The sequence below is a fragment of the Prunus dulcis genome, chromosome 2, assembly GCF_902201215.1.
Source record: "Prunus dulcis chromosome 2, ALMONDv2, whole genome shotgun sequence".
In the NCBI taxonomy this organism is placed as follows: Eukaryota; Viridiplantae; Streptophyta; class Magnoliopsida; order Rosales; family Rosaceae; genus Prunus; species Prunus dulcis.
In genome coordinates, this window is record NC_047651.1 from 4,065,079 (window position 1) to 4,137,167 (window position 72,089).

Sequence of the window (72,089 nt, forward strand, 5' to 3'; positions counted from 1 at the left end):
TAATTGTTTAAAAGCACAAATGACCATATTGGCCTCTGGATGTTATTGAGAGTTAACATCCGTTAAATTTAAAGAGTGTTAGTATTTGGGCTTGAACGATCATCATCTTGTGTTAGGTTGGTTAGTCATTTCCTTGATGATTAGGAAACCTTAACTTAACACATATACATGGTTGTTATAAAAATAAAATAATCAGAGTATGAAAAGTACCACTGAATATTGGGAGTAGAATTATATTTGTTCTTCTGGTGTTTACACTCACAAAATTCCCTCATATACAACTCACTAACACTCAGATTTCACACTCTCTTTTCTTTCCTCTCACTCTTCCTTTCTTTCCTCTCTTCTTCGTTGGTGTGTTTTGCTAAGCAATGGTAAGCCTATTTATAGGCAAATTAGATAGCTTCTAACATCATCATTAAGCTCCAACATCATCATTAAGCTTTTTAAATATTATTTCCTTCTTTTCTCTATGTGGACTCCACCACTTTCTTTACAACAATGGTAACATCCTCTCACTAGCAACTGAACTATTGTTTTGAGATCTCTATTATAGACATCCAATAATCTGAATAATGAGGAAGATATACGGGACTTAGTACATTTGTGAAATGGTTTTCACTTATAAAATGAGTTCGAACATATATAGGGCTTTTTATTACAAATGGTTCTTGAGGTTCACGAGATTATCACTTTTAGTTCCTTATGTTTTTTGTGACATGGTTGGTCCCTAACGTTACTAATGGTACATCAAATTGATCCCTCCTTCAAAAATTCTGTTAAATTGATGACGTGGCACATATGTGGAGCCCACACATCCAATGATATAGAGCCACGTGGTTTTAAATAAAAAAGTAATATAGTTTAAATATTTTAAAACCTAAAATTCATAAAGAATTTAAAAAATATATATTTTAGGAAAAAAAAAAGATTAAAACTAGAAAAAAATATATCATGTGGCATCCATCACTTCCCCCTTTCCCTTTCTCCCATCTGCCCTCTCTCCCTCTCTACTATCTCTCCACTATGTGTTCTCCCTCTGTTCTATTTGTCCCGCACCTACAACCCACCCCCACCCCCACCCACCCTACCTCCGAGCCTTAACTAATTTAAGTTGATTATATAGTGAACTGACAAACATTGTGAGTGTAGCAAATATGTAGTAATTAATGAAAAACAAGATTAAACACACCATAATCCTTTATTTATAATAATTCAGTACATTATTTTACACATTATACATTGTATGGTAAGATACATGAGTGACTTGATATAACATAGAGTTCCTATGAGGTTCAAATTTTTCTATGTCTTCATCATCTTTATGTGTAGAGTAAGTAGTGTTACCCCACCACTCTTCATTACCCGACCACAATATTTGCGAACTATGCCATGTTTGTTTCTGTTTATTGGGTCTTCATGTTCCCAAACTGGATCACGTCTATTAACTCCACTAGACATCTTAAACGTTCCTATATTTATTTGTCATGGAAATTAGGTAACTATTTTTTGCCAAAAAATATAGTAGTGATGATTATCCAAGAGAACCTAAATAATAAAGTTATTCTATGAAAGAATTAAATAGGAAGTAAAGAAATGATTGTAGGAAATTCAAGTAATTATGAAAATAATATGGAATAATAAAACCTAATAATGAATAGTAATACAATTTGGTAATAAAATAATAAATAACATTAATCATATTAAAATTATCCTATGAACAATTACAGAACATTACTTAATTAGTTCAAAGAATTAACATGCAATTATTATTTTGTTCTCGCATGCACAGGTCCACACAAAAAATATTTTTGTATAAATTACAATAATATAAATATAAGTTTGTAAACTTACCTTAAATATGGCAACCTTTGCCTATGTTGGGGTTTTTTTCCTCCTTTTTTCCATGCATGTACATATTGTGATATTTTGGCCAAATGTTTTTGAAGCTGGTGAAAAATTATTGATGTTGATATTTTCTGATATTATTGTCAATATTATCGATAATTATAGGATATGCTTAACTGCTACCAAGGTCTTAAATATCGATAGTTTCAGAAATATCGGTGGTTCAAAAACACGGAAATATCGATGGAAATATCAGAAAAATATCGATATCAATAAAAATTGGATAAAAACAACAGAAATTGTGATAAATACATGGAAATTTTTAATGAAACTTTAGAAGAAGTTTATTTAGTCAATGATCTATTATTTTGACAAAAAAAAATTGGAAGGAAATGCATTGCATAGTGGGTTTGAGTGATTTAAGTTGATTATATTGCGAGCTGACAAACTCTGTGACTTAGAAAATAAGGAGTAATTAATGAAGAGAATTAAACACCCCATAGTAATTTATTTATCATTTTTTTAGTACAATATTTTACACTTTACAAATTGCATGGTAAGATACATGTGTAACCTTATTTCACATTATTCATTGGACATGGTACACGTTCTTATATTTATTATTTATCAAAAATTGGAAAATAATTCAACCAACTTGACTTTTCATGAAAATTAGGCACTTTACCATACTTAAAAAATAATAGTGAAGATTGAAAATTAACTAATAAATTTATCAAAGGAAGAATTAAGTAGTAAACAAAGAAAATAATTATAGAGATTTAATTAAGCAACAATTTAAAAGGGAATTTAGTAATGTAAGTACTTATAATGAATAATAAAATAATCAATAACATTAAATGGATTAAATAGAAAAGAAATAAATTATATTAAATAATTAAGTACCTAATCAACAATATAAAACAATAAGTAATAATTTTAATTTCTATTTTGAGAAACAGCTCGCATGTATTATAAATACATATTCCATAGCTTATTATCACAAAGTGATGACTAGCGTGATGGTTAAGTGGTTGCAAAATATCGGAGTGGAGAGGGGTTCGAACCCCACTGTGTCCGCTGAGTTTAAATTGTTTAATTTTTGAAAGTTCATATCGCAATATTATCGATATTATCGCGATATTTTGACCATTTAAAGCTGCGAATTGAACGAAAACTGGGAATGTGGACCCCACCTCTAACAACTGAGAAGATAAAAAGATCGTTGGGCCTGCTGATGTGGATTTGAGGATTTTAGATATAGTTTTTGAGCATACGATCGAGAGAGGGAGAGGGTTGTGAGTTGGTTTCAAAATCTTGAAGGCAAGAAGAAGCGACGTGACTGACGACGATGCCCGTTTGGCGAGAAGCAGGAGAAGCGCAACCTGTGTACGATAAGTGAACCTTCTGAAAAGGGACCTACTTTCTGAAAATGAATCTTGTCCTGTTTTGTTGAAAAGAATCTTGACATTATAGTGATCAACGTTGTGTACAAATGGATAGTCTTTAGGTCTTTTTGTGTTATATGTTGTTGGGAGAGTGGGTTCTAATGCAGTATACCTTTCCTGATGTGGTCCTGTTTTTGTTTTCATGTAGTTGGATTTGAATACGTTAATCGAACTATGTTTGTTGTCTTGCTTTTAATGATTGGCTTAGAATACTATTTTTTCGTTAAAGACAAACCTTTTTTGTTTATGTGTAGAGGACAAAGAGTTGGTGACTTTTGAAGTGCATCATGGTGATAGAATTGTGAAAAACAAACACAACAAGTGGTGTTATATTGGAGGGTCTATAGGATATTTGGATTGGTGTCCTATAGAGTATATAAATATGTTAGAGATATGGGAGCAAGTGAAACTACTTGGGCACATGGGGAAAGTATCACTTAAAGGAGTAGTAAATGAAGAGTTACTGGATACAGGCACAAATCATGAACTGTTAAGTTTGTGTGATAAGGTACCACTTTCTTATCATAGAGTGGTGATAATTTATGTACAATACACTGAAGAGGAATATGTTATAGTGAATGAGGATTGTGAAGAGGTAGGTGTGGCTTTGAATGAGGATAGTGAAGAGGAAGATCTAGCATTGAATGAGGATAGTGAAGAGGAGAATGTATGGCTTTGAATGAGGATATTGGGCCTATTACTGAGGCTATTAGGCCACTAAACAATGATGAAAAATGGATTTTTTACTGAAGGCAGTGGGTCACTGATCAATGATAAAGATGGGCGGCCTTTTACTGAGGATCATGACCTACTTGCATAGTTCAAAACTGGGATTCAAGTGATGATGATGGGTCCCTAAACAATGAGGGTAATAGGTGTGATATAGGTGAGACTAATGTGGAAGACAGGAATGAAGACACTGAAGAAGAAGACAAGGAAGATGACCCTGATTTTGTTGATAGTGCTTATAAGCACAGTGAACATGAATGTGAGTTGTTGAAAAATGATGATAAAGCATTTGAAATTTATGTATACCACCCTGAATCAGTTGAAGACCCAAATGCCCCTGTAGATGAAGATGAGGAGTCAACTGATGTAGCTAAAAGTGATGTTGAGAGCTTGGATAGTACCTCAAATGAGGAGGATTATGGGAACCAGAAGAAAATGAAAAGGAAATTGCCTAAATTTGAAGAATTAGGCCAAAAACAGACATGCGCAACCCTGTGTTTAATCTGGATTTAAGATTTGCAACCATTGGCCTATTTGGGAAAGCAATTATGAACTATTCAATTATAAACATGGGGATGATTAAATTCAAATGCAATGATTGTGATAGGGTGAGGGCAATGTTTGCAAGGAATTGCAAATGGCTTTGATTTGCTTCAGCAGTGAATGGTAGTGAATGGGTTCAAGTGAAGAAGTTGGTTAACGTGCATGATTGTGGGACAATTGACCACAACTTTCATGCTAACTCAACATGGTTGGCTTAGAGATATGCTACTCAACTGTCTAGACTGCATAATTGGGATATGAGAACTTTTAAGCAGCAGGTACAAGAAGATTTGTCTGTGATAGCTTCTAAATCCCAAATATATAGGGCAAGGCCAAAAGCAACATCCATAACTGAGAGGACTTATGAAAAACAGTATGAGTTATTATGGGATTATGTTGTTGAACTAAGAAGGACAAATGTGGGTAGCACAGTCATTATCAAATGTGAGTTAAAGGGTGAAAGACTAGGGTTTTAGAGGATTTACATTTGCTTAGCAGCAATTAAACAAGGGTTTTTGCAGGGATGTAGGCCAGTGATATAATTTGATGTTGGTCATATCAAAGATCATCACCCTGGACAATTGTTATCTGTTGCTGGTGTGAATCCTAACAATGGCATGTATCTTATTGTGTATGCAGTGGCTGAGGTGGAGAATTATGAAACATGGTCACGGTTTTGTCAACTATTGGCAGAGGACCTTGGAATCGAAAACAGCATAAGATATGTCTTTATCATAGACAAGCAAAAAGGCTTGATTGATGCAGTACATGATAATTTTCTAAATGCTGAGCACAGACACTGCCTCAAACACTTATAAGCAAATTTTTTGCTTGCTGGTCACAAAGGATTGGTGTTGAAAATGCAAATGGAGAAAATTGCAAGGAGCACAACCATCCCATGGTGGGATGCTAAGATGAAAAATATGAGACAATTTAGCCAAGTTGCATTTGATTGGGTGGCGGCCTTAGATCCATCACAATTGTGCAGAGCGCACTTTAAAACTTATTCCAAGTGTGACATCCTTTTAAATAATATGTGTAAGGCTTTATAGAAGTCAGAGACAAACCCATTTTAACCATGCTAGAGAGGATTCGATACTATATTATGTTGTTGATGACAACTAGAAGAGTATCTTGTGAGAAATGGAAACATGACATTGGTCCAAGGATTTTTGGCATTTTGGAGAAAACGAAGAAAGAATCAGCTTGGTGCATTCCAAAGCTTGCTGGGGAGAGTTTATATGAGGTCAAAAATCATGATAGAAGTCAGGTTGTGGTTGATTTGGCAAGGAATAGTTGTTCATGTAGGACCTGGGATATCACTGGGATCCCATGCAAGCATGCTTGTGCTGCCATTGGGCAATTAAATGGGGATCATATTGCTTATGTTGATGCTTGTTACAAGAAGGAAGCCTTTATGAGAGCTTACAGTCCAATGGTTCACCCAATGACAAGTGAAGACTTGTGGCCTAGGTGTCATATGTCTCCTTTGATGCCACCACTTTATCACAAAAACCTTGGGAGACCAAGAAAGAAGAGGATGAGGTCAGCAGGTGAACAACCAAGCAAATTTAATCCTACAGCCACCAAGTAGCAGAGGTATAACTTGGAAACTAAGTGTTCAATTTCTAGACAAGGAGGCCATAATAGGAGGAGTTACCCTAAGGCAAATGAAGGCACTAGCAGTCAAGTTTGTCTCTTCCCAATAAACATTGGCAAGACATATTTGTTTTGGATCTTTATTATTTATTTTGAAGTGATTCTTTTCTTATGTTAGGTCCCATCTAAACTAAAGGTGAAGAAAACAATTGACACGACATCAACCAAAAGGGTTACAAGACAATCAAGAGCCAAGCAACCTGTAAGTGACTTTCCTTTGATATATGTATAGAGGAAAAGGTATGGGATGTAGTTGATGTAAATTGCCTTGTGCTTTAATTTTTAGATCAGAAGAAGGTCGGAAACTGGCTAGTGTTCTCAAACTGCCCAATCTTCTTAAACTCCACATGCTTCTGAAATAGCCTAAGCTTTTGAAACTGCCCCAACTTCTCAAATTGCCAAAAAAGAGAGGTTCAAGTCTCCCGCAAAGAGGATTAAATTTACCAAAAGGAAGGATGGTTCTCAAACTGTGCAAGGAAGTGAATCTGTGCAAGCTTGTCCAAGTTCTCAAACTAGCCAATGTTCTTAACTTGACACCTTTTTGCCACTAATACAAACAAAAAGAGATTCAAATCTCCTGCCAAAAGGAAGAAATTTACCTGTCATAAGGATTTGTTGGATGGTTATCACCCTTGGAGATTCTGATGATGTGCAAGTGTTATATGTTTTGTTAAAATGCCTCTTATGAAGAACTTTTGATTCAAGTGTTATTTTGCAAGTCCAACTGTTAAGGACAACCCTTTCAAATAGGGATTAACTATTATTTTGCAAGTCCAACTTTTAAGGACAAACCTTTCAAGAGAATCAAGTACTGGTATTCATTTTGATCTTAGGTCCATATTGAAAGTAATATTATAAACTGTGAGGAGTTGATGAATGTTATAAACTATAAGGATTTGATCAATGTTATAAACTGTTTCCAGCTTCGTGCATTTTGATCAATGTTATGAACTGTTTCTAGGTATTCATTAGATAAGTTGATTTATACTCTTTTTCGTACCTTCTAGGAAGCGGAGGTATTGTTGTTTTGGTAATTATTTTGATACCATTACAAAAATATCAGAATCCAAAAACTGACTCACACATTGTGTTCAAAAACCACATTCATTTTATAAGTACCAATACATAGTTACATACGGTTGTAAAATCAAACCATGTTCCTCCATCATTACATACGTACCAAAACATGATATTTTACATACAGTTGCAAAATACAGACTTCTAAAATCTGCCTAATTCCTCCATCGCCAACCTCTAATGACCAAATTTTGTGGCAACTTTTACAGAAATTGCCAAAACAACAACATTACTAAACCCCATGAAAGAATAAGCCAACCCATTAACTTTCTTTCTCTTGATTGACGACGCCCAATGTCCTTTTCAAGTTCCTTCAATCTTCTAAGTAGCCAACTCACCAGAGCCTTCTCTCTAGGTGGAAATTCATCATCCACCCAAACAAAAAACCCACATCCTTTTTTCCTCCTCTACATCAACCACTAATAGCAATTAATAAATAAAAAAAAAAATTTAACCCAATTCACAGACTTTGAATAACAAAACTTGCAACTGATGAGTTCAGACAAACATGGAATCTTCGAAGTGGGTTGGCCTCAGTCCACGAAGTTTGTAAGCAAGCTATCTTCCCACAAAAGCAACGCGGTGCCGCCACATCCAACTCTTCCCCTTCGTCAATTATTTCAGGCTTCATCTTAAATTTTTGTGGAAACCCAACCTCTGATTTCTAGGATTTTATCTTCTTCTATGGGAGGAGGAAGCCAATTTGGGGTTTTTTGGTTCGCCAAGCAGCTCAAATCAATTCGATCGTTTTATCTTCTCAGTTGTTAGAGGTGGGGTCCACAAGTACACGTCACAACCTCTGATTGGTGGGAAAAATCCAAGCTCAGTTGAATTGACCAATATACCCCTGCCACATCATCATTTAACGGAACTTGGGATGGTGTTGACGGAAAGTGGTTTAGTGACACACAAAACCTTGGTCAATGGGGCAAAGTGGGTCACTTTAACTTTGAGGGGATTAAGTGGGAATTGATCAATGTTTCATGGTGCATTGTAGCAATTAAGCCTTATAGGATATGTGTATGGATATGTTCCAAAACATCCGAGACCCGAAAAAAAGATAATATTGGCGATATTTCGCTGATATTATCAATATTATGGTCCTTGCTCGCGATCCAACGCTTATCACCCAACCCTGACCCACTCTCTGCCTCTCTCTCTGTCTCTCTCTCTCTCTCTCTCTCTCTCTCTCTCTCTCTCTCTCTCTCTCTCCCCTTACTTTTTTTTAATGTTTTTTTTTTTCAAATTTTAAAACATTTTTATGGATGTTAGGTCTTAAAAATGGGTAATGATTTCCCCACTCCAATTTTATCCATTTACGCTCCTTTTTTAGTTATAAAATGGAGTGTAAGTGGATAAAATTGAAGTGGGGAAATCACCACTCTTAAAAAATATTATATTTTTTATTTAAAGCCACGTGGCCTAATAGCATTGGATGTGTGGACTCCACATATGTGCCACGTCAACATTTTAACAGAATTTTTGACGGAATCTCATGGAATGGACTAATTTGATGTACACTTAGTAACGTTAAGGACCAACCATGTCACCCAAAAATATAAAGGACAAAATGTGATAATTCCGTGAACCTTGAGGACCAATTGAGATAAAAACCCTTAATATAGAACAGCATACGGGGACAAAAGAATGAGAATAGAAGATTTGTGATGTTACATTGATTTGGATCACAAGATAAAGGGTAGAAAATTAATGACGCAGAGAAAACTAAGATGATCTAGGTATGCCACCATTTAGTGAGTGGTACTTCAGGAACCAAGCTGCTAAGTAGTGATGATGATATGATATGCTCAAACTGTTCCATCAAGATCTCCCTTAACCAATCCCTCAAGCATAATTTGAATCTCCACCTTGTTGTACTATAAGAATGGATGTAGTAGCCAAAGAGGCTGACGATACCAATTCATTTCCAACAACTCCTATCTCATTAGAGTCGTTGCTAGAATCTAGAAACATTGTGGCGGTGTCGTTTGACATGCTTTCATGCCTTCTTCCCACCATGACCATATCATAGTCACCTTCCATGTCGTTTATTTCTGTAAGGGTTTGTTCCCAACTTATCACCAGCTTCTCTAATAATTCTATGGAGGTATCGGTCATTGACCTCAACCTAAACTCATCCATGCACAAGTCATCAAGTGTCTTTTGCCTCCCTAAATTTTCCATTGCCTCCAAAATACCAACATTCACTTCTGCTCCCTCTTTATTTGGTTTAAGGTTAAACCGTATCACGGTTAGCCTAACGTGAGGATGACCAGCCATTCTCGCCGCATACGCTAATGCCTCGCGATCATCTACGCCACCTATGAACAACATGGCAAAGTGGTGACGACAGTTGGAGTAGGTGGATTTACCGAGGCCACGATCCACAAAGACACCTACAGAGCACCGTGCATTTGCAATCAAGTTGTTGTTGAGGCTCTTCAAATGCGAGTTATTTGATTCTTGCAGTGGTCCTCCTCCATCCATAGTTGTAGAATATTGCTGGTGGAATGGGATGATTATAAGGGCAACACGATTCTCCTCCGCCATGCTGCATATGTCTTGATGCATCGTGGTATAGGCAGACACCGCGGTGAGTGTTTGGACGAAGACGTTGTCTCTTTGTTTGGCATAGAGTTCAAAGGAACTTGAGGGAGAGGAGTTTTCAGACACATACACATCATTGATGTTGGTAGTATTAGTTCCGGAAGTGTCACGCAAAAGCAACATCGCGGATGTGTGCCCAGTTAGTTCGACAAGGTGGACGGCAAGGACATGTATAGGGGATTGTTTGGTCGGATTAGAAGCATCAAGAAGGTTGATTGTTCCAGGGACATCGCGTGAGGTGTGGATGCATGCGAGGATTCGAAGCTCGGTTTTCGGTCTTAGGCCTCCTATATTCCTCTGTTTGTATTGCGTGGAAGTCCTACTAGTCGACTTGTAAACAACGGCTAGAAACGGCCCAACAAAAAATGTCATCATCCAAATCGCCACCATCATTAGTGAAAAAGTTTGTCTGTTCAAGACCTGGCAACATAAATACCACATAACAAGGATCGATTTCAAAGATACCCATGCTGTATAATTATATATATATATAAATTAAATATAATTTAGCCACATAAATTATAGTGTAGTACGGTAGTACAGCCACGTGGTATAACTTATCCATACATGTTATAATATAAGTGGATATGTATTGATACTATTTCATAAAGTGAGAAATAGCAACCATGTCGTCCACCCGTATTATAAAATGTGTACAAGTTATACCATATGGTCGTAATCTAGTACCATAATATGATTTCTCGCATGAAGCCATATATGTCGATATATTGTAGTATGTATGTATGTATGTACCTTTAGGTCCCTAGCAGCGTTGAGTATAATAATTGTCAATAAGCCTTTGGTGTTCATGAGAAATCCAAGAGCTAGACTATCCCGTGGTGACATTTTGTTGAGTAAGCCGGCAACGAAAGTGCTTACAATCTTAGCCACAAAAGCTATGATGAAAACAGCGACTACACGATATATGTTAGTCCCAGTTTTTGCTTCCGATGCTGGGTCTCTAAGATTGAGAATATCGTCAACGCTGACTCTTACGCCGTTGACGGAGTAGTAGATAGGCATCAACACCACAGGCACAAAAGTTCTGAGCTTCTCTATAAGAGTGTTTGAGAATTCTCCCCTAGGCATAATAGCTCCAAATATGAAAGGCCCTACCATGGAGTGTGATCCTCCTGCATCGGTAATTAACCCACAAAGCACAACCCCAGCCATGACATAACATGTGAGCCCGTGGTAGTCGATGTTGTTACTCTCACGGGCTCCCTCGCGGATTCGATTAATAATCCGCGAGAGAGCCGGACGTACAACGAAAACGCATAGTCCTACAAAAGCCAAGGTGGACGTCACCGCTAAAATTTGATTATGATTGACTATGGCCATTACCGTCAATAGAAGAAACCATGAGCACAAGTCGGAGATAACGGAGGCAGATAAGGCGAGTCCTCCAATATCAGAGTAGAGAAGTTTTAGGTCCGCCAGGATTCCGGCGAGGTCCGAGAAGTTGGTGGTGGCAAGGGCAATGCCCCAAAAGAATGGGCCGTACTTTGTGCCCTTGGCTTTTGTTTGGTAGTCAAAGTCTCTGTATAGCAAATAGCGAAATAAGCCGAAACCAACAAGGACACAAAAGACAATGCCAACAAGGGCAATGCTGAGTGACTTCTTCCCAGCACGTAGTATTGGTTTGAAATCAAGCTCCAAACCCACCAGGAACATGTGGTAAACAAGGGCAAAGTTTCCCGCAGTCTCTAACGTCAACAAGCTACTCAAAGGAAATATATTTGATTTCAAAAAGATCACAACACCCAATGCCATGCCTCCCTGAAAATTTTAAATTAGTACTGAAAATATATGCTCTAATGACAATTATTTTTTCGTGATAAACATAAATTTTTCAAGCACACAGTAACAATATAGAACTTAATTAAGACTCAAAGTAACCATTTGTTTCGACGCACCTCACCAGGACCCTGTGATTTCAATTTGGCTTATATTTTTCTTGAAAAAGGATTTTTTTTTTTCTTCTTCAGATTTATAACAACCACATAAAATGGCCAAAATGGCACGCATGTAGAAAGGCTAACACCATTAGCATGTTATGTCAATTAATGTAAAACATATATCTAGGGGTACAATCCTTTCAGCATATGGGCAATATGGCGCAGGAGGACTAGTATATATTATTTTCTACCCGTTAAACACATGGTCATCAAATATAAACTACGTCGGCAGTCGTCCAAATATTGTAGATTGATATCCGACACAGGATAATATTTACGCCGAATTATAAATAATTTGTAATAGAGTAATAAGGATATGCAGTACTCACAAGAATCTCAGGAACAATGCGTGGTTGGTGCAAGGGTTTGCACACGAGCACCAAAAGATGAGTGAAGAACATGGTGATGATCATTCTCATAACAAGGACGGGGAGAGCTTGCATCAAGGGGTTTTGGGCACGCCATAGCCCATATGGGGAAACTTTTCTTACATAGCATAACTGCACTGAATCTTTTGTATCAGCCTTTAAAAAATAAGTTTCCCCGCCTGTACCGTTGTTAACCATTATATGTGCTTCTCTGCCCCTTGACGTACGTCTTCCCAAAATTAAGCAGGCCTTCGATCTTCGTCTTCCTCTTCTTTCCTTTTGATTTTGTTCAGCACCAACAACCCTTGTCCAGAGAGACTAAGAAAATAATGGCGCAATATTCCCGAGGAGAAATTGAGGCCCCAATCTCATAGAGAGACAACGAGACTGTATATATGCACAATGTCGTAAGGAGGTTATATACAACCGAGGCACACAAAATTTCTTACAACGGCTTAGTTGTAACGAAACGGGTAGAGTTGTTCCGCTATTTTGGTTTGGAAAGTTCTTTTGGCTTCTTACGTGCAAAGAGTCAAGGTTTCTTGTTTTTTGGTTTTTTTTTACTTTCTATTTTTTCAGTCAAATATTGTATATGTGTCAATATCTATAATTGAGGTATTTATTTGAGCTCGTGGAAAATGTAGTGGCAAATTTGATTGTGATATTGGTCCAATCAGATTTAGATCATCTTCTCTCTTGTGATGAACCAGCTTAGACCCTTTCCTCTCCTGTCTTGTGAATTCCTGCTCTCATGGAATTATTGAGGTGACGGCTCCTCCATTAAAACATGTTTTAGTGGAAATTGGAAAAACCAAGCATTAGAATATATGGGAATAAGAAATGCAAATAAATGTTTTTTAAGGACTTGTTTTTATTGAGAGGGGCAATAATATTACTATTACTAAACTCACACATATTGCATGAATGCTAAGACCCGAACCAAGATCTTGAATGGAGGAGCAATTGCTCCAAACTATTACACTAATGATTCCTTTGTAAAATGCAAATAAATATTAGTCAATGTGTTAAATTTCTTTCAGAAATTTTTAAAACTATTAAATATTAATAAAAATAAGAAATTCAATTTATAAACAAATAAAATTAAGATCTAATTTTAAAAAACCCCAAAGACACCGCAATCAAATCTCGGCCACCTCCTCCTCTCCTATCTTAGCCTCCACCACCCTTCTCTCTTTTAAGAGCAACTTCATCCATTTGCCCCTTGTCATGGCAAAGGGGGAGTTAGGACAGCCACTATTCACGTGAATAGTGGTTGCCCTTGCAAATAGTATTGTGTGTTTCCACCCGTTGCCTTGGTAAAGGGCAATTACTATTCTTTCTTTTTTTTTTCACAAATTTGTTTACCTAAACAATTCATTTGGATAATATTTTCGGATAATATTTTTGGGTTCGTACATATCAATATTTATTATAAATTTCATATCGCAATCGGATAAAATTTTGGTATTTATAGAAAAAAAATCAGTATTTTTTTGGTATTTTTTTTAAAAAAAAATTCGTTTTTTTTTTCATTTTTTTTATTGCACAAAAATTGGCTGTCGTTGAATTGGAGAAAAAAATATGATCGAAGAGCCCAGAGTGCGACACGTGGACTTTTAGCGGTACTGTAGCACCTGGCACTATAGCACTATAGCGATGACGTCAGCACCAAAACGAGGGCTGGAGCTCGGGCCAACCTTGCCCTCGGGCTAGCCCAGGTTGCTGGGTCCCACCTTGCACCAGGCCCTGAGCTTCTTGCTGGAAACAGGTTTTTGTTTTTTTTCTCCCCCCAGCCTTGGGCTCAACTCCTTGCTGGAGTTGCTCTAAAATGCTTGTAGGACTTTGTTGTTAAAGCGCAAACATTTACACAACATATTCACTGTTCACATCAAATTACGCAAAAGCAATATGATTGTCAAAGCAATATAATGCTCACAACTCATTCAACACATTTGTCTATGCGTATAATACAAATCAATAAACACTTCATCTTTCCCAATTTTATCTCTCACTTGTCATGAAATTTACCATCTTTATTCTATAATTTGTCAATAGATGTGAGTTAGATCAGTTGAATAGAACAGTAAAATCACAGTTTGATAGATTAAATTAATTTTATGTAATTTAAATTATCATTTATATTAAAATTAAAATAAAAGATGAAAGTACCCATATCAACGCTAGAAAACTGAAAGTTTTTGGGAACCTATATCATGTTTTTCCTTCTTCTTTTTTTTTTTTTTTTTTTTTTCAGTCCAAAAAAAAGATAAAGGGGTCCTGTTTTTATTAGATTTTTCTTTTCGGGGCAACGTTATCTGCGACTGCGATACATCAGCAGCTCAGCTGACGATTTCAGTTCTCTTTTCTAAAGAAATCTTCAAATTGAAATTGAGACATCTAACATGGTACCGCTCTACAGTTTGAAGAGCCTTGGATTGGATTGTTCAATATTTTCTTGTACATTTGCTTCCAAAACTAAAAGATTTATTGTTGGAGAGCTAAAACCCTCGCAATTTTCTCTTCAAAATCAGTTACTTTACAGACCCCTCACCACTGAAATCTTAGAAAATCCAAACAATTCCACAGTCGCTTACCTCATAAACTCATGTGGCTTGTCGCCGGAAGGTGCGATTTCAGCAGCCAAGTGGGTCGAGTTGCAGTCCCCAGAAAGAGCAGACTCTGTTTTGGCTCTTTTGAGAAACCATGGACTCTCTGAAACCCAGATCTCCAAGATGGTGAGGTCGCGTCCACAACTTCTTTTAGCCAATCCTGAGAAAACCCTTTTGCCCAAGCTTGCGTTTTTCAGCTCTCTTGGAATTTCAAGGCAGGACCTTGCAAAAACTCTGGCTTTTAATCCGAAGCTTTTGTCACGAAGCTTGAAGAAACAGATCATACCCACGTACAATTTCCTTAGGAGTCTGGTTTCTGAGAAAAAGCTTGTTGCTATTTTCAAGCATAACTCGTGTATTTTCGTGGAAAGTAACTGCAATGTGTTGGCAAATATTGGACTTTTGAGAGAATTGGGTATGCCCCAATCATGCATTTCTATGTTGCTAGCTCACTACACTACCGTTTTGATGATAAATCCTGAAAATTTTGGTCAACTGGTGGGTGAGGTTAAGGAAATGGGATTTAATCTGGAAAAGTCGACTTCAGTGAATGCAATGCGTGCCTTGTGTGGTAAGAATAAGCTGATATGGAATCGAAGTCGAGAAGTTTTTAGGAGGTGGGGTTGGTCTGAGGATGATGTTCTCTCTGCTTTCAGGAAGAACCCGCAGTTTATGATTGTGTCGGAGAAGAAACTATTGCAGGCAATGGACCTTTTAGTGAATAAGATGGGATGGCCATCAGAAATGATTGCCAAATATCCAGTGGTCCTGAGCCTCAGTTTGGAGAGGAGACTTATTCCAAGGTGTTCGGTTGTTAAAGTTCTATTGTCGAAAGGATTGGTAAATGAAAACTTGAATTTAGGTTCTGTGTTGCTTCCTGCAGAGAAGGAGTTCTTGGGGAGGTTTGTAACCGGATATCTCAAAGGAGTACCGCAATTGTGGGATGTGTATCAAGGGAAAGTGGATATCCAGGATGTATGATACTGATACCTTGAAATGGCTGAGCTTGTATATAGACTTAACCCCCTGAATATCCAGGTTTGTAACCATCACTCACATGTATTAGCTTGGTTTTGGCACAATATTAGAAGGTTGTCTTGTACCCTAGAAATTGTCCCAACGTGTTATTAAATTCTGCTGGAAGTAAATTCATTTGTTCACTTTTTTACTTCATAGCCTGGCTGCTTTTAGTTATACTTATATATACTTTCTTATTAGATGACTTGCTTTAAGTTTGCCTTACCACGGTGGTGTTGCCAATCTCCTGCAGTTTATACATTTAACATTGGTTAGCCTTGAAAATTGTTTTCATAGAATAGACACATATATTGCTTTTATTCGGAATTTAATCTTGTCCATTTTTGAAGTTATAACATATCAATAGCTGTCACCACTTTATCCCTTTCTCAGATGAAAGAAAAAGCAGCTTCAGGAAGCGATTATCTCTTCTTTTTTTCTTCTTCTTTTTTGGTTTTTGGGGGGAGGGGTGGGGCAGCACGGTGGGGGCTATGATTGAAGAGGTAATATTTGAGATGAGCTGTGTGTACTTCAATCAGGTTAGTCTCTGATTGGTATGATTCATGAACATTGACGTTGTAAATAGGAACGCTAGTCATGGATAGGATATCTGCATTCTGCACAAAGCGTCTTACATAGTAATGATGTATGACTCTTTCTTTTCTTCCTTTTCCTTTTAGCATTCCATCTTTTAATTTTTTCACTTGGTGCAATTGCAAAAATTGTATTAGTTCATGAAGCTGAGGCATTGTGGAGCAATTGTGGAGGACATCAGTCCTTTCTCCAGCACAAGTTTTTGTGTATGGTATGGTGGTAAGACAAATTGTTGCTGATACCTTTATTATGTGTTCCAACTAGATCAATGTCAATTTTGTTTTGCTAAATCCTAAATACAAATTAGCTTCAAAATGATATCCCAAATCCAAACTGATAGGTTGAATGTGATTATGTGAAAAGTCAAATTGTTGTTGATATGGTGGTAAGACAAATTGTTGTTGATACCTTTATTACGCACCTTAATTGCACATAGTAAATTTGCTGCTCTCATGTTTCAAGTGTCCATGCTTGATCATTTTGTATATACTGTGCATATAAAATATTTAGAGCTCAGTTTTATACTTAGCCCTTGAGGATGTGAATTTTTGTGCCCCCCTTTCTAGAATACAATTGGAGAATTTCCTATTGCGGTGGAGTTGCCTTCCATAATCTGGAAAATCCTTAGAACCTGAAACTAGAAGGTGAGTTCCATCAGTTAGGATAAAAAGAGAGGAGTGGTTGCTGGAAGCATGAGCTTGTGACGGAGAAAAACTTAGCTGTAACCGGTTCAAACAAGTTTTCTCCTTGCGATGACATGATGTATATACATAGCGAGGCTAGAGGGCCATCACATGTAGTGTTAGCTGATTATGTATTGTGGCAATTGTGCCTTTGTTTTCGATTACAAGTGATGATTGTGACCTAAACATGAATTCGTGTGTCAAATATTTTAGAGGTATGTAGGAGATTCTTCATTGTTGTTCAAATTGAAATTGTTGGTTTGTACAAAAAGAGTTGCCCCTAATGTGTGTGGCAGGTGTAAGTTGCCAAATGTAGGAAGTACCGTACAACCATCCAACGAGCAAACGCAAGATCACTTTCCAACGTTCCGCAAGATGTGTGTGCCATTTTCCTGTACCTCCATTTCCCAAAAAAGGTTCCAAAGCCTTCTAACTCCTCCAATAAATATAAATAGACTTGAACGACTCCAAAAAATTACAAAATCTCCAAAGTTTTCAACTTTTCACCGCTTTAAGCCTAAAAATTTCTTTTTCACCTGGCTCCAACTAAAATTTCAAATATTTTCGGGGAGAGGTAAATTTTAAAATTTCTTGGAGAGGGGTAAAGCTTTTCTTTTTCTCTAGAAAGTGTTAAATTTCGAATTTGGAGTTTCATTTGTTTGTGTTTTTTTTCACTGGGAACAAAGAAAATTGTGGGGTTTAAATAGAAAATCTCTTTTAGTTCTTATTTTTTCAGTTTGGGAAGATAGTGGGGTTTTCTTAGAAATTGTGAAAATTTAAATTAAAAGTTGGGGTGAACTAAGAGAAGTGTGGGGTTTAAATAGAAAATCTCATATTTTATGTGGCTTACATTTCACCTGAGCCCTTGGTCTTGAGGATGTGATGCATCAAAAAGGCAACTTTTAAAGCCAACCCTCTAGCCGTGACCTGAGAACGTGCACCGAAGTTGAGTCTCATGGTGGCATGTTCGTGGTACGTGGTGGTGACCGTAGGGGGCTTCTAACAGTAGGATGTTTGAGGTGATCTGATGAACCTCACCCGTTTTATATTTTCTAGCAATTGCCATTGAAGAAATCGTGGTTGAGTCTTCGAAATTCACTCTCAAGGAAAGGAAATGTTGGGAACTAACAAGTAAAAAGTAGGAAAGTTTCTTTTGGGTTAAGGGTTCCCCCATAAACCCCAAAACTACCAATTTTCGTTAGCTTTTCTTGGTTTTTCACCTCTTATCCATATCAAACTGAGTTACTTATGAGGCCTAAGTAGGGAATATTAGTGTCCTAAAACATATGGAATAAAGAGAGATGGTTGCGAGATTCATGTTACTAGTAGTTGTTTCATATGCAAGCAACACTTAACCTAAAGCCACTTCCAAATGATGCTATATGTTTGGGATATGAGTACAATAAATGAAACTGCTCCCAAATCTCAATGATCCCATTTGTTGGAGGAGTGCTAACTCAAAAAACGAGAATAAACCCAAAGAATGACGTTTACTACGGTTGATATCACGGTTTTGGTTAAAACCCTTTGAACCCCTGTTTTAGTTAAATAAAAAACCCTTCTGGTTCAAAAAGTTAAAATAAACCCTTTGGACCGAAGACCCGCTAGGATTTTAGAAAACAAATTGTTCATCTTCTTCATCGTTTTACAGGGCCACATCTATCATGGTTCTGCTCTTCAAATTGAAGAACCTCAGATTGGGTTGTTCATTATTTTCTTGCACATTTGCTTCCAAAACTAGAAGCTTTGTGGTTGGAGACGCAAAACCCTCGCATTGCACTCTTCATCCTCAGTTTCTTTACAGATACATCACCACCGAAATCTCACCAACCCAAAACGATATCACAGTCACTTACCTCATAAACTCATGTGGGTTGTCCCCAGAAGATGCAATTTCAGCGTCCAAGATGGTCAAGTTGAAAGCCCCAGACAGAGCAGACTCTGTTTTGGCCCTTCTGAGAAGCCATGGCCTCTCTCAACCCCAAATCTCAAAGGTTGTCAAGTGTTGCCCAAGAGTTCTTTCATCCTGTCCCGACAAAACCCTTTCGCCCAAGCTTCAGTTTTTCAGCTCTGTCGGAGTTTCAAGGGAGGACCTTGCAAGATCTGTGGCCACTAATCCATTGCTCTTGATGGTAAGCTTGAGGGAACGGATTGTACCCACTTATAATTTCCTTAGGAGTATGATTTCTGAGAAAAATATTGTTAATGTTTTCAAGCGCAGGTCGCGGGTTTTCTTGGGCAGTCACTGCAATGATGTGGTGCTAAATATTGGGCTTTTGAGAGAACTGGGTATGCCTCAATCTTCCATTTCTGTGTTACTATCTCATTACATTCATGTTGTGATGCACGACCATAACAAGTTTGGTGAAGTTGTGGGTGAGGTTAAGGAAATGGGATTTAATCTGGAAAGTTCGAATTTCGTGTTTGCACTAAACGCATTGTGCGGTAAGAACAGTAAGTCAATATGGAAACGCAGTCGTGGAGTTTATATGAGGTGGGGTTGGTCTGAGAATGATGTTCTTTCTGCTTTCAGGAAAAATCCAGAGTTTATGATTATGTCGGAGAAGAAAATAATGCGAGTAATGGAATTTTTAGTGAACAAGATGGGATGGCCGTCAGGGATGATTGCCAAATACCCGTGGGTTATGCGTCACAGTTTGGAGAAGAGAATAATCCCAAGGTGTTTGGTTGTTAAGGTTTTGTGGTTGAAAGGTTTGATAGATGAAAACTTGAGTTTGGGATATGTGGTTCAACCTGACGAGAAGCTCTTCGTGGAGAGGTTTGTGACCAAATATCAAAATGAAGTACCTCAGTTGTGGAATGTGTATCAAGGGAAAGTTGAAATCGAGGATGTATGATTTTGATACGTTGATGCTTCATCACTCACGTGTATCGATTGCTTCTGCACAATATTATAAGGTTGCCCATAAGTAAATTTATTGTTTGGTCGCATACTCAATTTCTAGCTGATTACATTTATGTGTACTTTCTTATTAGAAGACCTGGTTGGGTTGGCCTAGCTGCTTTAATTTATGTGTACTTTCTTATTACAATACCTGCTTGAATTGGCCTGCTCCCTTTGGCGTCACCAATCTCTTGCATTTTGTGTTCTTGAGTTTGGTTAGCCTCAAAGTTCATTGCATTACACATATCTTGCATCCATTGTGGTTCAATCAAATTATGAGATATCAACGGTTGTCAGTGCTTTACTCCCGGCTCTGTTAATAATGTCCTCCACTTGGTTGATTTGTAGGGGACCAGATCAATAAGGCATCAAAGCTCTGGGTGTGAGCCTTTTCTGATGAGAACTTAATGGTGAGGAACACAATATATTCAGTGCTTGTGGCTCTTGATTGGGTTTTTTAAGTTTAAAAACCCGGGTTTGATGGGATGTGTAATGAAGGGTGATTTGGAAATTGGTATCTTTCGGGATGAATCTATTCAGTAAGCTGCTGGAGGTTTGCTGATCTCTAGAGAATGTTAGTTTTGTGGTATGACTTCATTTTTTTGTTTTAGACATCTTGGCATGCATGCCATTTAGATTCAGTTAGTGCTCCAAGCCATGAGGATATGAGTGCCTGAATCTGATTTTCCAGATGTTACTAGTCAGTACAGGCCTATTTCAGAAGTGTAAACATGTGCAATGTCACTGCCAAGAAAATGAAAAAGTGACTTGCAATGCTTTTACCCAATTCTGGATTTGATTCCCGTGGACAATAGACAATCTGAAGGTTGAGTCTCATTGCAATGATCTTTTCTTTTTCCTAAGATCGCATACATTTAGCGGAGACAACAACTTATGTAATCAGTTGAGAAATATAACAGCAGGTATATCTGCACCTCTTTATTAATTTTCAAATGGTTGGCACCTTGTAATACTTCTTACAGTGGAAGTCACCTTGTCATGATTCAGTAACATGTTATAAACATGTTTTGTTCCTTATTTGAAAATATGTGCCTTTATTGCTTATGATGCAGATTGTTACTTTGCCCTAATTTGGCAGACACTGAATTCGTTGCCTTGCATATCAATTGGAGGTGCATGTATTCTTATGTCTTTCTTTGAATTTGTCACGTTCTTCAAGTATTGCTGTCTACGCTTATCAGTAGACTACATGTCTATGCTTATTAAAGTTGTCTAGAATGGATTTGGAGAAGTTTCTGTATGGAGAGGATTTTCCATTCAATGCTCAGAATTTGGAAAATGCTAATAAGATTTTGAATCAGAACCTATAAGGTCTTGAAGCTAAAATAAAGGTGACTGAGTCATCAGCTGGAGACTTGCTCTTGATAGGTAGTATTGCTCTTCTGTGGGATAGACAAGGTGAGGCTCCAAGGATTCTTATCTGCATTGAGTAGTTTGGAGATGCTGTAATGTAGTGGTAGGGTTCATGTACTTTGAATTATCTTCATGGAGGAAGGGGAAGTTGGGTTAAGGCAACATAGGTCGCCTTTGGAAGCGTAGCTGCATTCTTATTGCGTGTCTACGGATATCTACAACCATCTGCACTATGCATCCAGCCTAAAGCAGACATCTTTGCATTTGTACATATGAATATAGATAAGTCAAAAGCAGACATCATCCTTAGTAGACACAACAAGAGATATACACTCTGACTTGTGTGGTATCGGATGTTTTTAAATTTCGAATTTGCAATGGCATGGATGTAATGCCCTGATTACTGGTTTTATGACTTCTTGAATTGATGTTATTTCCTTCCTGCATATATTACACACTTTTGTAACATCTTGCTAGACAACTTTCTCTTTCTTTAAGGTAGTCTGTCGTTGAAATAGATTGAGGAATATACGATGTTATTTTAGTTTAGTTCTACTTAATTTGGTGGATGCTTAGATGAGCCTGTTCAACCTATATACTGGTAATAGAGATCCTAATGTGTATGAACGCGTATGTACGTATATTTACGTATTGATTTTCAAGCTTTATTGAATCTAAACTAATTGTTTGAGATGAGCTGTATTCTTGAATCATGTTAGTCATGGACAGGATGTACCTGCAATGTGCAAAGACATGATAAAGGAATTCATTTTCATTCCTCTTTCTTCTTTTGCCTCGTAGAATACCTTATTTGAGCTTTCCACAAGTTTTAGGCATGGTGCAGTAACCGTGGATGTCTTTTGTTGATGCATTAACTTTTAATTCCAACTTGATCAAGATCAATTTGGTTTTGCTAATACCTAAATGCGAATTATCTTCAACCCTGGACGAAATTCATATTGAGTTGGGTGTGCCACATAAGATTATGACCTGTTGATCCGATTTTAGGCATCAAACATACACCCTAAAATTTTTCCTTAAAACACATGTTTCAAATATAAAACCCATCCAGAGATAATTTTAGGCTAATGATTTCAGCACTCAATTTTAGTCTCATGTATTCCTCTCGTAAGTGCCCAAAAAATTATAAAATATTCAGTTTGGAGCGCACTCAGCTAAAAGAGGAGTGTGAAAATCACTACAACCCCTAAAAGACATAGGCATGTTTTCCTAACTTGCATATAACCACTAGCCTATCACATTCTACGTATCTTATCAAATTTATTTACCAAATTAACTTTTATTTCAAAAATATTAAAATGTTACAGTACGCATCTCTTGCCAGAACAAATGGTCTCATTAAGCTTTCACATGAAAGTTGACCACTGTCGACTGTCGATCTTATATATGTAGATAGTACATTGGTTTTATTTTTTATGGGTCTAAAATACTGCTTCGCTTTTCACTCGCAAGTACATTCCTTTTTTTTTTTTTTTTTTTTGCAGTTGGGTAGGTTAGTTTCACTTGGTTTGATTGACAAAAACATTGCAACTGCCACAACTGAATTTTGCCTCCTTGCATTGGCAGCTGCAGCAAGCATTCCCTTTAGAAACATAACAAGGTAAGCCATGCACAAATTTGAACTCTGGGATTAGATAAACCATATATAAACTAGCATTAGTAAAAGAAAATTATGTATATATATGGCTAATTACAAATATATTACTAACTATAAAATTCAAATTTGATCAACGTTTCTGAGCACATCCAACTCGAAATGCCCAGAAAACGGTTCGAACAAAGCATCGGAGCAATTCGGAAACTCAAAAAACGAATTCGAGAAAGGAAGCTGAGGCAACAACCCATGATCATGATCATGATCATGATCCACACCCTTCAATTGTTGCTCATGAGTAAACTCATGAACATTTTGATAATGAGCACCTTTGGTCTCCATGAAACGCTCAGCATCAGAGTCTCTACCAGTAAGCTCCTGGACAAGAGCCCTAAACTTAGAGGCACTTGTCTTCACCTTCATAGGGCTTGATATGTACACAACTTTCACACCCTTTGATTTTCTTCTCTTGCTCTGCTTGGGGGGGCTCTTCATGTGGTTCTCACAAAGCACATCCATTACTAGAAATTATCAAACACCTTTGAAGCTCAATGTGTACCCCAAAAAAAAAAAGTGTGTCTAAGAAAGTGTAGGCAGAGGTGGGCACGAACTGTGATGGCCAATTTTCCCTAGGGTTGCATTAGCATATATAATGTACAGGATAAAGACTTTTGGGGTCTCCTGGGTGTTTCTAGGAAGGAGAGGATGGAAGAAAAATGAAGGGGTTTGATTCATGAAATTGGAAAAATGGAAAGTATAGAAGATTCTTGTGAAGATAATTACACGACCCGCATGCTTTTAGATATTTTGTGCCACCTCGCGTTTTTCTTAAATAATTTAATATACAAAATAATTTTTCGGTGAGACAGTAATACCTTCATATTATATTATTAGGTTTATCATGTTAAGACGTATGTAAATTTGTTTATAATATTATATAAATACGAACATATTGCAGCTATTTTATAGTAATTATGTTGTTCATTCATGTTATAACAAGTTGATTAATAACAATACGTGTCGGTATTCCAGAACCACGAATAATCTCTTAAGATATACGGTATAACTTAAGGCTTGATTTATTAAGGCAGGGTTTCAACGTAACAAAGCAACTCAGCAAGTCTGGATAACACTCACGTGCGCAGCCTCCTATGACTTGAATAAAAATTTGGTTTCGTGGAGTCTTGGGATCTCAGACGTGGCTGTTAGGTATTGGTTAAAGATAATAGGGTCGGCTTGTGGAATTTGTGGTGGGTTATATATTGACCAATTAACTTGGGGTATGGTTATCTATCACATGTGTTAAAAATACCAATGATGATGGGGTGTGGGTTTCTCCTAATCCTCAAGATAAGATCTGATGACTATAGTTTTACTATTTTATTTACAAAGATATTATAAATGCAAACTCCGATGCAAAGAGACTGGTGTTTCATTTTGTTCAAGCAGAGAGAGACTTTCATGTAACGGGAATAACACTTTTTGTTATTTCCGACTAATAACGCAATGACACGTGAAATAATTTTTTCATATATCAATATATTATTAGCCGAAATAGCAAAACAGTGATATTCCTCTACAATAAAATAGTTCTAGTTTAACGGGACACCTTGTCAGATGTCTTCTGCCTAGTTTAATGACTCACAATTACCAACTACTAAAGAAATGTACTCATAACTCTATAGAGAAAAATGTACCTTCAAAAATCATTTCTACTTTGTTTTCTTCTTCTTCTTCTTGCTATGGTGATTACATACCTAATTGGTTATTTTATTCCGAAAAAAAAAAATTGAGAAAATATTATTCAACGAATATCACATTAAGAAATCATTCCTACTTTTGTTGCCAACACCAGCCATCTAGAAGACTATTTATTTGTTCCTTTCTAGAAATTTCTTAATTTAATCACATATATTTCCCTTTGGATATGATGGCTTTTTCTTTTGAATTTCTTTCGAGGGATATGTTCACACGTATGCTGCAACATCATGAGACCACGTGGCAAAAACACAACCACTCAATCATAGATAGATGATGATTTTGAATATTTTTATCAAGTAATATAATGATTGTATGTGAAATGAAGTCATGTTGGAGATCATCGTGGCTTGACCTTCGAGAAATACATCGTATATGCAACTTGCAAGTCATCTCTCAAAAACTCCACTGTCACGTCACCCACCCTTTTCAACAGCGTCCATTTCCAAAGAAACCCTTTTGTCTTTTTTCTTTTAAAAAACTAGTGATTTTATTATTCATTATATACAGTAGGATGCTGAAAATACAAGAATCTAGGTCATCGTAAGAGAAAACTTTGTACGTCTCTCTTCTACTCCTTGGGAACACCGGCTAGATTGCAGCCGTGATTGTGCTTGATTATTATTTCTCATATGAATAGACGACATGCTTATACTTTATGGTATCTTAAAAAAGAATTCTTAGACTTGTGACTTTGATAATTGATTCTCCCAAATTCTAGCCCTATCTCTCCCAAAAATTATTTTTTGAGCCGTTTTCACTTTGAAGGGGGAGGAATGTTAAGATAGGAAGATTGAAAAGAAATATAGAGCAAAGAGAGAGCCTTGTTTACATGTTCTAACTTCTCTAACCTTCTCTTGTCAATACTAACAGTTTTCCTAAACTGCTTAACAGGTCTAACAATATCTCAACAGCTTTATTATTTAATCTTCTGACACGTGGCAGCACTAGGACCATTGATATCTTTACATCCCCCCTCAATTGCATGCTTGGAGGAGCCAAGCATAAGATTGGAACAATATTGCTAGAACATAGGAGTAGAAAGACCCTTAGTGAGAATGTCAGCAAACTGGTCTGCGTAAGATACATGTTGAACAAGCAAATCACTGCGGATAACTCACTCTCTGACAAAGTGGTAATGTATTTCCAAATGCTTCATTCTTGAATGGAAAACTGGATTAGAAGACAGAGAAATAGCATATATATTGTCACAATGAATTAATGAAGGAATGCGTAAAGGCACATGAAGATTATAGAACAATAGTCTAATCCAGGCAAGCTCAGCAGCTGCAATAGCAAGGGCCCTATATTCTGCCTCAGTGGATGAACGGGAGACGGTATGTTGTTTCTTAGAAGCCCAAGAAATAGGACTGAGAAGGCAATGTTTGGCCTTGTGAAGGTGAGGTACTGCAGTGCTCCAACAATGCTCCTGTATTGTGTTGGATGAGAATAAGGCTTCCCATCATCTTTAAGTAATCTGTGATAGGGAAGACAAGGAGTGGTACATGGTTTCGAATCTTGCAAATCAACTTTATCAAGTAATTTCTTGATATATTTAGTCTGAGACACAAATAAACCAGTGGACTGATATGAAATTTGCAGCCCTAGAAAATAATTCAACTGTCCTAAGTGCTTCATATCAAATTGTTGGGTCAAAGCTGCAATAACATATGTAATAAGTGAGGAATCATTGCTTGTGAGGATGATATCATCAACATAAAGGAGTAAGACCACAATGCCAAGAGAAGAATGTTGAACAAACAGGAAGGGATCTGCAGTTGATGCTTGAAAACCCAAACTTGGCAAAAACGTAGTAAATTTCTAATTCCAGGCACGAGGAGCCTGTTTTAAACCATACAAAGACTTCCTTAGCCTGCAAACAAATTCAGAGCGATGATGCTTGCTCTCAAAGCCTTGGGGTTGAGTCATGTAAACCTCATCGTGAAGGATACCATGCAAAAATGCATTTTTTACATCAAGTTGCCGTAAGGACCAGTTGAACTGAGCTGCAAGAGCAAGGACTAATTGAATAGTGGTTGGTTTTATTATAGGGCTGAAGGTTTCACTATAGTCGATACCTTCCTCTTGACTAAATCCCTTAGCAACCAAACGAGCCTTATGCCGAGCGATAGAACCATCTGCATGTTTCTTGATTCTATATACCCACTTACAACCGACAAGATTCTTATGAGCTTGGAGAGAAACCAAATCCCAAGTACCTTGACCATGAAGAGCCTCAATTTCCTCCCTCATTGCAGACTATCATTCTGGAACTGCAGAAGTAGCCTTGAAACTAGGTTCAATATGAGATAAATCAACAGACTGTACAGAAGCTGAATAAGATTTCTTTTGGAAATACCACTCTTGGACCTGGTTTTCATAGGGTGAAGAGTCACGACTGGAAGTGGTAATACAACACGAAGATTCTTTGGTTGAAAATCAGGATCCACAGGGAAAGGAGAATGTGTAGTAGATGCTGAAACTGGCAGATTTTGTGAAGAGGAGATCAAACATTCTGAAGCACTAGGAGGTAGTGTATTCAAAGAGGCTGTGGCTTTAGAGGTTGTGGGAGAGGGAGAAGGAACATGGAGATGAGATACATGTGACATGACAGGACCCGCCCCGAAATTTTTCGAAAACCGAAGCGAATCCCGTCAGTTTGGTATCAGAGCCACTCTGCTGTGTGGTGCGAGTGTACTGACGAGGACGTCGGGCCGCAAAGGGGGGTGGATTGTAACATCCCACATCAACCAACGAATAAGGGGTGATGTGCCTTATATGTACATGCCCACCTCCATCTAGCATGAGGCCTTTTAGGAGCTCACTGGCTTCGGAGTCATAGGAACTCTGAAGTTAAGCGAGTTCGGGTTAGAGCAATCCCAGGATGGGTGACCTACTGAGAAGTTTCTAGTGAGTTCCCAGAAACAAAACCGTGAGGGCAGAAAAGGGGGCCCAAAGCGGACAATATCGTGCTATGGCGAGCAGATCCAGGGTGTGACATGACAAAACAATGTTATGCAATGAAATAGATGGTGGAAGAGGAGAAGTAGATGGAGACTAAGATGGAGAAACATGCACCTGATTAACAGATGTGTAAGGAAACATAGTTTCATCAAATATGACATGTTTAGTTACAAACAACTTGTTTGTTTGGGTTGCAAAACAGATATATAGCCTAGAAAAATACAAGTAGAAGTTTTGGGCTGAAGTTTGTGAGAATTAGAGTGCTTGAGTAGAGGAAAACAAGCACAACCAAAAACCTTCAAGTGAGTAATGACCGGTTTGGAACCAAACAATAAAAGATAAGGAGATTTGAAATGAAGAATCTGACAGGGCATTCGATTGATCAAGTAGGTTGAAGTAGCACAAGTATGAAACCAAAATTTGGGAGGTAAATATACAGTTTGTAACAAGGTAATTGCAGTCTCTAAAATGTGTCTATGTTTTCTTTCGGCAAGACCATTTTGCTCAGGTGTATATGGGCAGGATTTTTTATGAACTATACCCTTGGCAAAAAGATAAAGTTTGAATTTTGTACTAAGGTACTCACCATCCCCATCACTTTGAAATTTTTTAAAGAGTAGTAGAGAATTGAGTAACCAAGAAAGCATGAAAATGGACAAAAATAGAATAAACTTCTCCTTTATTGATCATTGGAAAAATCCAAGTAAATCGAGTACAATCATTTATGAAACTAACATAATATTTGAAACCCTCAACAGAGAATGTGGGAGAAAGACCCCACACATCACTATGAATTACTTCTAAAGGTTGTACAAATTTGACTATTGGATAAGGAAAAGGAAGCTTGGCAAGTTTGCCTTCTAAACAATTAGTACAGACAGATTTGGTATTATAGAAAGAAAAAGAAACCTGTGATTGATGTAAAAGAGCTGAAGTGATTTTATTTTAGGGATGACCTAAGCGTTTGTGCCAGAGACTTGTGTTGACGTGATATCCAAGGTAGCAAAAATGATTCTTGTGGAAATAAGATGCTTGTTTGTGATTGGGTGGAGAAGTGAAGAAAGGAATAGGATACACAGTCCTTTGAGAAGAACACTCCCCGTGATCTTGTCCTGAATCCAAAAACCAAAGGCATCATAAATAAATATGCAATTGTTATCTTTACATAACCTATGAATGGAAAGCAAATGTTAAGAAAGCTTTGGCACATGTAAAACTTGCTTTAATTGTAAAGAACGTTGTGGAGCAACCAAAGTAGAAGAACCAACATTAGAAATGCTCAAACCTGAATCCCCTGCAGTAGTGATAGTATCATTCCCTGAGAAATGAGTAGCTAAACTAAGCTGAGGCAAATCGGAAGTCATACGAGTCGTAGCCCCAGTATCTGCTACCCAAAATTGATCATGAGATGAAGAAGATGTGAAGTTGGCATGCATTGCAGTAAGATTGGTTGAAGGAGGTCTGCCTTGGTAGGAGAAATTGCCTCTATGGTAACACTGAATGGCAGAATGCCCATACTTCCAGAAAATTTGGCATTGAACTGATGAGGTAGGAGCAGAGGGTTGATTATGCCTTTGATAGCAGTCAGCAGCTACATGGCCTTTCTTGTTGCAGATTTGACAAGTGGGAATGTCAATGCCAGAACCAAGAATGCCAGGGCTGGAATTAAGTGGAGCTTGATGAGTTCTTGGACCAGATGGATAATGATTATGACCTCTACCTCGACCCCTAAAATGAGAACCTCTATTGGTAAAATAACCACTAGTGTGGAAACCACCATTGTTACCAGAGGGAAAATGAGAAGATTGAGCAGAACCAGAACTAGAATGATAACTTTGAGTATGAGACGAATTTGGATTAGAAGAACCTTCATCAAGAATGAGAGTTTTGCCTGTAAATGTTTGATCTTTAGCCAACATTGCATAGACAAAAGGAGTTGCAGAGTTAGTGTGTTCAACATTGCAGAAAATCGATCTTTCAATTGAACCCACATATCATGCGAACCAGTACACTCAATGACATAAGAAATTGCAGTGGAAGAAAGAGTTGCAATAAGGAATTGCATCAAGGCACGATTGTGCATTTTCTAAACTTGATAAGCATTAGTTTTGACACCTTCAACATCGAAGTCCTCATCAAATCGAGTACGAAACTTCTGTGATCCATCAATAAAACCCAAGATGCCATGACCCTAAAAAAGAAGCTGCATTTCAAAATTCCATGTGAGATAATTTGTATCATCAAGCTTGACTGTCACAGAAGTAGAAACATTGGGAATCAAAGTGGTAATGGGAGGCTGAACAATTTGAAGCTGAGTAGTGGTCACCATGTGGAGAATTCAAGAAGAAAAGAAAAGAATATAGGGTTGAGAAAAAAGAAATTTTCAGAAAAGGGAATATTGAAGAAGAATTTTCAGTGAGACAAAAGATCAAACAGGTAATAGATAGAGCAAAGAACACGAAATTGGTTGTTGTGTTTGAGTAGAGAAAGCAACAAAGAGGAAGAGAGTGCGGAAGCAGAAGAACAGAATATCAGGATCGATCCATGGCGAATGATACCATGTTAAGATAGGAAGACTGAAAAAAAATATAGAGCAAAGAGAAAAGAAATAAAGCAGAAAGAGCAGAGAGAATCTCAGAGATAGAGAAGAGACTTGTTGTATTTCTCATTAAGCTCAAATAAGCACAATTACAGACTTTATATCAGTTGAGTTAAAGCCTTGTTCACGTGTTCTAACTTCTCTAACCTTCTCTTATCAATGCTAACAGTTTTCCTAAACTGCCTAACAGCTCTAACAATATCTCAACAGCTTTATTATTTAATCTTCTGACACGTGGCAGCACTAGGACCATTGATATCTTTACAAGGAAGCCACTGTTCTTCCTCCCTCTCCCCTATTCTCTTCCCCCCTTTCTTCACTCCTCATTTTCAGAAACAAAAGGTTTTACCTATTTGTCTTCGTTTTGTTATGATTTTCTTCCAACCATCACAGTTGATTGCATCTCAGCGTTGAATATCCACCTGCGTTTCGGCGTCGTATCTCCACCACCATCCTTTTGGTGGTTTCTTTATGTTCAGAATAAGTCACAGAGACTCTTTGGGTTCTCTGTGTAGTTTTCACCTCTCATTTTGTGAGAGCTTTTCACATCTTCTTTGTAAGAGCTTTTCATCCCTCTTTTGTTTGAACTTTTCATCTCTCCCTTATGAGAGCTTTACTTGTATTGTTATGACTTGATTTTTTCAAGCTTTATCTCTTTTTGATTATTCTGAGTTTACAATCTTAGTTGGGATGTCTATGCTAGAGTTTCTTCAATCATGTGTGATCGTTAGTGGAGGCGCACCTGATTGTCATAATTTTGATATTAGACTGCTGTGTTATTGTAATGGCCCTTTGTAGCTAGTTTATATTGGCATTTTATGCCTAGTGGCTTTTTTGACTGAATTATGAATGCAATCCTAGAATTTCTCAACCCAATATATATATATATAGCTTCCATTGAGGGACACCCTTGTAGGGCTCACTCCGCATTGTATTTCACTAATTCAAATCGTCTATTCTTTAGATAATCATTCAAAGATCATTTCTACAAAAAAAAAAAAAAAAATCACTTGAATCCGATATCATTTAACCACCCAATTGAGTTATTGAAATTTTAGTACTTTCTTAAAGCACATTGTTCATTGATTTTGTAGGACACAATTGGATGTCTTAACGATTTCCAATTTGTCTAATTTTTTTGCAAGGATGATCTGTTAATGTAGACTTTATATATATAAATAGAATTTTTTTTCTTTTATATAAGCGATATTGGAAGAGGGGGATCTGAATATAAATATAAATAGATTCACAATACCACATGATCACATTTCTCATTAATGACATATTTACTAATATGTAATTGGATTAGGAGGAATTAAATGGATGATGAACTGAATTGAGAAGGAATTGGATTAAGGAGAATTTGATTCCGGATTCAATTCCTAATTTTATGTGAGCCTCACTTACTTTTAACTCCTTTATGTGAAGTAAACATAGGAATCCTCCATAGGTAGAATTCAATTCCTAATGGGAATTCCAATTTCTGATTAGTAAATACACCATAAAAATTTATGATGTGATAAACCAACTAATTCTTATGTTGTATGCAAATTTCTCTTACCAAATATATGACGAGATAAATATATGGTACATCAACATACATTAAAACAATAATTCACCTGATAAGCTGTTCAGGTTAATTGTTTTTCCTTTTCTTGTTTTGCCGAGAGACTTGGGTTTGTAGCATAGGAGCAAGATTTTGCAAAGTGAAAATAGCTGACCATGAAGCAATTGGTTGGTTAGTTCTTGTTGCCAAAGAGCTAGCATGGCAAGAAGAATGGCTCAAGATTCAGGGTAAGTTGGCAAACCCTTCTTTCATGGTAAGTATATGTCTCTGAAATCAACTGCTGTAAATAGGAGAGAACTTGAGTGCCAAACATTGCTTGATGCGAAAATTTGATTAATAAAACAGTCAAAGCCATCATGCATTTCATTATCCAAAATTCATTTCGAAACTCAGTCAGAATTACATCAATAATCATACCTATTATTAACAATAAACCAAATACATGCGGACCATTACCAAAGGCACTACTGCGTCTTATAATGACTACAATGAAGGTAAAAAAATTACAGGATTAGCACTAACGATACAATTTATGCGGCTACGGCATCCGAAAAAGTTTTAAAAAAAATCTATAGAAGAAAATTCTGTAACCATGTCCAAGTAATACCAGTGCTGTACTAGAGAAAGTCAATTACTATTCAGATGCTTTGCAGACCACAGTTTTACCAATCAGTTTGGGAGCAACGGCAAAAGCATTTCACTCTCTTGGACGGGCTAGCCAGAGCGAACTAAGAGCCCGTAGCCGCGAGAAATAATCATTTATAGCCAAAAGGGCACGAGCTGACTGGCGGGTGGTCAATATACGATGCATTTGTTGCAGTGTTTGTTGCCGCAAATTGTCAGCCTGATGTTATTAGCCCGTCAGTAAATAAGGCACTTTAACAAGAGAGATTGAAAAGCATTAAATATATTTTTTTAGGCTTATTTACTGTTTCACTTCCTAAAACAGATGCTCGGTCTCACTTTACCCCCTTAAACTGAAATTTCTCACTTAACCTTTTGAATCTCTAAAAATTGCTGAAATTTTCTCACTTTACCACTTCCATCCATTTCCATCCACTAAACCGTTAAATGTGCTGACATGACATAGGCATTCTAGTAATTTTAACTCCTTATCTTCTCTCCCCTCTCGGACCCAACCTCCATCGCACCCCGACCTCACCTTGTCCCCCTCCTCCCTCTTCTCTCTTCTCTCTGCCTTTCCCCATCTTCTATCTTGAGAGAGAGAGAGAGAGAGAGAGAGAGAGAGAGGCATATAGAAGAAAGAAGAGGAGGGAGGGGGTGGAGTGCGATGGAGGTGAGAGAAGAGAGGTGAAGGGAGGGAAGAGGAGATAGGCAAAGAGGAGAAAGAGACAAAGAGAAAAGAGGAGAGGAGGGAGGAAGGGGTGAGGTGCGAGCTTGGGTTTGGGATGAGAGAGAAGAGAAGGGCAGAGGGGCATAGGGAGAGAGAAGAGAGAAGATAATGAGCTAAAATTACTAGAATGCCCATGCCACGTCAGAACACTTAACGGTTTTGTGGATGGAAATGGACGGAAGTGGTAAAGTGAGAAAATTTCAGCAATTTTTAAAGATTCATGGGATTAAGTGAGAAAATTTCAGTTTAAGGGGTAAAGTGAGACTGAGCATCCATTTCAAGGGGTGAAACAGTAAATAAACTTCTTCTTTTTTTTAAAAAAACCCAACAGTGAAAAATGATTTATAGGTTTTAGGCAGGTAAAACAAATTCATGCCCAACGTTACCCTTCACACTGAAAACAATGACAAAAGAGGTTTTGACAGGTTGATGGCTGATCTAAAACTATCCTTTCAGAAAAATTATTCATTCCATGTACCCAATCAGTTGTCACGTCCAAAATACAAAATGTCCATAAATATTTAAAAGAAATATTCCCCAAAAAAAAAAAAAAAAAAAAAAACAACCATAAGCATTTCAAATATTACATATTTCAGAAATCCAACTAAACATCTAGCTATTCTGACGTTATCACATTTCCGAGAAAGAAGTTAAGCTGGCACTGGTCAATGGGCTTTTTGATTCTTTTCCTATCTTATTCTTTGATGTGTTTATGCAGATTACCAGTTCATTCCTAAGGCTAGTATTTGTGTATTTTATGTTATAGTACTGACTACTGAAACGAATAACCAAATAAAGAACTATAATGAATTACCTGGCGGATAAACCCTTCAAGGGTCCCTAGCTTTCCCATTGCCATGGCCATTTGACCCATGTAGTTTGCCACATTCCCAGAGGAACCTGAAGAGCCAAGAGATCCACTGGACAAAGTCTCCGCTAGAGATTGTTGTAATGCATCCATCCCTTGAGATAAGGCATCTTCTGCCTGTTGGGAGGATTGCTGCAAGTTGGTTATCCCCACCAACTGCTGCTCTGTTAGAGGCTCCAGCTGATTAACAAGAAGCTGCACACATAATCATTCATTTTAATTTTATAAGCCGGATTAAGACCAACAAATGATTCAAGACGTCAAATACAAAACAGTCATGGTTCATAGAATACTTACAAAGAAAAATATAAAAAATACAGAGCATAAGTTGAAACTTCTAGCAAATAGAAATTGCAAGCACATGATATCAACCTAGAAAGTAGTGAAGTTAGGGATACAGAAAATGATTTCCACTGCATGTTAAGAGAGATTTGAGAACTAATATGAATATGCAAAGCACTGCACCTATATTGAAAAGCAATGCATCTTTATACCCAAGTCTTTATCCCTTCCACAGTAACATGGGGATAAAAATATCCTACCATTTATCCTAAAATGAATGAGTCCAACAAAGAGTACATTTGCAGAACAGACATCTACGGTGACTACCAAACTAAAAAGACACAATGAGATGGAATTCTTCCATATCTAATACGAGTGACAGAACCCAAGAAAAAAAATTGAAACATGAAAAATGGGCGGACCACAAGGCTCGGATTCACCTACAAACAAGACTTTTGAATCGTATATAATTTCAAGAATTTTAATTGAATTCACATGCAATTTATTTATTTATTTATTTATTTATTTATTTTCTTTTCAGTATCTTTTGAACACTTCAGCTAATTCTCATTTCCATGTCTCACCTTGTTATTCCTCATTACAAGTTCAAATGACTAAACTGAAATGGGGAATCTTTCGATTCAACAGCATTCCAGAACTACACCTATGATATCGAAGCAATCAAGATATGATAAAGAGCCTCACCTTCAGGAGCTCAGATGAACGAAAACCACCAAGCCACAAGAAACACCTCTCAGCAGGTGTTTTCCACATGCCAGACAACAAATGGAATACATCAGCTTTAGCTGCTGTGCCCTTCAGCCTAAATATCTCATCATAATGCGCCAAGATTCCATCTACAATAGTACGAAGCTCTGCATCACTTGCATGAGAATTTACTGCTGATCTCAGTTCATTAATTTGCCGATTTTGCTCTTCCTGCCACCGTCCATATTCTACATCAAATGCCATGGCCCCTGCAACGAATACAGTGAACAAGATAACCTACCTCATCCACTGGAACTAAAGTAAGAGAAGAGGACCAAATTGAAAAACAAGATAATACTATATTTTTGTCTTAAGCCTGTTTGCATGCAAACAAACACTTGAATTGCATTAAAATGCACATTTTGATAAAATTTTAAAAATAAAAAAATGTTTCATGGCAATCTCGCCATTTTTATACTTCTATATAAAATTGGAGTGATTGCATTTTCCACTTGAAAGGCATCTGAAAGTAAATTAGCCACGTTCATGTATGGAATAGAGTTATGATCGAAAATTACTATTCTCAACTTTGGTACAGACCCATTAACCAAACATATCTAGAGACTGAAATTTATAATTTTAAATAAACCCTCTCACACATCAATTTGCTCCTTAGTGGAAATTTATAAATTACATATAAAATAAGATGATAGGAGAAGGTGGGGCAGTTCGCAGGAAACTTTATACAGGGCGGATCTTCCAATCAAAGATGTTGGTAGAAAAATTACTTTCTAATAAATACCCCGAGGTTCTTTCCTTCTTTTTTTTCTGTTAAGGGTAGAGAATTCCCATTGAATATTTCTTTCAATAAGAAATACAAAACAACCAGAAAATACAATGTAAGGTGGACAAGAAATCCATCAGCATAATATGACAATCTGAAACAAAATCACATAAAACACTCAAAATATCAAGGTCGCACAACCAATAATAATGAATGGGTGGCCTTTAAAATGCTTAGTCGAAGAACCCCGTAGGACCTAAATATCTAATCCAGTCCCAAAGTAACTCTGCATCTTCTTCCTTGCCCCCTCCAAGAGCCTCCTATTCCTTTCCAGCCAAACATGCCACATAAGAGCCAAAACAGCATATCTCCAAGGAGAGAGCATCTTTTGCCTCGACTAAAAAACCCACTGACAACAATGAAAAACAGTTCCTCACACACATCCACATCATTTTTTAACTCCATCAACAAGTGATCCCAAATCTTTCTAGGAACAGACAATGTATAGAAATATGGTCAGCATTCTCCCCTTCCTTTTGCACAATACAACCCAATCTGGTGATCAGTATGAATAGGGCCGCCTTCTTTGAATCATGTCACAAATATCTATTTTCTCATGTAGCACCAGCCATGTTAAAATTTGCACCTGAGCTGGAACATCAGCCTCCCAAATCAACCTAATTGCTTATAGGGAGGGCCCGATTGATTGTTGACCAATTGAAAGAAAAGACATTTACAAAAAAAGTTACCAGAGGAGAGAACAGACCATGGTCTTTCATCAAAGCGATTTCCAAGGAGACACTGTTTACACAGGAAGACAAGTCCATACATTCCTGGAACTCTCTCTCACTCAAATTTCTCCAGAACTGTAAATCCAAATACATCGTATCGATAGAAGAAAAAGAGGCTAAGGAAGAGATCAGTGTATTGCAGATCAAAGAAATCCAATGCAAACTAAGAAAATAAGGATTGGAAAGACAGCTAACCGTGCCAAATGTCATCCCAAATTTGACTTTATTTTGATTACCCACAACAAATTTCACCAAAGGACCAAGGACATCAGACAGAGCCTCTCAACAACCCAAGAGTCCCACCCATTATCATGGACTCCATACTTACTTCACATGGCTGATGCCCACCAGTTTTGCTCAATAGGGAACCTCCAAAGCCACTTAACTCCTTCCCTCTTTTTTCTCCTTTGGGTTTCTCACAAGAAGCCTAATGAACTTATAATGAACAGAGATACAAAATTCGCACAAATTCAAATGAGAAAATTTCAGATATTTGTTTCATAATGGAGTGGGATCACTCATACATCTAATCCAACATATTTGACAATGCTGTGTTAATCAGCTCTAAGTAGTAACTGTTTGTTAAAACAAAAGTTAGCACTTAACATGTACAGAAAGCTGTGATATACTTGCCATCACATTCAAATTCATTAATAAAGCACATGTGTAAGATGTAACTAGCTAGTGTCCCACCTCATACTTAAATTGAAATGAGCAGTTGCATAAACATGTAATGAGAAGCATATATTCCGAACTCCAACACATATGCAAAAATTTAGCTCAGCGAGAGCTCTGTAATGTTACTACTACATGAGCCAACAAAATTTAGTGTAGAAGCTAATGAAATTTAATACTCTAACATCAGATTGTTAAATCAAGTCCTACCAAACAATATAGTAAATTAGATAAACAAAATATAAGCTTTCATTATCCAACTCAACAAGACAGATTTGCACCAAATTGTTCATGGCACTCATTATGTTCTTCATGCAATTAAAAATTAAAAAATAATAATTTTATTAATTTGGTTCTTTTCCTGAGAACAATAATAACCTACCAAGAATACAAAATCTGATTGCTAATAGATTCAAGAGCTTATTAGCAGGGAAATCAAGAACCACGCATCAGAATGTCCATAACCACCCTGTCACTATAGCAAGTAGCAACTATGAGCATGGGCAAATATCACCATCAGGCAACTGCACCAGCTCCATTTACCAAATGATACACTCAGTTAACGTTTCACTGGTGGAACCAGCATCATAACCACCATTAACCCTATACTACCAAATCATGCACAACTGCTACAGTCTATTTTCAACAATTCCTTAACCAATGCCTCTGTATTGCACACAAGCATTCAAGTACGCCTCTAGAAGCTAAGAGTTGCTATTAAAACTCTCCTGATAGTCTCTTTCTGAACATTGACATGAGAGAGAGAGAGAGAGAGAGAGAGAGAGAGAGAGAGTACACATAGACCTAAATTTCAGTTAAGAAATTGAACTCACCCTGATGATTTCTTAACAATGCAATCCGTTAGAATACACTCTGATCCCATACCTAGTGCGAAGTAGTTTCAGTTAACTATTTCCACTAGCATATGATCATGTGGTTGAGCTACTCATGGCATATGCTATTTCTACACAATCTTTTTCCCAAGTATAATTATTTCATCCATATAAGAATCAAAAAACAAACATTGATTTAATATCATGCCAAATTTTACTACATTTGCATGAAATGCTTAAGATTAATATCTTGTTACTCGTTAAATTAGTTCTACCACCATTTTCAGGAGCTAGTCTACCTTACTTCCAGGAAAAATTTCAAAATCCAAACCTCAGGGAAGAAGGAATACCATTTCCACTCATAGAATGAGCAGCATCTCCTGAACTTGATATGAAGATTCCCTGAACAAAGTAAAAATAGAAACTTTAGGAGAGATGCAATAGATGCACACCTAACAGAGGTCATTTACTGGGAATTCTAGGGGCTCTAAACACATTTGGTGTTATGACAGTAAAGAAGTTAATTGATTTGACCTGCTGTCTGGCTCGCTGGAGCTCTTGCTCTAGTTGAGTGAGCTTCAAACGACTACTCTCCAGCTGCTGAACATAAGCCTACAGTAAAACAAGCACAGATTCAACTCATTAAAGACTTGCAAAAACTAGGCACACAGCATAAGGGCTCAAGGACCGGAGATAAACACGAAGATCTATTCTTTTCCTCCATTTTTTTAATAAATGAAAGCACGCTGCTCCGAAGAGAGGATAAAATAATAAAAAAATTCAGACATGGCATATAAAACAGGAGACAGTGATCGCAGCTTCCACTCTCTTATACAATAAAATAGTATGAACCAAACACCAGCCATGCACTCATCATACGTTAGCTACCTACGACACCTATTTTGTAGTTCCTCTGAATGGTTATGGGACAATATTGCTAATCTAACAGCAGAGCTTAAACCGCACTACGATTGATTGGTAGGGGCTGCAACCAAGTACAGATCTCAGACTTGATGGTTCCGAGGCCAAAGCTAGAAACCCATCTTAAGAAAAGCTAAGAATTGAAACATATCAAATTGCATAAGCTCCAAAACAAGATAACTCACGTGCAGCCTCTGTTAAAGCCCCAGATGGAGACCAGCCATGACGGGTCCACAAGTCAGGCCCAAACAGACAAGATCTGTCCATGTCTGCCAACCAACGAATCAAGGCTAATTGGCAGACCAGCAGGAGGCATGACATCCCAACAAGAGAAGGAACTTAATTCCCTTGGAGCAAGAAACCCGCAAACTAAAATTCCCCTAAGAATATGAGCTCTTCTCCTGGGGCATATAATGGGCAGCCCTTAAGAAATATATATTTACTTAAATCAAAAGATAGGAACTAGCTATAAGAGACAGACTCAAGTTATATGCAGTCCACTTCTGGGAGTATCAAACTGAAAGTGCTCCTACTTACAAAGGACATTTTGGCATTCATAAGGCAAGAAAGAAACTAACTTAAGAAAATATCAAGGTGAAAAGAGAGTTAGGAATGCTACACCACCCAAACGGGAAATTTTAATCAATCACCAAGCCTTATAATTTATGTCAACTGTAATATGTGCAAAATGATATGCTTTGAGCCAATCAAATCAATTTGAAAGGTCACTTCATAGATTGAAGTGATGATGCGGATCTCTCCACTCAGGCCAGGAAGGGATGATTGTTGGGTTTGGTCCTTCCTTAGCGGAGGAGGTTTTCTTTTGGGTAACTTGTTTGGGTTTCCTTAGTACAAGGGGTGTATCCTATTGGATAGGGCTCGGGCTTAGTATTAAATCTTGAGTGTTTTTCGCTTGTACTTGTTTTCTCATATATAATGAAGGTGAAAACTCTCCGTGGACATAGCTGTATTTTGCCAACGACATTAATTCTTGGTGTGCTTTGTTTTATTCTCTGTTTGTCATCTTGCCGCTTTATTTTTATTTTCTTACCATCAGTTTAATTGTCGTGACGAGGCGATTCAATTCGCAAAAATTAGTGCAAAGCTACACCCTTATCCTAAAATATCTAATATTGATAAACAGAAGTCCATATATGCAAGGCCCCTGGAAGCTAGCTTTTACACACCAAGTAACTTCCAGAAAACCGTATCTTAATTCTCGACCAACAATCACATCCAATGCATGCGAGACTAACTAGTTCAACAAGTATGTTGCAAATGAAGAATGGATAACCAATCATATGAGAAAGCTGAAATCGACAATCTCAATAACTGCTCACGATGAAAAAAATTGAAGTTTTACCTTTTGCTAAAATTTTAGGAAATTATTCCACAGAAGGAAACCAACAAAAACAGCCAATAAGATAGGAATATCCACATGGACCTTTCCTTCACCGCCAGCTGATTATGATCATTTACTAAAATATTAGGACCACGAAATGGTTGATAGACTTATCGAATTACAGCTGACTCATGCTATTGAGTAAACCTAACATCTTTTTTATTATTCCTCAAACAAATAAAGATATAAATCTTCTAAATAAGTTAATAAATTGACTGTCCATCAGAATTATATCCTAAAAACCCCATTGCCACTAAGATCAGGCCCATGTTTTTTAGCAGTACTCACTGTCCTAGGAATAACAAAGTAAATCTAAATAGACATCAAGAAGTCAAACTACAGCAGACATATAACTGAACAAATGAGACAATGAATCGAAAGAAAGTACGAAGAAGGCCTTACTTTCTTCCTCAGTCGACTTTTTCTTGCAGCCTCACGATTTTGAGCAAGCCTACGAAGAGTCTGCAAAACACAATCGAACAAATGAGCATCTTAGCCTGCTAGATTCGACTCACATATGGCAACTTTGTAATTGAATTTCTATACATAACCTTCTGATCTTTTGGATCTTTTGATTTGTCACTGGAATCAGAACCCGCAGGACCAATGGCGTATTGCACTACATCAAACTGCACACACAGAGTGATCAAAATGTCAGATGGGCAACAAATATTAGTTAACATCCACAGAAAATGTCCCACTCGGAACAAGTGGCGAATGGTTATTGAACTCAAGCATAACAAACAACGCTCAATAAAAAAGAGTGGGTTACAGTTGAGCAAACACAGAGTAGGTTAGAGAGAGAGAGAGAGAGAGAGATAGAGAGAGAGAGAGAGAGAGAGAGAGAGAGAGAGAGAGAGAGGAGGTGAAAGAAAGATTACCCTTTGATTCTTATCATCTGTATCCACATCTGTAGAAATATCAGTCCTGGGACTGCCATCAGCCATGGTGGATTCTTCCCAGTTCTCAATATCACTACTTGATACAGAACCAGATAGAAAGGTTGACCTTTTTAGTGACTGCAAACCTCTGACGGCGGATGAGAGAACTGTTTTGATTGGCCAAATCAGCAGAAATGAAGAAACAAAACGAAAAAAGAAAAATTACCCACAGAAAACAAAGAAATCAAATTTGCAAAGCCACTCCCATAAACGAAAAAACCCAAAATGGAAACTTCATCACTTGAAAGGAAATCCAAGGAGAAAAAGAAAAGAAACAAACTTTGAGATGTTAGCAGAAGTTTTTGTGTCCTATGGAGGCGATCAGAAGAAGAAGCAGCTGCTTCGCGACCACTTTACTCTCTTCCTGTTGTGTTTGTTGAATTCAACACAGTAGTATCTGCATCAACACATGTCCTAAAAACTTTGACTCAGGAATCGGGAGGAGACAGGAGGGCTCTCCACCCACTTTCCACTTAAGCACAAAATTTGGTCTTTCCCAGAGAGACAAAAAAGAAATATAAATTTTTACCATAATAATTCGTAAATTATTATGACACAAAAAAATATAAAATAAAATAAAGTCTTGGGGCTGCTTTTAGGATTAGCAAGGAGGGAACCCTTACTTGCTACTTGATTGATGGTGCCAGTATCTTGCCAGAAATACTGGTGAAGTTCTTCTGAACCTAAAAAAATTGTTGGATAAAAAAAAGAAAAAAAAAGAGGTGTATTTAAAATTTAAAATTAGTAAAGGTAAACATTTACAATTTAGACAATTTTACAACTTTGGCAAATAGTCCACCTGACCTGAATCAAGCCGCTTTCCATCATAATGTCCATGACAATTGTTGAAAGGCAATTATTGCTAACTAATGGCTTGTGATAATCAATTATGAGAAGGTTTGGCAAAAATAAATAAATAAATAAAATTTCTATTGTGCAAAGCACCTGCTATTTTTTCTTTGGATAAACATAAATAAATAAAAAGAACCCGTTAAGTACACGCATCACTGCTTGTCTTAGAACTCTTTATTCTTATTGATCTAATTAATTTTTTTTAATATATAAAAAATTACTACCATGAAACAAAATTTCAACTTGGAATCACTCAAGGTTATAAATAAATGATCGCAGCCGTTTAATTTTAAGGTTCTTTCTCACATATTACTCAAGGCTGCTACTCTAATTGTTAGGGGAGGTTTTCTTTAGTAAAGACATCCTATTCTGGGCTATAAATAAATGATTGCAACCGTTTAATTTGTAGGTTATTTCTCACAGATTATCCATGCAAAAATCAGCTACATCAGAAAAAAAAAAAATTTGTTTTTTTGTTTTTTTGTTAATTAATGGAAATTGTTTAACCATTTAATTATCTACATTTTGATTTAAATTTAATATAACAAACTACTTTTGTGTACATTTTAGATGACCAAACAACTTCCAACCTGAATAATTTTTTATAAGAACGATTGCTTAAAATATAGACCGTTCCAATCCTTACATTGTTGGTTAGCCTAGAAAAGATGTGTGCACCTTTTTTTTATACAATAATGACATCATTAACATATACAACTTACGTGTTGAAATTTAAACCCTATTTACTATTAATAATTAAGATATTGACAAAGTGACACTTCATTTAATATTTAAATGTGATATCTTTTTATTTTTTACAAACAATATTCTATATTAAACTAATTTAAAATATGGGAATGGGAATTCGAACTCTAGTGTGGGGAGCACATCCGCTTCAACCAACTTGGTTAAGCCCATGTCTGTAAATTTGATATCATTAACATCACTAATTCTTGTATGTATAAATGTATGGTTGATGTATATACATCTTACCCAAGTAAAAATTATATTATAAAACAGTTTCCCCCAATATGTTTTATAGACAAATTCTTTTTTTTCTTAAAAGGTTTTATACACAAATGTACCATTTTTCTGAATCGCCTTCTACCTACAAAGTTATAATAACACAAAAAAGGAAAGATATTTTTGAAGCACCTCATACAAAAATCACCTTACAAAGTGGCATTTAACTATCATTGTGGATAATCTTTTATTTATTTATACCACAAAAATATTTGAACCAAACCCACTTGGATTTCGGTGATGATGATGGAAAAAGTTACGAGAGAGCCGAGAAGAGATGTGCTGCATTTGAATTATTGTAATCTCTAGACGTCTCCTTCTGTAAAAAAAAAAAACAATTAGAAATCGTCCACTTTCCTAGGACAATTCATTTTTTTAACTGCCTTTTCTAATGTTCAGTGCTTTGACATGAATTTTTTTTTTTTTTTTTGTCTTCTTTTATTTATTTGCTTTGCTGAAAATTGTGTCAGCATCAATACTGCCAAACTCGTTTACAACTCAGAGTCAGTTGAGGAGTTAAAATCCTCTGCATCTAGTCTCCACTAGCCACTCCCACTCCCTCTGACTCTCCTCTTTCCCCGAAGGAAGGACCGTTTGGTGGCATTTTTAAAGGGCCGTTTTCATTTTTTGAGCCCAAAAATGAGTGAAAATGAGGGGGTTTCAAGAATTCTATAATAAGGGTGTTATCTAAAGACCGTTTGAGCATTTCCAGCAGGAGCGGCTAGTCTGGGCAAGAGGGCCTCCAATACCATTTACAGTGGCTGATCTCACGCTGATATCATTATGATGTCAGCAATCAATTTAAATACTAAAAAATAAATAAAAAAAATGAAAATGAAAAAAAAACTAAAATTTTCTGAATTTTTTTTTTCTCTATAAACACCTAGCCATATTCTTCACTTCCCACACCAAAACTCCATACCAATTGCTCTCTTCATATCTCATGTGAATAGTAGTTGCTCTTTGGTTGCTATGGCAATGGATGGAAATACATCAAAAAAATTGCTAAGACAATCACTATTCACATGAGTGGTAACTACCCTTGCCTCCCCTTGCCTTTTACCATGGCAAATGGGTAGAAGTGCTTTAGATGCGGCCCTATTTCTTAATCATTGGCTTAAATTAGTTAGTCGTTAGATCAAATTAGTTAGTTTGACCCAACGGTATAGAGATAATACCTCATCTAAGGGCCTTAGATAAGGTCCTCACTATAGAACAACCCGTAAAAAAGGCTTTTTTTTGGCCAAGGTAAATTGACCCATGCCAGAGTATCAGAACAAGAGAATATGCGGAACCAGAAAACTGTGAACTCATTAACGATGACTACATAAATTTCTAAATTTCAATCCCCAGAATGATGGTCACCCAACATTTAACAAGTTTGGCCTGGAGAAAATGGCGAAAACTTCTCAATCCCAACACATAAGAGGCATGCAGATAAGATTATAAACTAAAGGGAAGCCATACACAAGACCCTCACAGCATCCAAAAATAAATAGCAGAACAATAAGCTACACAGCTCAACCAGTGACATTACTGCACCTAGTTTCTTGTTTTTTCATAACATTAATTACTTCATAAAAATCAGAAATTCAGTTATGACCCGGTGACCTTAACAATCTACATCCAACAGAGAGATACAAAAAACATTGTCAAGTACACCTTTATTTAGGAAGCCCCAAAAGCAAAGTCTCATGTGAGCACATCCAGGGAGCAGCGGAAATTCAAAAATAATTGCTCTTATAAAAATCTTTGAGAAAACCAGAGGCCCCCTGATCCTTGGTGCCCAAATCCTGCACAAGCCCTTGGTGACCCACCACATACTGGCCAATGATGTGGTGTCGCTGCTTTGCATGCTCAGTGATGTTATTTAACTCTTCCATTGCCTTGAAGAGAAGCATATCGATGACCTGCAAATTAAGACTATCCAGAAAATGAGAATTGTTTATAAGCCACAAATCAGAATAACATTTTAGCAAGCAGGTGCAGGTAGTGCCTAAATTCCTGGTTATAGTTTCCACAATACTGATTTTGTGCCAGCTAATATACAACCAACTCAACGTAGAAAATCTTCGCAATTTATTCAACTCAATAAATCTGGCATATTACTAAACAGGAATGAGACGTCAAAGTGCTTTACATGAATGATTAATTTCATTCCATTGTTTGACTCAATCAAGCTCCATGATCACCATGATCATAATGATTCAAGGACCTTTTAGCCTGAGCGTTTCCTAATATTACTTTCAGGCAGTATTAGAGATCCTTGAAGAGTTAATAAAAATCTACCATAACTCCATAAACATATAGAGACAGAAACCATTTGAAGAACGCTACCGAAAAACATTATAATGTAAAATACGCGCAAGAAGGATAGGTGACAAAAGATTTCTTAACGTTAAATGATTTATCTTCACAAATTATTGGAACCTAATTACATAGCATAAATAGTACACCCAATGTCTGGTCTTCACCCATGAATTCCTGCTGATATTAGCACAGATCAAATAAATTGGGGGCCAGTACCAAAGAGAAATTCAAACCTAGACATGTACTCGTGTGTGACACCAAAACAAGACCCTCAAAAGAACTCTACCAATCAAAGTTTTTAGTCATTCGTTATTCCCAAGAATTGAAAATTAAAGCTGCCAGGGTGTGGGACAAAAACTAATAACACTAATACTCCTCTGTTTAGGATGTAAGACAACAGTAATTTAGACGCACAAAACTCCCATTGATGTGTGGCCTCCACTACCACTATAGAGGCCTAACAAGTGAAATTTAATACAAATTGCAATATTGCAATTGCAAAGATTCAAGCTTCAATCTCCTGCTATGATACCATGTTAAGAAATTTCAGTTAAACACAAGTACAGCTTCAGCTTCAATAACCATCATTTTATTGCATTCCCAAACAGCAACAAAAATGAACCAAAAACAATGTGTTTCTGAGTGAAAATTTTCGGAAATTCTGATACAAAGTAGAAATGCTGCATCTAAAATCACTCGTAGTGGGCACGATCCCTGAATTTCAACCTAAATTCATTCAAAGACTTGGCACAAAATTGAAGAATGCATACAAGATTAGACAGCTCCATTTCGTAATAAAATTCCCAATTTGATTGCAAAATGAATGTTTCTTGTAGGCAAATACGAAATTCCAGACATTTTACTCCGATTATAAAACGGCATCGTTTCGTATAGTTTGAGGAGAGAGAGAGAGAGAGAGAGAGAGAAAGGGGGGGACCTTAGGGTTAGTGACGGAGGAGTTCTTGCGGATCTCGGAGGCGACGACGGAGCGGAGGTGAGAGGGCGCAACGACGTCGTCTAGGTTGTAGATTTCCATGATGGTGGGTATGGATCTGCAGGCGGCCCTGAAGAAGTCGAAGACTCGGTGCCTGGCTTCTTCCAGAGACACCGAGTTGGGCGGCACCTTCACGGCGCGTTGAATAAACGACATTTTTCCTCAACTCACTCACTGAGTTCTGTCTCGCACTACTCTCCGAGATGCAGGCTACTGGGGAAGGTTATCATGTGGTGAACACGAGCCGAACGGTGTCGTTTCAAACTTTCAGCTGCTTTTTGTTTGTGTGTATTTTTCTTTTTTGTTTTCCTATCCGTTTTATAATTTGTAAATTAAATAAGTTTATTCTGCTAAACCAAAAAAAACAAAAAACAAAAAAAGGAGGTTAAATAGTATGTATAAAAATTAATGATCTATATACTATTACAAATCAATACTCAAATGTCATTTGATTGCCCCTGAATCAATGATCTATATACTATTAAGAGGAGATGTAGAATTTTTGTTTTTGTTTTTTCGGCCAAAGAGGTATACAAGTATTTGAGACATAACATGTGGTATATGCAATATGTGGTATGCAGAAGTCATAGAAGAAGAGGCAGGAGCGCATTATTTGAAACTGCTAGAACTTACATGAGTAGTCTTAAAGTTGATGAGACCTATAAAGTTTGCCATGTTGTAAAATGGATGAAATATGCGAGAATATTGAGCTGCATGTAAAGTAAATGAGACACAATATTTAAGGAGGTTCGGCCATGCCTAACATTCTGGAGGAAAAATCTTTCGGAGTGAGCAGAGGATGTAGCCATCAAAAAACTTTTAAGAATACGGATTCTCACAGAACGTGAGCCCCTTAGGTGCATATTGAAGACATCTACCCTTCATGAATAGAATTGGTGGCCTAATCCAAATAATGGTATATTCAAATGGTACATTCAGAGGTTTGGATTAGAGCAACTTATTAGGTGCTCTTATCGGAATGCAGATAAGATTGTTGTATCTACATTCATTGAAAGGTGGCATCCGGAAACGAAAATCTTTCACATGCCTTTTGGTGAGATGACCATCACATTGGATGATGTGTCATCTATTTTAAAGGTGTCACCATGTTTTTGTTCCTTCAATGGGAGTAAGGTCAAAATAGTTTACATTAAATTTGTGGTCGACAATAAGTTATTGAAAAAATAAATATATTTTGGTTCATTGCACTAAATTGTAGGCAAAAATTCAGTAATACACCACCGAATACCGTTCCATGTTATGGTGGATCTCCACCACATCTTAAGTTAACGGCCGATCAAACACAATGGAAATAGGTGCAATTTATCTATCGCATTCGGTACTGGTGTGCTAAACACAACCAGCAACCATTATGAAATCTCTAAACTTAAAAAAGGCCAAAAAAATAAACTCATACATCATTCGAAGTCTCTCTAACTTCAATCTTACCCTTTATGAATAAATACAAGATATTTTTTCACCAATATAAGCGTATAAACCTCGTTAGGGTTGTAGGAACATGATAGTTTGAAGAAAAAAAAAAATCTAACTAGGGTTGCAGGAACATATGTGGGTGGTGTAGTGAGCAAATTTAATTTTTATTTTAAATATTTTTTGTTAATTATGTACAAGGATAAAATAAGTTATTCATGTTTAAAATTAGTATGGGGTACAAAGAGTAAATAATGGGGTGCCAATAAAATTACCCTTTTATTTTCCTATCTGCTTTATAATTTGTAAATTAAATAAGTTTATTTTGCTAAACAAAAACAAAAAACAAAAAGGTTAAATAGTATGTATAAAAATTAATGATCCATTACTATTACGAATCAATACTCAAGTGTCATGTGATTGCCCTTGAATCAATGATCTATATACTATTAAGAGGAGATGTAGAAGGTTTCTTTTTTTTTTCTTTTTTTTTTTTGTGTGTGGATGCCAAAGAGATCTAGAAGTATTTGAGACACAACATGTGGTACATGCAAAAGCCATAGAAGAAAGGCAGGAGCGCATTATTTGAAACTGCTAGAACTTATATAAGTATTCTTAAAGTTGATGAGACAAGTTTGCCACTAGTAAGAGCATTTTCACTCATTCGCCATAGCAAAGGTAAGGGGAGGCAAAGACTATTACTATTCACATGAATAGTACCTGCATAGCAATTTTTTTGTTGGTTTTTCACCCATTGCCATGGCAACTCAAGGGCAACAACTATTCACATGAGATAAGACGAGAGGAATTTGTGTAGAGTTTGGTGTGGGAAGTGAAGAATATGACTAGTGTTATAAAACTAGAGGGAGAAAGTGTAGAGAGAAGTGATATGCTAAAGATAAAGTTTCACCATGTTTATTCTTCCCTTAATCTTTGATAGAACCACCTATTTATGGGCTTACAAGATAGGAGATTGAATACCATCATTTACAATATACCTATAGGTTACAAGCACTAATTACAAATACTTAGTACACAGGTTACATAAAATCCAATGATGGAATACTAAGAGGTATGGTGGTCATCAACAACACACTCCACCACATACAATGACATAGTTCCCTCATTAAAAACCTTGCTTGGAAAACTCAGTGGGACAAAACCGAAGCGAAGGGAAAAAGAGTGAAACTTTCTTCTGGATCATTGATATGGTGTTGGATACGCTTATGTTGCCTCTTTAAAACCTTGCTAAGAAAAACCTAGTGGGACAAAAACCTAGTCGAATGAAAAAAGAGTACAACGCTCATATGTCTTGTATGTAGTAGAATTGGGATGCTCCCCCTGATTGATATCTCCCCCTGATTAATATCTACCCCTAATTTTCATTAACTTTTGGAATTTAGGCTTCAGAAAAAGCTTTGGTAAAAAATGTTCACCAGATTATCTTGTGAACGAATTTGTTTAACTCCAATCTCTTGGCTTTTTTTCTGAAACCATGTCAACCTTGATGAACCCTTCTCTGATTTGAGCAATACAAGCAACATTGTCTTCATACATGATCATCTATCACACTATTCCACATGCTTTTCACTTTTCAAATGATTGAACTCTGTAGGAGCATCAACAACTAATTTAATAGTTAGAACATGTTACAACAATATCAAATTTGAATTCAAAATACTCAAACTCTTAGTGTTAACACTTAATTAAAAATATTGTGGTACTTTATATCCTTCAAGGGGCCACTTCATCAGATATATCTCAAATATTTCATGAGCTTTGAGGATTTCCATGTACCATATAGTCTTAATAAATATGCATTTAACATATGCTATAAGTTTCGCGTTAAAGTAACAACTGCACTTATAGAAATGTGGATGCATCTATGATGAGATGGGAGACTAAAACCATGTCTCTCCCAGGAAACCTTATGTCATATTAGTGATCTTATTTCACTTCATAAGCACCAATTCGTAACCTTCATACTTAACATTTGTAATTCGGTGTTTGAGCTATAGGTTCAATATCCCACACTTCATATTTAGTGATAAATGGAATTGCCTATTTCCATTTTGGCCAATCACTTAACTTGTCGACATTCATAAGGCGATTTAATATAATCATAGCCCTTGATGATTGTAGTAGCTACTAATAAACCAAATGTATCATCAATTCGTGATCCCACAATTCTCATGTGCATGCGCATGCATAATTTATAAGCATCTCATTGCTTTGGGGTACCAATGCCTCTTCAGGGGCTTATGTTGTCACTTATGGAACAAACATCTCTTTTACAATGAATTATTTAGAATATGTGGATCATAACCTCCTATAGAGCGTTATTTTTTATAGGGCTTGAATTTTTCAAATAATCTCCACTTATGAGGAGTTAAGTCTTTAGAACCTATATTTCTGTCATGCTTCAGGCATGCATTATATATATAGTCACCATGTTAATGGATTGTGATATGAGAATATCAATCCATGTTAGCATATGTATAACTTTTATATGCATTATCTTGATGAGACAAAAGCGGATTGATTCAACACTATTTCACGACGTTCTTCAGGAACTGTCATTTCTCCCCCTAATGGCGGGAAAATTGTCTCAAAATTTAGGAAAATAAACTCATCATCATTATCAAGTCAAATTGACTGGATTGGATAATGTGGGAGTTGTGCTCGTAAACGTCTTGACAAGAGACAAATATGTGACCATTTTAGTAGGCACATTAATAAAACTGGTGAAGTGATCCATAATTAAATGTTATATAAGCTCACAAATATCCCCTTGAATTATTTAAGGAAAGAGGGCTCAAAGTCAATTTTTGACTTTGATGATCTTATGACAGTTTTTATTTGTGGGCATTCTTTGTAATGATATTTGTTGGACAAGACAATATTTTGAGTCTTTAAACAATGTCCTTACAAATTTATAAAAATTTTATGTATCATTGTGAAACATGGATTGCCAAGATAGTCATGCCACAACATAAGAGTTATCCGGTCAATGAACTTCTGGTTCATAACATCATAATCTTCAACTACTTTAATAGTTGTGTAATATTGGGTGACAGGACCCGATCCAAATTTCGCTTTGGAATTCGAGTCGGACCCTGTGCGTGTCTGACACTTGGCGAATGTCGGGCACAAAAGACTTATTTGCCCTTCTAGTTACAAACTTAATTTCAATTTAGCCTTGACTCCTATCGAAAATTCGGCAGAGTCTCCCCTGTAATTTGTTCATTCCTAAAATTTACACCTGTCAAAACAAGCATGTATATCTATACAACCAACTGCCAGTACTTAAATATACATGCCAACAGTTCATTTATCAAACTAGGGCACATATCAGAGCGATTACTAGTAGTTTGCATATGAGTTTATCCTTATACAAAGAAAAACTTCTATAACAAATGAGAAGCGCGGAAGACGGAAAAATGGCCCGGTGGTGGATTCCTGTGCACGTCTACAGCCTGGGGGTGCAAAACGTTCAATAAATGTGAGTGGACAAAAATAAAGGGTCAGAAAATAACAATAGAATATACTAACCCCTAATGTAAAAAAATAGTTATGTAAAACTGAATATTTAAACTGCATTTGAATCATACTAAAATCAAGGCATTCACGTATTTGTATACATATATGCAAATCATATTCAAGATCAATAAAACTCGCATGAAAGCACTGTAATCAATTTCAAACTACCACCTAGGTGTACCCTTTTCATTCCGTCAATTCCTGATATCCGTCAATTCCCCTGGCAGGTCTCGGTAACACAAAGTCAACCCGAGCCGCAAACTGGCAGGATTCAAGGGATCGTAGTCAGCCTGATTCGCAATCCTGGCTCTCACGGTCCTGGTGTCCCCGAAACTCGTGAGGCAAACGTCAAGTGCACTGACAAAACTGAAGATAAACTGGATGCCCGTGGACATCGTCATATCCGAAGGCAACATGTACTGAAATCAACCTGTTTCTGTAACTGGGTACCCACGGTGGTTTAAGAAAATATAAAATTTCTGAGAAAATATAAATTTCTGAAAATTCTGATAAATAACTGCATTTTTATTAAAACTGGAACTCTGCTGCCATTTTATCTGATGTAATCTCAATCTCTACCTTCCATATCTCTTTAGCATATTCAACTAAGCAGCATATAAATAAAGATATTTAAATTCAACAAATCTCAATAAAACTTATTCAAGATCAAATAATAAAATTCATTTGCATAAAATCATTTATAAAAGAAAAGTCCACTCACTCCTGGTCCAAGCTAGCTAGACCTCCTGAGGGTCCCTCCTGTGGGTTTGCCTGGCCCCGGGTGCCTGGGTCGACGAAAATGGTGGCTGGAGGAGAGAGATTGGCGGTTGTGAAGATCGGGTGACGTCGGCCGCTTCTTCTCCAATTTTCGACGAACCCGCGGTGGCTGGAGGCGGGAGGTGGCTAGGGTTGGAAGAGAACGTTGTCCCGGTCATTTTGGTACTGGCCCCGTCCACAGCAGTGGCCAGTGGCCGGAGTTGCGAAGTGAAGAAGGAGACGGAGCGGGAGAAGTCACGGGAGAGAGAGAGAGAGAGAGAGAGAGAGAGAGAGAGAGAGAGAGAGAGAGAGAGAGAGAGAGAGATCTGGTTTTTATAAAATCCCATTTCGAAATATTTATGATTGTGCCACTGAGTTTCTTTTGACCATAACTCTCTCGTTACAACTCCGATTCGAGCCCACTGCGTGTCTATGAACTCATTTCACCGTGCTCTACGCAACGGTGTCCGTAGAATTGTCAAATTCCTTTCTGGTCAAAAAGTCAACTTTTCTTTAATAAAATATTCTAAGGGCAAAATTGTCTTTCCTCAAAATAAATTATTGATTAAAAATGAATTTTAGGTTTGGGTCATTACAACCTACCCCCCTTATAAAAATTTTGTCCTCGAAATTTACACACCTGTCACTCGAAGAGGGGAAGGGACTGCTCTCGCATGTACTACTCGGGTTGCCATGTAGCCTTTTTCGCTGAAAGCTAAACACTTCCAATCCAAAATTTGAACTGGTTGCTCCCCGTAAGTGAAATTAGCCTCCAATTCTACTGGTTATTCTTCTAACACATGAGACGGATCGGAAATATACCTTCGGAGTATGGGGATATGGAAACATCAAGCCATTGTGATAAATCTGCAGGCACAGTAAGCCTGTATGCTACTACGCTCACACGTTCTATAATCTCATTGGGTCCGATATAGCGAGGACTTAGTTTCCCTCGCTTCTCCAAATCTCACTACATCTTTCTAAGGTGATAATTTTTGTAAATATCTAGTTACTACCCTCAACTTGAAGATCTTTCTTCTATTATCTGCATAACTCTTTTGTCGACCCTGGGCCACTTTGTGTCTTTCACTGATTAATTCAATATGTTTCTTTGTTCTCTACCAAACGTTCAGACACCACTAATGACAGGACCCGAACCAAATTCCGCTTTGGAATTCGAGTCGAACCCTGTGCGTGTCCGACACTTAGCGAGTGTCGGGCACAATTGACCTAATTGCCCTTCTAATTGAAATTTCAACCTTGACTCCTGCCGAAAATTCGGCAGAGTTTCCCCTGTAATTTGCTCAATCCCAAAATTTTTCACCTGTCAGAACGGGCAAAATATCTACACAACCAACTGCCAGCACTTCAATAAACATGCCAAAAGTTCCATTCTCGTTCTAGGGCAATATATCAGAGCAATTCTAATAGTTTACAGAGAAATGAACCTTTTTACCAACCAACACGTTTGTAACAATGAGGCGAGGAAAGCGAGATGGCCCATTGGTGGATGTCTTGTGCACACTACAGCCTGGGGGCGCAAAACATTTGAAAATGTGAGTGGACAAAAATAAAGGTTCATAAAATATCTAAGAATATACTAACCCCCAGTGTAAAAATATAGTTGAGTAAAACTAAATATCTAAACTAACTTTGAAGCATATTGAAACCAACGCAGTTACATATTTATATAAATATATGTAATCGTATTCAAGAGCAATAAAACTTGCATGAAAGCACTGAAATCCAAACTTGCATAAAAACATTGAAATCAAACCTGCATAAAAGCAATGTACTCAAAACTTGAATCAAAGCATTGCAATCAATCAAACCACCACTCGGATGTACCCCTGTAATTCCGTCAATTCCCCTGGCAGGTCTCGGCGACACACAGTCTATCCGAGCCGCAAACTGGCAGGATACAGGGGACTATAGTCAGCCTGATCCGCTGGCAGGTCTCGGGGACACAAAGTCAACCCGAGCCGCAACTGGCAGGATTCAGAGGACCGTAGTCAGCCTGATCTGCAATCCTGATAGGTCTCGGGACACCAAGTCAATCCGAGCCGCAAATCCTAGCAGGTCTCGGGACACCAAGTCGATCCGAGTCGCAAATCCTGGCACTCACGGTCCCGGCGTCCCCGAAACTCGTGAGGAAAATGTCAAGTGCACTGACAAACTGAGGGTAACTGGATGTCCGTAGACATCTGTATAACTGAGGGCAATCACCATAGTTGGGTACATGGTGGTTTAAATATAATATCTTAGAAAAGTCTGCTAAATAACTGTATTTCAGAAAATGTGAAATTAAACTGCTATTTCCTCTGGTAAAATTCTTAAACTCTGCTTTTTATAACTTTTTAGCATGTTCAACTAAGCAGCATAGAAATAAAGATAATTTACTGCACAAAACATGCTCGGAAAACATTCAATAAAACTTATTCAAGATCAAATAATGAAGTTTATTCATATAAACTCATTTATAAAAACTCATTTATATAAAATCATTTATGGAAGAAAGTCCACTCACCCCTGGTCCGAGCTAGCTAGACCTCCTGAAGGTCTCTCCTGCGGGCCTGCCAGGTCCGGGGTGCCTGGGTAAACCATCATGAATATTTAATTAATAAAACTGCTCGGTATAAGTTTTTAAGTAAAACCTTGACCCCCGACTTCTAAAAGTGCATGCACTAACTTTAATGTCATTTTTCTGCCCACTTAGGCATTTCAGATGTTTAAAATCGTCTGAAAGGACTCGAGACTTCACTACGCGATAGACTTCCATATTGGTCGATACGGAACCCCGTGGGGTCCACGACCTCCAATTACCAATCTGAGAGGTCCTTTAAGTTCCTCACATTTAGGGAACCATATCCTGCAAGTTTGGTCCGAACCTGACAATCGGATTGTCCCGATCGTGAAATCATAAAATTTCCAAATCCTAACCCCAGGGTTCGCGATTTCGGAGTATCCGGGACTCCGATTCACAATCCGTCGAATCCTACATGATTCTGAAATTATTTGGGACAACATATCCGAAATTGAGCGCGATCCAACGGTTCAGCAATATTGAACCCGGAAATCGCACAATATGAAAAATCCGTTCGGGGCTCAAACCGAATCCAAATTGAGATCCGCGAAATCCTACGCACTCGTGACAACATAAGGATCGCAAGAGATGCAGTGCCACTGCACTACCCTCACCCACGTGCCCCAGCGTACGCCGGTAGCGATGGGTGTCTAAAGTGATTTCGGCTCCAAACGCCTACCCTAGGTAAAACACCATATTTGGAGCCACTTTTGTTCTTGGACCTACCCCATAAAGTGGCCGGAAGTGGCCGAAAACGGAGGCAGAAAATTGGCTGAAACTTCAATTTGAAAACTGGGTTATCTACGGGCAAAATTGATGCAAACCCATCCAACCATTTGCTAGTGCATGGAAAAGCGGTAGGAATCCATACCTTACTCGACAAATTTGGAGAAGAATTAAGGGAGAACGAGTGACTTGAAGATCCGGTGAGCATCGTCGGTTCCGTCTCGATTTTCGGCCAGTGCAGGTCACGTCGCCGGCATGGAAGGGTCGGGGAAGGAAGAGGACGTCTTCCCGGTCGTTTTGGTATAGGCCTCACCCACAGCCGTGGTCGGTGGCCGGAGTTACGAGCTGAAGAAGGAGGAGGGGCGGAGAGGGAGGGAGGTCGGCGCGAGGAGAGAGAGAGCTGGGCAGGTTTTTATAATTCCAACTTCAAAATATTTACGATTGTGCCATTGAGACTCTTTTGACCATAACTTTCTCGTTACAACTCCGATTCGGGCCCACTACGTGTCTATGAACTCATTTCACCGAGCTCTATGTAACGGTGTAAGTGAATTGTCAAATTCCTTCTCGATCAAAAAGTCACCTTTTTTTTTAATAAAATATTTCTAAGGCAAAATTGTCTTTACTAATTAAATAAGAATTTGTGTTTTTGGTTATTACAATCTACCCCATTATAAAAATTTCGTCCTCGAAATTTACATACCTGTCATTCAAAGAGGGGAAGGGACTGCTCTCCCATCTACTATTTGGGTTGCCATGTAGCCCTTTTTCGCTGTGAGCTAAACACTTTTAATCCAAAATCTGAACTAGTTGCTTCCCTCAAGTGAAATCAGCCTCCAATTCTGCTGATTATTTTTCTAACACATGAGATGGATCGAATTTTTCTCTTCGGAGCATGGGAATATGAAAAACATCAAGTCACTGTGATAGATCTGAAGGCAAAGTAAGCCTGTAAGTTCCTTGGCCCACACATTCTATAATCTCATTGGGTCCGATATAGCGAGGACTTGGTTCCCTCACTTCCTTAAATCTCACTACACCTTCCTAAGGTGATAAATTTTGAAGAATACCCAACTGAAGATCTTTCTTCTATTATCTGCATAACTCCTTGTCAATCCTGGGTCACTTGAGTCTTTTACTGATTAATCCAATATGTTTCTTTATTTCCTACGAAACTTTCAGATACCAATAATCTTTGCTTACCATTCCATCTTAATACTGAGGTGGTCTATACTATGTCTCGTATAAGGCATCAATTGGAGACATCGCAATTATAGGTACTAACGACAAACTTGAGGTTTGTGATCCCGAGGAAAAATCAGTTCGTTTGACAACTATCATTTGAGGCACACTCTAAAAGTGGTAACTTCTCACCCCAACCACCCCGAAACTGCAGTATACAACCTCTCAACAACCCTTCTAAAGTATGAGTCATTTTCTTAGGCTGATCATCTGTTGGGGGTGAATTGTAGTACTAAACTGCAATTGGGTTCCGTAAGCTTCTTTTAACTGTGTCCAAAGCGGGAAATAAACTATGGGTCTTGAACTGAAACAATGGATATTGGTACTCCTTGAAGTCTCACGATCTTATCTGTGAAAATCTTAGCCGGTTTGTTCAAACTATATTTGGCTCTCACCTGCCGAAAATAAACAGACTTACTGACTCAATCCCTAATTTCCTACACTCCATCCTGCTTACTTTGTACTCGGGAAAGTTGAACACAAAATCCATCGTAAGTTACTCCCGCTTCCCTTCAGAAATCGGAAGTGGTTGCAAGAACCCTGATGATTTCTGTCGCTCAGCTATCATTTGCGCTTCCTCAGTCCTACCATCACTGATAAATATCTCCCTCGGAGATAAGCTACTACTCCTAAGGATTTCATACTGAGTGTATTTATAACCACATTAACTTGTCTTGGATGATATTTGATGATGTAGTCCTAATCTTTTATCAGTTCTGACCATCTTCTTTGCTTCAATTTGATTCCTCCTGTGTGAATAAATATTGTAACCTTTGTGATATGTAAAGATCTAGCATATTTCCTCATAAAAATACTGCCACCAACTTTTCTAAGCTAAAATTACTGTGGCCCGTTCCAAATCATGAATAAAATACTTCGATTCATGCTTCTTCAGTTGTTGAGACGCATAGGTGCGCACTCTACCATGCTGTATCAGCACAAACTCAAGTCCTTGTATTCATGCTTCTTCATGCTCTCTCTCTCTCTCTCTCTCTCTCTCTCTCTCTCTCTCTCTCTCTCATGCGAACCAGAAACCCCTCTCCCTTTTTATTTTTTTGGCTTGCAACGGCAGCAACTTCCCACTGTCGCCACCGCCGCCACACTCCGCCACTTGGGGCGGCACCGGTCCCGTTAGAACCGCCTCACTTCCCTCTTCGATTCTAGACTGGTCCCAGCCTCGATCCGCCGTCGTGGTCACCGGAAACAACCACGAAACAAAGCTATTTTGACAGTTTTTCATCCAACTTTCGGCCTCTCGTTCTCTCTCATTTCTCTACCAAATTTGAAGAGTAAGGTATGGTTTTCTACCTATTTTCCATGCTCTAGCTGATGATTGGGTAGGATTTCGTTAATTTTGAGCATAGGTCAATTGAATTTCAACTTAGGGTTCTGCCAGTTTTGGATTTTCGATTCTGGCCACCTCCGGTCACTTTTTGGGGTAGGCCCAAGAACAAAAGTGACTCCAAATAGGGTGTTGTACCTAGGATAGGAGCCTTGTGCCGAGGTGTTGAGTTTTTCAGACGAAGTGTTATCGCTTTGGACACCCACGCGCTGCCAACAAACTTGCATTTTTGCCCCAATGCGATCTCCTTGTTGTCATGAGTGCGTAGGATTTCGCGGATCATGAATCGGAGCCACGGATGTTCCGATTCAATAATTTAAAGTTTGAAGATTTTTCGAAAACCGTCCGATCGTGAGCGATCTGCAATCTGACCGTCCTTTTCGAACCATACTTACGGGACATGTGTCTTAAACCTTGTGGAACTCTTAGGAACTTCCAGTTTGTTCCGTTCCTCGTACACCCGCTAGAAACCCGGGAAATTAGGATTTTTATTCAAGTTATCGTTCGAAACACTTTGTATTAATCTCGTATTCGTATTCTGAAATAAGTACTCCGACCACTCATATGCAGCAGGCGGGATCCTCTCAGGGACAGGCAGTGTGGGACTACTTGTGAGTGGACTTTGTTTTCAACTTATAAGCATGGTTTTATAATGAGAATTTTATGCATATGAATTAAATAGTTATTGAAATGCATGTTATATTTAATAGTTAAATTCTTTATTTTCACAAAGTATTGGTAATATATTTTGGGTTTTGACATATTTGAGTATCTTGAGTATGTATATATGGATTTTGAAAATTTATATATATGTTTGGCTATGTGTGGGGTACTTGGGTTGTTGAGATGAGATTTTGGAAAGTGATGAGTATAGAATGTCAGTTTGGAGTGCTATAAGCACTACCCTATGTACCTCCTCAGATTTGGAACTTGGATACGAAAACTTGAGATACTTGGAAATGTCGGAACCCGGGGCATCCTTGACGGGATATTGCTGTAGACCCTTGATTGGGTAGTCCGCACGCGTAGGACTGGTCACAGACATACGAGTTTTGAGGGTATCGACTGTACGTGCTGGCTGAGAGTTAGTCCCGCAGTCGGACGGCTCGTTCCCTAGTTACATGGTGATTTGAGACTCTTCATGGGGACTCTGCCATGGTGACTAATCAAACAATCCCCCGGTTGGATTGTTTCCCCGGTACAACTAGGTGATGGTCATATTTATATTATTATTATATATGTATATATATCTCTTATATTATATATATATATATATTTTTACATATGTATATAACTATTCATTCATTCTTGTTTTTCGGTGAGGATACTTCCTTGCCGGTCATGCCAATGGGTACGCTTTCGAGAGTTTGTTTAGGGTTATGTTTGGATTTCGGACTTGGCATGCTGCATTGGTTTGGTTTTGACATATATAAATATTTATTTGATTTTGATGATTTGGGATACATTCGGATTTCTTGCTTGGTTTATTAAACAGTGGGGTTATATTATGTTGGTTTACACTGAAATGAACTTTATTTTTGTCCACTCACATTTTTCTGTTTTGCGCCCCCAGCCAATAGTCGACTGAGCTCCGCAGCTGAGCCGGATCGTGTGCTCACGAGCCTTGAGCCTTCGTAGGATTCCTTCATTCTGTTTTCCTTGAACTTTGTTTTTGTTATATTTAAATTCCTTAGATTTGCTATGTTATCGCCCTTGCTAGGGTTTGATCTTTGAGGCCGGAGGCCTTTGTTGTAAACTGTTTATTTGCTTTAAAGCATGCTGCTGGTTGGATACCTTAAACTGTGAATTTTGAGTAGGTTGAATTTTTGGGAAAATGTTCAATTTACAGGAGAGACTCTGCCAAAATTTTTGGTAGAAAGTTTCGATCCTTAGTAAGTGGGCCCAACATTTAGGGGGGATGTCGGTAACAAGACGGGATTCGTTCCGATTTTCGAGAATTCCGGGGCGGGTCTTGTCAATTATATTTCGAATACGTTAACCTATTAAGTTAACGGAACAAATATGAATTTGGCGTAATCTGATCTGATAATGATCATGCTTGATTTGATATAATTTGATATTACTTTTACTTATAAATATGCACATGTAACAATATTGTGAACTTTTTGGAAATAATAAGAACGGTAATAACTTTTCCATTAGTTTAGAGAGAATTTTTTTTCAGATCGAATCACATATAGGGTATTGGACCCATTTACAAGTCTACTAGGAGGTGGGTAGATATGTGGTTATGGATTGTGTGAGGATCCCCTATTATATATTTATTTATTAATGGTTAGCCAATCAAAATTCTATAGCCGACAAGGGCTTTAGACAAAGTGACTCTCTATCACCGTACTTTTCTTCTTATTATGTGTGAAGGGTTTGGCTTGCTAAAGCGAACAGAACGGGCCATGCGCAAAGAGTGTCCATTTGTAGGGGAGTTCTTATAGTAAGCCACCTTTTCTTTGCGGATGACATCACTACTAAAAAACTGGGCTAAAAGCAGAATTCCATTTGTGCTCTCTATGTAAAATAGCACGGATAATCGTGCTTTGTAAAGATGCTCACGGTGTAGTCACTTTAAAGTGGTCGGTCTGCAGTACAGTAGTTTCCATTGATTATAGAGCACAAATGTTTTGCTTCATGGCAAATATTTAGAGCACGAATGAAGCATTTGTGCTTCTATTTTGATGAATGATTGAAGTGTTAGATGCACTAATTTGATAGGTGTGAGTACAATTTCAAAATCGTGCTCAATGGGGATGTATATATATATATATATATATATATATATATAGCTTCCATTGAATGATCCTTCAATAGGGATACCTTTGTAGGGTCCACTTCGCATTACATTTCAATAATCCAAATAATCTAGTTTGTAGATATTCATTCAAAGACCATCTTTATAAAAATTTGCTTAAATCTAATATCATTGGACCATTCAATTAAATTATTGAAATTTAAGCACTTTCTTGAAGTATTGTGTTCATTGATTTTGTTGGTCTCAATTAGATGCCTGAATAATTTTTAATTTGGCTGATTTTTTACAAGAATGATCTATGAATAAAGACTTAAAAAATAAACATTTGGATTGTTTTAAAAAAATTCTTAGGGTACCCTAAAAGGTGTCCCTTAAAAAAGATTTTTTTTTTGGGTCGAAACCCTTAAATAAGCTTTGATATGTACTAATTGACAAAACTTAAAGCCATGTGCATCATCTCTTTGTTGTTTTTTTTTCACGCGCAAGTGGCAGCCTCAACTTTAATGATTATTGAACTAATTTAATATTATATTCTCCTTTTCATTCTTTTCTGTATCCTTTTCGCCTTTCCTTACGTTCTTTTTGTTTTTGTCTTTTTTTTTTTTCCGTTCTTTCTCATTTTGAAACCAAATTTGGACACAATTGTTTTATTCTTTCTCTCTTCCTTTTCATTTTTTCATTTCTCCCTCTCATACTTTTCCCTCACAATTGTTTCATTCTCCTTTTTTTTTTTTTTTTCCTTTTTTTCCTTCTTTCCCTTTTTCTCAATTTTTCATTATGTTATTTTTGTTTCAGTCATTTTTCTCTCTTTGAAACCAATTCACACTGTTTGTTTGAGGCCTATGTTTTCTTTATAATTGACATGCTCTAGTAACCAAAAAAAAAAAAAAAACAATTAAACAAATAATACATTATCATTAAGAAAAAGTTAAAAGAACTCATGTAACATAAAAGTTCTACAAATTATTTTTCCTTGCAGCATCTCTTTGGTTCAAATTCATCTTTGTAAGAAAAATTATATATTAAAAAACCTAAAAGATTCACACGTCCTCATGTTTATTTGCACAATCTAGACTCAAATGCAAGATGTCCCATATTCATGACTGTAGTATGTAGCCCACATTTGTACTTCCAGGTAATTTTTAGCTTGCTAGAGGAAAAATAAATACCATAATGTGTTACTTTAATTTTCATGTCAACAAACTAACACACATATAAATATCAATATTACCCATGGAAAAAGAACTCTCATCTGTATCAAATAAATTTGAATTTGCAACATCGCTAGGAGTGGGAACCGTTCGGATTGGTTCGGTTTTACTCTCAAACCACAGCTGAACCAATAAGAAAAGAACGGATCGGTTTGGTTAGCCTAAAACCATAATGAAAACTGAACCAATCCAAACCACTTATAATCGGTTTATGCCTAACACAAAGCCATGCATTTTTCACCCTGCTCTTACATTATAATGCTTAAACAACAACATTCCAAAAGACTTGCAAAGCTGCTGTTATAGAAACATATAACAAAAATGCTAACACAACAACATTCCATTCAATCAAAGACCGCATGATTTCTAGCTTGAATCTAAGTTCATAATTTTCATCAAAACAAACATTCTACAGTGGTATGTCCCCATTCTAAAGTTCCTAATTTCCATCAAAACAAATTAAAAGCAAGAAACATATTCAAACAGATTTTGAGGCACATGGCTGAAGCCTTTTTCTAATGTAGTATGCTGGTCTATCCTATACTGCATACAAAAGCAGTTTCAATCAACACAAATTTTAGGATACAAGATTATCAAAATATGCCAGAATAAGAAAAATACCATAACTGCAAGGTTGTGCATCAATAGAGAATCAATCAGTGAAAATGTGCACAGATGCAATAGCATTCGAACTCTGCATTTCTATATTTAAAAAGTTTGGATAAATTACAAGAACTCTCCGCATTTGATCTCAAAAATTACAATCACAAAAAATTGGAGAACCAATACGTCATGGATATCTAATAAATCATAGACAAATTGCAGAACCTTATCATTAACATTAAATAAATTTGAAGAACTCACCATTGTGGGCACTGAGTTAGCTTCATCCATAATCACCAACAAATTGCAACCAAACCACGCTTATATCCAAGTCTCATTAATCCAGGCATCTAGAGTTAATTTCATCAATTATATCATTAGAAATTTAATAGTTTAGCATCAAAATCGTAAAATTTCTCATCGAGTTGGGAGGCTTTTTAATTCTAGTGCAAGCTAGAGATTGTAGTTGGTGAGATACCTTAATATTCGTTATAGTAAATCTAGAATGTGAAAATACTTAATAGGAATAACAAGACCTATAGCATAATAATTAAATAATGAAAAAGAAATTGCAGTGGGTGGGGTTTCAGTTCCAGTATAAGATAATCGTAATAATTATGGGATATTCCTAGTTGAGCTTAATTAAATGAAATTTGAGCTATATCCTTTACATAAGATTGTAGTTGTTGGATCCAAATGAAATTGGAGCTATAGCCTATACAGTTAAAAACAACATACCAGTTTTTTGAGATGTGCGACACCGACAATGGATGAACATGTTTCTCAGATGTGCGAAATGTGTTTGATTGAAGCAGTGGAGGTTGTAGTGGTTCAAAGGAAAATGAGAGTCTGAGATGTGGGTTGTGTTGTGAGATTGCACTTTCAAGGGAAAGGAGGGTCTGTGAGATGTGATGAGTTTGGAGTCCGAAAGGTAGCAAAAATAATTGGTTTGGAGTTCAATTCAGTGCAGCTAAGTGTACATACTACCACTTCTAATTAAGCACTCAATTATTAACACATGTAAATTAATATATATATATAATTAATTAATATTTGAACAGTTTGGTTCGGATTAACACAGTTTTTCAAATCTTAAAACTGCAGTTGAACCAAACCCCTTCGGTTCGGTTCGAATTTTAAAACTGTTGACTTTTTTATAGTCAAAACCAAATCAAACCGGCAAATACGGATTGGTTCGGCCAATTTGGTAGGATCGGCCGGATTGATGCCCACCCCTAATCATCGCATCTACATCAAGGGAAAACAATAATTAAGAGGATTGATGCAATATTCACATATAAAAAATTTGAAAAATAATTACACATACTCACCTATTTTTTTAGCATCGGACAATTTCTTTTATCATGTGATTGTCCAATTTTTCCACATCCATGATAGCGCCTACTCTTACTCTTTGCTTTCTCTTTTCCTCTTTTTAGCCATTTTCCACAACCTTTTACTCTAATGAGAAGTGGTTCATTAAACTTGTGTGCTCAAGTAGTACTACAATTTTCAGGAACTCCACTTGTAGTACCAACTATAGGTTTGATATCCTCAAGCACATTTTATAATTTTTTTGCTACAATGTCACTTGCTTCTTCGTTTGTCATAGCTTTATCAATTACATCTGAAGCAACTTGAAACAATCTAGTTCTTCTCCACAAGAAATGATTTTTCTGAAAAATCATTTCATTCTAAACCTTTATAATCAAAAGCTCTATTTAAATTTTCAGTTTTAGTCCATCTCTTCATGATGTATTGATGTGGCATGATTTGTACCACTTTGCAAAATCCAAGGGAAGGTGTTGTATAGCAGTGTAGCTCGGAAGTCCGAGTGTCGTATTCACAGAGAGCGGTGTAAAGAAAATAACAGAGCTTAAAAAGAACAATTGTGATTGAGATGTAGATTTAAATAAGATTTGATTTAAAGAAAATTCAATTGATTAAAACACTAAGGCATGGGGGTTCCACTTTTAACATAAGCGTGCAACTCTTATTAATTTGATCCACAAAATATTTTCCGTTGTAGTTGTTCAAAATAATTAAAGCTCTTTTTAATTTCCTTTAGAAGTATTCTAAGCATAACTTGTACCATTGGCAACAAACTATCAAAAAAATCATCTTCATTGAAATTCTATTAATCTTAGTAATTATCTCCTCTTTTAAAATCATGAAAGTTTTTACTACACAATGGGAAAAACATGATTGAACCCATGAAATAGAATATCAAACATTCATCAATTAATTAAAAAGAAAAACTACAAATTCACATTAAAGCTTAAGTTTGGAGAAAACTAATAAAAATTTCACACTCGTATTAAAAGCTTTCTCCCTAGCCTTAGCTAGGGAGTTAGTTTCCCATAAAATAAAACTAAAGAAATTAAAACTATAAGAATTGGAGGAAGGGGAGAGATCTCAATAGAAGATTGTGAACTTGGTGTCTGTTTTGAAGCTTGAAGACTTCTCTATTTATAAGGCTAAGAAGGAGAAACATCATGATGGATTCCAACACAATCATTCCTATTTTAATGCAATACCTAACTCCCACTTCATCTTGCCTATATTACTGTGGTTGGAATCAATTCCATTGTTGAATTGTTTTCTCTTTTTCTTCCTTTTCTTGTGGCTTTCATCCTCTTTTTAGATAATATGCATTGAATTTGAGCTTCTTTGGAGTGGATGACACCTTACAAGCATGTGAATTCCATATTTCTTCTTGTTTGCTTCAATCCCATATTTCTTTTCCTTTCTTCTTTTGGCATGGGTGTGACACTTCATGCATTCTTTTCAATTCTTTACTTCTTGTGCTAGTTGCACTTCTTCCTTCATCATCATTGCTTCATGGATATGTTGAAGTTCTTTAATTGGCCACTAGCATATTATCTTTGGGTGGCACACTTCTTGGCATGCAGATTGAGTTGGTTTTCACAACACACAAGCCTACATAGGAAGTCATTGATCAAAGTTAATAAAATGACATTAAACCAATTTGACCAAGTAAAAATATAAATGCATAAGATTATTATTATTATCATTATTATTTGATAAAATGGGGGGAACAAACCCCAGAACAAAACCCAAAGGCCTAACTAGTACAAATCAAACGGTCCTGAGTGACCCCTAACAAATCATCAGCTAACGCAGAGCTACCCCAGATTGGAGCTGAAGCAAAAAATTGAATATCCAAGTCTAGATTATGGCTCCATTTGGCAAGGCAGTCTGCCAAACCATTCTTCTCTCTAAAAATATGCTGGATATTCCAACTCTCAAAATGTCTAAGCATCTTCCCACAGTTTGAGAGCAAAGCAGTTAGAGGATGGAAATACAGAGAATCCCTCTGCTGGAACAGCTTCACAGCAATCTGAGAATCCATTTATATGAGGATCTTGGTGAAGCCCTTTGCTACTGCTAATCGGAGGCCAAAAAACAAACCCCAGATTTCAGCATCCAAAATACGCCCTTCCCCCAAATTCACAGCAAAACCTCCACACCACTCCCCAAAGCAATCTCTAATCACACCACCAGCACCAATTTTCCCAGAGCCATTCATGTAGGTGCCATCCACATTAAGCTTAACCCATCCACTTCCAGGCGGCTCCCACCTTAGCATAACCTGAGTTCTAGGCACATTCCTACAATTCGCACTAGAAGCCTTAACCCAATCCATAACAGCAACACAAATAATCTTCCTAGGATCACAAGGCAAGTCCTCAGCGTCATTAAAAATGTATTGGTTACGCCACTTCCATACATACCAACAAGTGAAAACAAACATGATATTCCAAGGAGACCTCCTCCCTTCCCACTTAGCTTTAGAAAATAGATTGCTCCGAAGCCAAGCAGGGTAATCAGATAAGAAAAAAAATCATGGAATTTACTTGGAGGCAGAACAGTAAGCCATACTTCCTTAGCACACCCACAATCTCTAAGAGTGTGAATGATATTTTCAGAGTGCCAACCACAAACAGAACAAGAGGACTCCACAGCTAAATGCCTCCTAACACTACTACATTTTAGTATTTGCGCGACGAATCCAATTTCGTCGCACAGAGTAACATATAGTCGCACGACTGCAAGCGCGACAGAAAATTCATCGCGCGTTATCTGTCGCGCAAAGATCGTGAAGAAAGACTTTACGCGACAGATAGTATCACTCGTAGCTCAATTTTTTGCGAAGGTTAACCTTCGTTACACAAAAGGTTCAGAGACGACGAAAACGTTTATCGCACAAAATTCCGCGTGACGAAAGTAGATTCGTAGCCACAACAATGCACGGCGAATAATTTTCGTCGCGAAATACGTCTCGTAGACATTTGCGGCACCAAGAGTTCGTCGTCGCGCAATTCGGGTCTACACATATTGCGCGACGAAACAATGTTGTCGCGCATAATCTTTTGCGCGACGGAAAATTTCGTCGCGCGGTACCTGTCCAAAAAATTTGCGCGACGCAATACTGTTGTCGCGGAAATCCATTTTAGCGACGAAAATTTTCGTCGCGCAAGAATAATTATATGTATTTAAAAAAATGAAACATTATTTTTTCGGAATATATAAATTCGCGCGACGACAAAGCTTTTGTCGCGCAAAATTAATATATATAATTATAATATTACTTTTTTTTTTATTTTATAAAAAAATAAATTAGGTTTTTTTTTTTTTGGGTAATAAAATGAAATTCCAATAATAAAAAAATTGAATTGTAAATAACAAATTTATTATATAAAATAAATGTATGCTACAAGAGAAAGATTTAAAAAATAATTACGAAAATAAAAAAACTAATCGAATAATGTTCCAAAATCTACATTATCGTCTGGCACATGCGGTTCAGAGGTCTGGGGGTCTACACGGGCCGGCATCTGGTGGGGATGCTCGGGATGGACGGGCTCGGAGGTCGGCACATCAAAATGTGGGACTGGAATGCCGGACTGTGCGAGGGACTGCAAAATGACCGACATCTGGACTCTGAAGAGTGGCCACTTGTGCTGTCAAAGCAGTGACCTGACTGTTTGACTGCGCTGATGAACGGGGTCTGGGTTCCCTCCGCCTGGCATTCCCCATCCCTCGACAATATGTCCCCGGTCTCCTCCCTAGAGTCTGATCCAATGTCTCCGTCAAGATCTGAAACCCAGCATCCTGTGGAGGATCCACAGACTCGATCGGAGTATCGGGAGGAAGTTGGGAGGCGGACTCCTGAAGAACCAACTGGCTCCTCTCCACCATCGTCGTCTGTTTAGCATAACATAAAATATAAATTCAAACATTCATATAATAACCTTTAAAGTTGAATGCGTAACATAAGAATTAAAATTAAATAATACTTACATGAAGGGACTCGGCCAACTCATTCCCAGGTCGAACATAAACGTCGCCAAAGACGTCGATCTCTGGGAATTTGGACCCCCCTAAATTGAACAAAAGAAGAAAAATATTAGTACGAAAAAATAAATTAAGAATAATGAAAAATTAAAAATTAAATAAAAATTATTTTATTATTACCTGACGCCGTGCATCCATCCTATAGGAGAAGGGCCTGGAACCCGAATGATGGAGAAGAGTCTTCTTCTTCCTATTGCCCTTATTGACTTTGGCTTTATTCTGTTATACAAAAAATAAAACGTATTAGTTGAAATTGAAATTAAATATAAAAAATTAAAAAAACATTAGTAAGAAAATAAAATTAAATATAAAAAATTACCACAAAAGCGGGCGCCTGAAAATGAGCGCAGAGCCACGCCCAACTATCCTCCCGCCCCTCAAGCTCTTTCGGGCAACCCTCTTGAAGAGCGACTTGCGGATCATCAAACGCCTCAAAATGGTGGTGCAAGTCGCTCTTCCACTGTTTGTACCTCTCAGAGAAGAGTCTGTTGACGTACGCCAACGACTCTTCGTCAAGGTCCTCCAAGTTGTAGTTCGTCTGCAATAAATTAATTACATACATTTAAATAATATAAATATAACGTTTGAAAGAAAAAGAATGAAAAGGCCTACATACCGACAACTGGCCGCGAACCTCCGTCTTGGTCTCGTCAGGCATCACCTTCCAAGACTTCCATTGCATCGGGCAATGGCTCCGAATGACATGACCAATGTCGTGGGCCAAGGAGCTATGCAACTCCGCCGTCGGTGCAGCCCGATGTCGCTCGTCGTATCCGATGTTGATACGACTGTTGGTCACCCGGGTGACCTTCGCCGTCTTCAACTGCCGACACGGCCCTCGGGTGTTCTTCTTGGCTGCAAAGAAAGATGACATGAATGTTAAATAAATAACAAATTTAACAATAAAATACACACACACAAAAAAACAAAAACAAAAACAAGAAATAAAAAAAAAAATTAACTGGAGAAAAAGGAAAGCTATACCTGGCTGTGACCCCGACGCATCAGTGGATGTGGTGTCGGTGGTGCTGGCGGGCCGATGACGCCGCCTGGCGCTAACAGGCTGCGCCACTGATGACGCTGATGAGGCAGGCGCCTGGGACCCCGCAGGTCCAACTGCCAAGTGGTCCATCAGTGCTGGCGCAGTGGCAGCAGATGCTGGAGCAGTGGCAGCAGATGTCGGCTGAGTCGGGGGCTCCGAACTCTGCGTGGTCGTCACCGCCCTACGACGTGTAATCAGGTCTGACATCTGCACAATTTCATTAATACACATACAAATTAATAAAATATACGAATATTTGAAAACACATACAATTTTATTCACATTATTGACCTAGGGTTTGCGAGTTCGGAGTATCCGGGACTCCGATCCACGATCCGTCGAATCCTAGACGATCCAAGAAATACAAGGTACACCATACGTGAGTTTGAGTTCGATCCAACGGTCCGAACATAACAAACCCGAAAATCGCACAATAGGCAAAATCCGTTCGAGACTCAAACGGTAACCAAATTCCAATCCGAAAACACCTACGCGCTCGTGACAACTACAGGATTGCACTGGGACCTAATTCATGCCGGCTATAGTAACCCACGCGCCAGCAGCGCGTGGGTGTCCAAAGCGATACCAATCGCCAAAAAATTCGAAAAACTAAGGGCCGAGGTTCCTACCCTAGGTTCAAAACATCAATTGGAGCCACTTTTGTTCTCGGACATACCCCGAAAAATGGCCGAAAGTGGCCGGAATTGAAAATCAAAAACCGGCCGAAACTTAGGGTTTCAAATTAACTGCCCTATTGCAACAATTTCGGAAATCCTACCCAACCATCAGCTAAAACATCAAAAATAGGACAGAAACCGTACCTCAGGTGTCGGATTTGGTCGCCGGAGGAGAGAGAACGATGGCGGCGCAGATTCGGTGAAAACTGAAGAAATTGCGGCGGCTGGCTCGATGGTGACTGCGGGGGAGCTCTGGGGTACCACCGTTGTGGCGGCGCGGTCCAAATCCACCGGTGTAGGAGGCAGAGCTGACGGCAGAGAGAGAGACGAAGAGGAAGAAATTTTCAGAAATCTGGGGAAGAAGGAGTCCATCAAGTGGTTTCTGAAATTTTATTCGTTTTTGCGCGACGAAACAGGTATGGGTTCCGTTGCGCAATGTCGTTAATCAGCCCAAATTTGGTAAAAGGATAGTTTTTGCGCGACGAACAACATAGTTTGTCGTCGCGCAATGTTGGCAGTTCGCCAAAATTTGAGATTTAGGGTTTAGCGGGCGAGATTGAAACCTTGCGCGACGCATGACACTGTATTTCGTCGCGCAATGTTGCCAATCCGCCAGAATTTGGGACCTAGGGTTTAGCGGGAGAAATTGAAAACTTGCGCGATGCACGACATTGTGTTTCGTCGCGCAATGTTGCCAACCGCCAGAATTTGGGACTTAGGGTTTAGAGGGAACCTTTGCGCGACACATGACATAAAACTTGCGCGATGCATGACAATCCGCCAGAATTTGGGGTGTAGTGTTTAGCGGGCGAGAACTTGCGCGACGTATACGTAGAGCGTCGCGCAAAAACTAGCAAAAAAATGTATACTAACCGTCCAAGGAGGAAGAGGGTGAAAGGAGAAATCGCTTTCTTCTGAGTCGGGACCTTCCCTGCGAGCCATTTGGTTTGTCTCCATATCTGGTGTGGATTCTGGCTAGAGCTTCCTGTATTTGTAAATCTGTGAACGGCTCTGTCAGAGTATGTATACTGAGAAGTCCCACTGGGCGTGCCAAATTGTTCACACGTTTTCGCGTTTTACTCCTGTATGATGTTGGGATGATTGCCGGATGATGAGGCTGGATGGATAGGAGATCTGGCTGAAGGTTCTGTTTTCCATAGTTCCTTTGACTGACAAGCTTTCTGTTCTGTCTGGGGAAGTGCTTCAAGATTTTTTCCTTTCCTGGCAGAATTGGTCTCTGGATGTACCTGCGTATTATTCTGGCTCTTAAGATATGTGCAATATTGCCTTTGGATTCTTCTTTTCTGAGTTCTGGTTAACTCCAGAGTTGGTCTACCGCTTTTCCCTACAGAGTACCACCTGCCCTCTATGATCGTTCCCAAGGGCTTTTCATTTCCGGGTGTCTTGATTGGTATTTCCTTCCTGGGCTGCTCTGTCCTCCTTTCGCTGCATTGTGTAGGCCTAAGACAATTCTTCTGTCTTGTTTTGTCCCGGGATGAGGTTCCAATCCTGTCGAAGACACTAGGTGTGGGTTGATTTTGTCTGTCTAGAACCACTTCTAGCTCTGTTTCACATTTGCACCTGCTGCAGAGCACTACCCCAGCCGATATGGTGGCTCTTGGTCTCTGACTGGTTTCCCTTATGATTCTTCTGCTTCTTCTGCAACTAGCATCTGTCATTGGCTGAGTTTCCCTCTGTTCTGGCCAATTCAAGTTGACCATATTGACTTGTGGTTGAGGGAAAGGATCTGTCGTGACCGATGGAGGTTTTTCTGCCAGTTTCAACCTTCCTGCCGTTATCCCTTCTTGTATCACGTCCCTGAAAACAACACAACTATTGGTAGAATGGTTCCAAGAGTTGTGCCACCTGCAGTACTGTCTGCCCTTGAGTTCTTCCGGCTTGGGATTCTGTGGGGCGTTTCTATTGCCTTCTGTAGCAGCATTTCATCGAACAAAGCATCAACCTTGGTCAAATCAAAAGAGTAAACCTTGTTTTGCATTGGCTTGTTGGGAACGAATCCTCCCCTGAATGGTGGGGGCTTTTGGTCTTTAGGTGGTTTTGTAAGGGCTTTGCAACTAATGGGATGTTTTAGTTTTGCCATTTCTGCCACTGAAACCTCTCTCTCTTCTGAT

At 37.8% G+C, this 72,089-nt stretch overlaps 6 protein-coding genes and 1 long non-coding RNA gene across 7 annotated transcripts; 1 reads left to right on the forward strand and 6 right to left on the reverse strand.

The window, feature by feature from the left end:
* Positions 1-9,146: 9,146 nt before the first annotated feature.
* LOC117617969 (cation/H(+) antiporter 23, chloroplastic-like) lies at positions 9,147-10,031 on the reverse strand. The gene has a single exon (XM_034347609.1). It carries the CDS (start codon positions 10,029-10,031, stop codon positions 9,147-9,149), a length of 885 nt encoding a protein of 294 aa, XP_034203500.1.
* A 752-nt stretch (positions 10,032-10,783) lies between these two features.
* Positions 10,784-12,432, reverse strand: LOC117617970 (cation/H(+) antiporter 15-like). The gene is made up of 3 exons (XM_034347610.1): positions 12,196-12,432; positions 10,899-11,687; positions 10,784-10,804 (listed from the first exon to the last, which is right to left on the reverse strand). Exons 1-3 carry the CDS (start codon positions 12,430-12,432, stop codon positions 10,784-10,786), a joined length of 1,047 nt encoding a protein of 348 aa, XP_034203501.1.
* A 2,111-nt stretch (positions 12,433-14,543) lies between these two features.
* LOC117617971 lies at positions 14,544-21,864 on the forward strand. Its single transcript, XM_034347611.1, has 2 exons — positions 14,544-15,818; positions 18,754-21,864. Exons 1-2 carry the CDS (start codon positions 14,637-14,639, stop codon positions 19,993-19,995), a joined length of 2,424 nt encoding a protein of 807 aa, XP_034203502.1. The 5' UTR covers positions 14,544-14,636; the 3' UTR covers positions 19,996-21,864.
* A 1,290-nt stretch (positions 21,865-23,154) lies between these two features.
* Positions 23,155-23,550, reverse strand: LOC117617972. Its single transcript, XM_034347612.1, has one exon. The coding sequence runs from the start codon at positions 23,548-23,550 to the stop codon at positions 23,155-23,157; it is 396 nt and encodes a 131-aa protein (XP_034203503.1).
* Positions 23,551-32,247: 8,697 nt separating this feature from the next.
* LOC117620302 (transcription factor TGA2.2-like) lies at positions 32,248-42,091 on the reverse strand. The gene is made up of 9 exons (XM_034350466.1): positions 41,759-42,091; positions 41,419-41,585; positions 41,089-41,166; positions 40,940-40,999; positions 38,749-38,826; positions 38,565-38,616; positions 35,129-35,400; positions 34,088-34,336; positions 32,248-32,763 (listed from the first exon to the last, which is right to left on the reverse strand). Exons 2-9 carry the CDS (start codon positions 41,482-41,484, stop codon positions 32,617-32,619), a joined length of 1,002 nt encoding a protein of 333 aa, XP_034206357.1. The 5' UTR covers positions 41,485-41,585; positions 41,759-42,091; the 3' UTR covers positions 32,248-32,616.
* LOC117620304 lies at positions 35,970-38,558 on the reverse strand. The gene is made up of 2 exons (XR_004584715.1): positions 36,902-38,558; positions 35,970-36,781 (listed from the first exon to the last, which is right to left on the reverse strand). It is a non-coding gene; the product is annotated as an uncharacterized LOC117620304 (long non-coding RNA).
* Positions 42,092-44,762: 2,671 nt separating the features above from the next.
* LOC117620303 (NADH dehydrogenase [ubiquinone] 1 alpha subcomplex subunit 6) lies at positions 44,763-46,912 on the reverse strand. The gene is made up of 2 exons (XM_034350467.1): positions 46,601-46,912; positions 44,763-45,263 (listed from the first exon to the last, which is right to left on the reverse strand). Exons 1-2 carry the CDS (start codon positions 46,811-46,813, stop codon positions 45,078-45,080), a joined length of 399 nt encoding a protein of 132 aa, XP_034206358.1. The 5' UTR covers positions 46,814-46,912; the 3' UTR covers positions 44,763-45,077.
* Positions 46,913-72,089: the final 25,177 nt, after the last annotated feature.

What these genes read in the sequence shown, in the direction of transcription:
- LOC117620303 (XM_034350467.1), bottom strand. Translation starts at nt 46,813, where the DNA reads ATGTCGTTTATTCAACGCGCCGTGAAGGTGCCGCCCAACTCGGTGTCT. An exon ending in CCTCCGTCACTAACCCTAAG is followed by an intron (nt 45,264 to 46,600) that starts GTCCCCCCCTTT and finishes CTTAATTTGCAG; the next exon opens with GTCATCGATATGCTTCTCTT.
- LOC117617969 (XM_034347609.1), bottom strand. Translation starts at nt 10,031, where the DNA reads ATGTTGCTTTTGCGTGACACTTCCGGAACTAATACTACCAACATCAAT.
- LOC117620302 (XM_034350466.1), bottom strand. Translation starts at nt 41,484, where the DNA reads ATGGCTGATGGCAGTCCCAGGACTGATATTTCTACAGATGTGGATACA. An exon ending in CAGATGATAAGAATCAAAGG is followed by an intron (nt 41,167 to 41,418) that starts GTAATCTTTCTT and finishes CTGTGTGTGCAG; the next exon opens with TTTGATGTAGTGCAATACGC. An exon ending in GTTCATCTGAGCTCCTGAAG is followed by an intron (nt 34,337 to 35,128) that starts GTGAGGCTCTTT and finishes TTATGTGTGCAG; the next exon opens with CTTCTTGTTAATCAGCTGGA.
- LOC117617971 (XM_034347611.1), top strand. Translation starts at nt 14,637, where the DNA reads ATGGTACCGCTCTACAGTTTGAAGAGCCTTGGATTGGATTGTTCAATA. An exon ending in GGAAAGTGGATATCCAGGAT is followed by an intron (nt 15,819 to 18,753) that starts GTATGATACTGA and finishes CTAGGATTTTAG; the next exon opens with AAAACAAATTGTTCATCTTC.
- LOC117617970 (XM_034347610.1), bottom strand. Translation starts at nt 12,432, where the DNA reads ATGGTTAACAACGGTACAGGCGGGGAAACTTATTTTTTAAAGGCTGAT. An exon ending in GCATTGTTCCTGAGATTCTT is followed by an intron (nt 11,688 to 12,195) that starts GTGAGTACTGCA and finishes TAAAATTTTCAG; the next exon opens with GGAGGCATGGCATTGGGTGT. An exon ending in ACTCCGTCAACGGCGTAAGA is followed by an intron (nt 10,805 to 10,898) that starts GTCAGCGTTGAC and finishes TTTTCATCATAG; the next exon opens with CTTTTGTGGCTAAGATTGTA.
- LOC117617972 (XM_034347612.1), bottom strand. Translation starts at nt 23,550, where the DNA reads ATGGATGTGCTTTGTGAGAACCACATGAAGAGCCCCCCCAAGCAGAGC.